The sequence below is a fragment of the Megalops cyprinoides genome, chromosome 24 (assembly GCF_013368585.1).
Source record: "Megalops cyprinoides isolate fMegCyp1 chromosome 24, fMegCyp1.pri, whole genome shotgun sequence".
In the NCBI taxonomy this organism is placed as follows: Eukaryota; Metazoa; Chordata; class Actinopteri; order Elopiformes; family Megalopidae; genus Megalops; species Megalops cyprinoides.
In genome coordinates, this window is record NC_050606.1 from 40,280 (window position 1) to 109,719 (window position 69,440).

The 69,440-nt window shown below is 48.1% G+C and overlaps 6 protein-coding genes across 8 annotated transcripts in view; all 6 read left to right on the forward strand.

The window, feature by feature from the left end:
• Positions 1 to 558: 558 nt before the first annotated feature.
• eif3f (eukaryotic translation initiation factor 3, subunit F) lies at positions 559 to 6,662 on the forward strand. Its single transcript, XM_036518730.1, has 8 exons — positions 559 to 692; positions 1,541 to 1,611; positions 2,045 to 2,124; positions 4,748 to 4,885; positions 5,014 to 5,105; positions 5,219 to 5,355; positions 6,273 to 6,386; positions 6,559 to 6,662. The coding sequence occupies exons 1-8, from the start codon at positions 581 to 583 to the stop codon at positions 6,634 to 6,636; spliced, it is 822 nt and encodes a 273-aa protein (XP_036374623.1). The 5' UTR covers positions 559 to 580; the 3' UTR covers positions 6,637 to 6,662.
• An 8,554-nt stretch (positions 6,663 to 15,216) lies between these two features.
• LOC118771109 (ETS domain-containing transcription factor ERF-like) lies at positions 15,217 to 22,381 on the forward strand. Its single transcript, XM_036518987.1, has 5 exons — positions 15,217 to 15,247; positions 15,993 to 16,224; positions 21,501 to 21,627; positions 21,821 to 21,905; positions 22,068 to 22,381. Exons 1-5 carry the CDS (start codon positions 15,217 to 15,219, stop codon positions 22,379 to 22,381), a joined length of 789 nt encoding a protein of 262 aa, XP_036374880.1.
• Positions 22,382 to 23,092: 711 nt separating this feature from the next.
• Positions 23,093 to 38,215, forward strand: lig1 (ligase I, DNA, ATP-dependent). Its single transcript, XM_036519183.1, has 26 exons — positions 23,093 to 23,204; positions 24,245 to 24,316; positions 24,788 to 24,962; positions 25,239 to 25,341; positions 25,831 to 26,193; positions 26,435 to 26,543; positions 27,119 to 27,211; positions 27,301 to 27,357; positions 27,451 to 27,509; positions 27,854 to 27,967; positions 28,155 to 28,321; positions 28,892 to 28,968; positions 29,064 to 29,155; positions 31,487 to 31,586; positions 31,922 to 32,007; positions 33,132 to 33,247; positions 33,624 to 33,719; positions 34,637 to 34,747; positions 35,115 to 35,186; positions 35,266 to 35,410; positions 35,543 to 35,625; positions 35,807 to 35,959; positions 36,621 to 36,674; positions 37,291 to 37,434; positions 37,710 to 37,802; positions 37,899 to 38,215. Exons 1-26 carry the CDS (start codon positions 23,188 to 23,190, stop codon positions 37,974 to 37,976), a joined length of 2,829 nt encoding a protein of 942 aa, XP_036375076.1. The 5' UTR covers positions 23,093 to 23,187; the 3' UTR covers positions 37,977 to 38,215.
• Positions 38,216 to 40,899: 2,684 nt separating this feature from the next.
• On the forward strand, positions 40,900 to 51,533 carry mpz (myelin protein zero). Of its 3 annotated transcripts, none has more exons than XM_036518712.1 (6): positions 40,900 to 41,001; positions 43,178 to 43,341; positions 44,139 to 44,352; positions 44,431 to 44,560; positions 45,495 to 45,543; positions 48,534 to 51,533. In XM_036518712.1, exons 1-6 carry the CDS (start codon positions 40,956 to 40,958, stop codon positions 48,624 to 48,626), a joined length of 696 nt encoding a protein of 231 aa, XP_036374605.1. In that variant the 5' UTR covers positions 40,900 to 40,955; the 3' UTR covers positions 48,627 to 51,533. The 3 variants fall into 3 exon arrangements, with proteins under 3 accessions (XP_036374605.1, XP_036374607.1, XP_036374606.1); XM_036518714.1 differs by having other exon boundaries at positions 49,508 to 51,533; XM_036518713.1 differs by having other exon boundaries at positions 48,462 to 48,535.
• Positions 51,534 to 53,095: 1,562 nt separating this feature from the next.
• On the forward strand, positions 53,096 to 67,715 carry atp1a2a (ATPase Na+/K+ transporting subunit alpha 2a). Its single transcript, XM_036518711.1, has 24 exons — positions 53,096 to 53,168; positions 54,147 to 54,242; positions 54,355 to 54,414; positions 54,491 to 54,694; positions 54,785 to 54,898; positions 55,518 to 55,652; positions 55,837 to 55,954; positions 56,102 to 56,370; positions 57,820 to 58,018; positions 58,126 to 58,235; positions 58,514 to 58,648; positions 59,722 to 59,801; positions 60,006 to 60,115; positions 63,023 to 63,198; positions 63,289 to 63,425; positions 63,570 to 63,720; positions 64,124 to 64,292; positions 64,970 to 65,124; positions 65,396 to 65,519; positions 65,622 to 65,767; positions 65,871 to 66,001; positions 66,619 to 66,720; positions 66,809 to 66,900; positions 67,354 to 67,715. The coding sequence occupies exons 1-24, from the start codon at positions 53,157 to 53,159 to the stop codon at positions 67,380 to 67,382; spliced, it is 3,054 nt and encodes a 1,017-aa protein (XP_036374604.1). The 5' UTR covers positions 53,096 to 53,156; the 3' UTR covers positions 67,383 to 67,715.
• Positions 67,716 to 69,371: 1,656 nt separating this feature from the next.
• sdhc (succinate dehydrogenase complex, subunit C, integral membrane protein) overlaps positions 69,372 to 69,440 on the forward strand; it is a 3,476-nt gene continuing 3,407 nt past the window's right edge. The window contains exon 1 of the mRNA XM_036519174.1: positions 69,372 to 69,438. Coding sequence (XP_036375067.1) covers positions 69,422 to 69,438 — 17 coding nt within the window. The 5' untranslated portion in view covers positions 69,372 to 69,421. The remainder of the gene's footprint in view (positions 69,439 to 69,440) is intronic.

Here is a 69,440-nt window from a genome sequence, read left to right on the forward strand (position 1 = left end):
CTTTTGCTGGCTTGCTTAGAGGGGACAGCTGAGAGGGCTTGTGTTTGCCCCCTACAGTATTGGAACATACCTCAGGGCGGTAGGTGGCACACAGGGGAGAGACAGGAGTTAGCTGCCAGGGCTGTGGGTGGATAAGTCTCTCCTAGGTGGAAGTTCAGTCACTGGGTTAACATCTTATATTAACTGTAAGGATGTAGCTGAGACCATGTGTATGATTACAGCTGAATCAGAGAATAGCTTCCTGAAAGATATACTACCCATGTAACCTGAGTTCCTCACATTGCAATGTGTCTCTGGCATCTGCATTCACAGTAGGGGACCAGAATCTGTGCAGCATGTAGTGTTCATAGCACTCAGCCTGGCTCAGTTTTTAACATAGGCAGTTATTAATGTTTCAGGGCAGTGCTCGTTTCGATACAACACTGGACTCCACAAAAGTGCGGAGTTCATTTTAACATCGAAATGTCCTAGATCCTCCTGTCCTGTAGGGGGCAGAATGCGCATCGCCTGCAGGCTACATCGCAGGTGTTCGAAGTTTGTAGTTCGGTGGTTGGAGCCAAGCCTTGCTTCCTTTTCCATCATGTCGGTCTACGGGCCAGTCGTGAAAATTCATCCCGTTGTTCTCGCCTCTATCGCCGACTCTTATGAGCGGAGAAATGAGGGGGCAAGTCGTGTGATCGGGACCTTACTGGGTGAGACTTTCCTGCTTTTGTGCTGACATTAAGCTTTGGATGGAAAGCTTTGTCGGCCGGGTGATGTGTGTGCGACGCGGAAACATGCGGCCGCGGTGCGTGTGTGTCGGAAACCAGGCAGCTCCGCGGCAGATTACTGTTACAGATGATTTTAGGATTGTGGGTAACGGAACAAGTAAAATATAGTTAGTTACGCTATCTTTAAGTATTGTTAGTTAGCTGTATAACGCTCGCTAACATTACCTCCATAGCTGATCAAAAGGAAAAGCTGTCGCTACTTGCTTATTTAATCGCCTGCCCTGAGTGTTAAATGCGTAACATGAGGCATCTGATTGCCGATTATCTCAGCAGAAGACGTCAAAAACGTTTATGCTTGTATGAATGATCAGTTCTTAGCTACATTTACGGAATCTGCACGGGATCATTTTTTGCAGTTTTTTGTGTTTGTAGATTTTGCGGCTATTTTCGATTTATACGGTTATATTCGCCACATTAGGCTGCAAGCAGAAACGTCTTATCGCCATATACTGTTCTATATAGTGGTTTGATCTTTTCTGGAAAAAATCCTAATACATGTTGACATTTTAAATGTGGTTCATATTTGAAAATTAACCATATTTGAGGTTTTGGTGTCGCGTGGAGCGTTTTAACTGAATTAAAATGGTCATGTCAAGTTGAAAGGGCCTGTTTGCAGCGCCGCCGTATAAAAATCTTTCGGTCTGAGTGATAGACGCTTGAAAATTTGCATGTGTCCTATATTTCATGTTATGAACTCATGGAACATTACAGAAATATATTTTAAACCAGTACCAAGATGTGGCGTGACAAATGTGATTCTTTCGACACAGGAACCATTGACAAGCACACAGTGGAAGTGACCAACTGCTTCTCTGTCCCCCATAATGAGTCTGAAGATGAGGTGGGATCACAGACTGTTCAGTACATTACATTACTTTACATTACATTATTGGCATTTAGCAGGCACTCTTATCCAGAGCGACTTACATCCGTTACGGGTTTTCACAATATTATCCATTTATACAGTTGGATATTGACTGAGGCAATTCAAGATTCAAGAACTTTATTGTCATTGAAATTGCACAACGAAATTGCAAGTGTGTCAACTGTGGGTTAAGCACCTTGTCCAAGGGTACAGAAAGTGGGGAATCAAACCGGCAACTTTTCGGTTAGAGTCCTGCTCCTTAACCACTATGCAACACTGTCACCCCTTGTGACTACCACTACCACCCCAGTAAATGATGATCATTAAAAACACTGGCTGCGGAGTAACTGCATGTGTCGTGACTGTAGCACTGCTCTGTAGGTTTGGTCTGAAAGGTCTGTGTTGGCAGGTTGCTGTGGATATGGAATTCGCAAAGAACATGTACGAGCTGCATAAGAAGGTCTCTCCCAGTGAGGTGATCATCGGCTGGTGAGTACAGCCGTCTTCCCTCTGTGCTGAAAACGGCAGCGCTTCCACTGTGGGCTCTGTTCAACAGCTGTCTGTACTGCCATTTACTGCAGGAAAGGTGCCATTTGTTTCTGTTTCAGTCTTCAGCCAGTATTGAACTTACTGAAAGTACATGGTACACTATTGTTCAATGAAAGTTGTAACCAAAGAGAAATCTCTGATTGCTGTGCAATTATGTCTTTGTGGATGTTTCTGTTAGTTCAGAGATAAAAATTACTTTAAAATGAAATAAAAGATCTGTACTGTATTCCATTCATCTTTATGTCTAGCAGCCACTAAAATCAGACTTGTGACTCACTTTTAAATGGTCTGGTATAGGTGTGCAGTGTAAGCCTAACTAGTTGTAACCCTGGAAAAAAGATTTAATCTTGGTAGGTGGCAGTACATTTCTCATCTGCACTCTTCTGTATGAGCTGTATCTTGCTACTGTCCTCTACATGTGACTGTAAAAAGTTTGACTGACACTTATAGATAGAAGAGAAAAAAAACTGCAAGGGTAGCGTGCTAGGCCTATGTCAAGCCTGGCTCTCCATTTTCACTGTGAATCCAAACTCTTCCATGCAGTAACACTGGATGAAAAAACACTTAGTAACACTATGTGAATACTTAATTTTCATCTATGTATCTGCTCTTGCAGCCTAAAATCACTTTTGTTGTCAACTTTATTAATCCCTTATTAAAAAAAACCTCAGCCAATCCTTTCTTTAGTCACTTCTTGCAAAATCAGTTCCTCCCCCTCCATCATTTCAAATCCTCTAATACCCCTTACAGTGCTTCTCCTCAGTGGTTAAATGTATGAAGGTCTTATTGTCTCACCTATATCAACATCTGTAGCTGTTTGCAAGTTATTTGTCTCCTTTTTCATGCAAAGCATTATGGGTAATATTACAGGCAATGATAACCATGTGACAGCAGGACAACAACATCCAGCTGGATGGAGTCCCATGACAGGAACATCACCCATTTGTAACCGCAGTGTACTCTTTCTTTATTTGGTGGTGACCCGTACAGTTCAGATGCCTGGTGCTTGGTAGTTGCATCAGCCTCTGTTGTTAACACCATTAGTGCAGGGTTGCTTTACAATGTTGACAAAGTACCGCATGAGAGGCTCTTAGTGAAAATGAAATCTGCAAGAATTACAGGAGCTATCACTGAGTGGCTTCGAAGTTGGTTGTCTAGTAGAAAGCAAACTGTAACTGTGGGAGGTATTGTATCAGAGCAGTGTCCTGTACGGAGTTAAGCAGGGATCGGTGTTGGGGCCTTTGGTATTCCTTATATACATAAATGGTCTTGATGCAGAGGTTAGTAGTAAAAGAGTAAAATTTGCAGATGATACAGAACTAGGGAGTCTAGCCAATAGTTATAGAATCAGCTAAGGTAATACAGGAAGACCTAAGCAGCATCCAAAAGTGGGCAGATACCTGGCAGATGTCATTCAATTTAGATAAATGTAGTCTTGCATTTGGGAAATAAATACCTTAGACAAGACTACTTCATAGGGGGGAAAAAAACTAGAATGTGCCCAATTTGAAAAATACTTGGGAGTAATAGTTGACCCAAGCTTAACAGGATCAAGGCAGTGTGCTGTAGCAGTAAAAAAGGCCTACAGGATGTGGGATATATAGCCAAAAGTATTGATCATAAATCTAAGGAGGTTATATTGAAATTATACAATGCTTTAGTCAGACCTCACTTGGAATACTGTGTGCAGTTCTGGGCACCGCACTATAAAAAAGATATTGAGGTTCTTGAAAAAGTTCAAAGAAGGGCAACTAAATTAATTCCTGGCATGAAATATAAAAGCTATGAGGAAAGACTCAAGTTACTTAACCTATTTAGACTTAGCAAGAGGAGGCTTAGGGGTGATCTAATAGAGGTTTTTAAATTTATAAAAGGACTCAATAAGGTTAACTATAATATGTTTTTAGGATGAGTTCTGTCTGTAGAACAAGGGGACATAAATGGAAACTAGTGAAGAGTAAGTTTCACGCTGATATAAGGAAATATTGTTTTACACAAAGAGTTATCAATACATGGAATAGGTTGCCAGGTCATGTAGTTCACGCAGAGACCCTTGCTGTGTTCAAGTCCAGACCTGATGCAGTTTTGGATTCTCTTTCATTGTAATGGCGAGCTTAGTTGGGCCGAATGGCCTGTTCTCGTCATATGTTCTTATGTTCTTTGACCATCAGTAGAAAACTGTAAAACTGAAAATTGTGGAACTGTCCCTTCATTGGTTATAGACACTGACCCAGATGTCATCCAAGTGTTTGCTACCACATGGAATAACATGTTGAGACCAGCAGGCAAGATGTTTTCCTAAATGCTGACAGAGCTGGTTTTAAGAGTTAGTGTAAGGGTATTTTTCACAGATGAATGATGTAAGCATCAGTTTTGGGGTTAGTGTTTACAGGTAAAAATTAAAGGTGATGAAGGCCAGAGGGTTGCCCTGTAAGAAGGAGCTACATTTATTATTCTGTAAGGGCCATTCTGGGAGATGGGAGACCAAGCAGAAACTCTTAACTCTTTAGGTTCAGGTCTGGTTAAGGAAACATTTCTTAGATACCTCTTCTCTTTCTGACAGGTATGCCACAGGATATGACATCACAGAGCACTCTGTGCTGATCCATGAGTACTATAGCCGGGAGGCACAGAACCCTGTTCACCTGACGGTCGACACCGCACTGCAGAGCGGCAAGATGAACATCCGCGCGTATGTCAGGTCAGTTCTGCACATGCTCAGTTCTGCGCATGCTCAGGTACACTGTGTAGGGAAAACGTTCTACCCAGAATTCTCTGGCTTGCGAGCGGGCTCTCCTTGCACATGCTGACTGCCTCTGTCTGTGTCAGTGCTCAGATGGGGGTGCCAGGGAAGACGGTGGGCGTCATGTTCACCCCTCTGACTGTGAAATACATCTACTACGACACAGAGAGGATTGGCAGTGAGTTCCCTCCCTTTCTCTCACACGAACATTATTACAACTGAAGCTGGTAACTGCATGAATCCCTCTTTCTATCTCTCCCTTCCTGCCTCTCTCTCCACCCCTCCCCTCAGTTGACCTCCTCCAGAGAACGCGTGCATCGCCCAGCCGCACTAATGGTTTGACCTCTGACCTGGAGCAGGTGGGTGCGGCAGCGGCTCGGGTGCAGGACATGCTGGGGACGGTGCTGGCCTACATCGAGGACGTGCTGGTGAGCGCGGCACTGCCTCTGCCTGGAGGGGGCGCTCCCTTACACTTTCAGTTGCTTAATTACCCCAAGAGCACGCTTACAGATAACGGCACAAAACAAATATGTCAGTACATAACAACATGCACCAGTGCAATACAGCTGTCTCTGTTTTACACTGACAGCTTCAGACACCATGTTTAGAGCTAATTCTAATGGAGCAGCATCCACTAAGCCTGGGGCCGTGGGTGGTGCCGTCCCTCTGACTCTTACAGTTAAACATTGCTTTAGCTCAGATAGCTCTTAGCCCACAGCTAACATAAGTGACAGTGTTGTATGTTTAAGGATTCTAACTGTATGAAATAGAAAATACTCCGTGGCAGACTTTTGGGATCAAATGGCAAACCATCTTACTTTGTGGTGTTTGTATGTGCCAAAAAGGGATGTTATTTTGTTTGTGTTGTTTTATAATTTGTTTGTTTGACTCAGGAAAGGTCTGGCAAGGTGACAGTACTCTCTGACTCTTTCTTTCTCTCTCTGTCCATCTATGATTTTCTCTCTGGCTGTCCTTCAGTCCCCAGCCCTAGCACCTGCTGCCGTTTGAATTTGATGTGTGTTGTACATGTAGTATTGTGATTTAGTATACTTGGCTTCAGTTGCCCACTCAGGTTACACAAGTTAACTTGTAATGGGGTTTGAATAGTGTTATGCTCACTCTCACTGGGAGTATTGTTAGCCTGGTCTGACACTCTTGCTGATTCACCTTGAATGGATACACTTCTGTTCTTTTGTGCTGGAAGTCCCTCTGGATAAAAGCATCTGCTAAATGCATGTAATGTAATGTCCTTCTCTGACTCTCTCTGTCTCTGTCTGACTCTCTCAATCCCTTTCTGACTCTCTATCCCTCTTTCTCTCACTCTTTATACCTCTCTCTCTCCCAGTCTGGTAAGGTCATGGCAGACAATAGTGTTGGCCGTTTCCTGATGGACCTGGTGAACAAAGTGCCCAAGATCTCAGCAGAGGACTTTGAGACCATGCTCAACTCCAACATCAATGTGAGTCTCAGTGTCCCTCTCAGCCTCTGAGTAATTAGAGTGTGTAATATGATTCAGCTGGGTGTTTGAGTGCTTTCCCATGTGTGTTACCACAGTAGTCCTCTAATGTGTGAGGTGTGCCACGCCCTTCTCCTCTAAGGTGTGCTAATGCTTTCATCTCCCTGTCTTCCAGGACCTTTTGATGGTGACATATTTGGCCAACCTCACCCAGGCACAGATCGCTCTGAACGAGAAGCTGGTTGTGCTTTGAGCTGAACATGTATCTGTATTTCCTCCTTTGCTTCTATGAAATAAAAATGTTTAATATTCTATCAGTGAGAGTGTGAGGAGGTTATTGCTCAGTTGGTTTGTACTTTGTGATTTGTAGTATGGGTATAACACACAGCCTTTGAGAATGATTTTTGTTTTAATTTATAGAGCATCTTTAATATTTTTCATTTTTCGGTTTATGGAACCTATTGGAACCTATTTTGGGGCATCTGGTGTAGTTCACAAGCATAAATTGCTGAGGTTAAATGGTAAATGAACTGCATTTATATAGCACTTTTCTACTCATTTGAGTACTCAAAGCACTTTACAGTTATATGCCTCACATCTACCTACCAGTGGCAGAGGCTGCTATACAGGCTTACCAACTGGCCACTGGGAGCTGTTGGAGGTTTAGTGTCTTGCTCAAGGACACTTCGACACTCTGCCAGGATGAGCCAGATTCGAACCAGGGACCTTCCAATCCCCAGTCGACTGCTCTACCTCCTGAGCCACTGTCGCCCCCATATTGTGTTGTATTCTTCTCCTCAGCCTATAGGTGTCAGCAGGGTATCTGCTATAAAGCAGTGAGTCTGAGGAGGGGTCTGAGCTGAAGTGCACAGCATGTGTACGATGCATCTTATTGCGCAGATGTTGAATTTTAGCAGTCGGCATGTGAGTTTGTTCTTAGGCCACTGGCCTAAGAGGCTCCGAGGCTCTTCTGGCAAAGGTGAGGTAGCTGGCTGGCTACACACACACTGCACACTATACGCTGTGCTACACGCTGCACACTACACACTGTACTGCACACTACATAATACACATTGCACTTCACACTGTGCTACACACTGCATGCTACACACTGCGTTATACATTACACACTGCAGTACACAGTACACTACAGTCTAAATTGTAGTTAACAAACACATTCTTCAAAGAAGTCATGAAGTAGGTGGACTTGGCCATCCTAGCTTTATTCATTATTACTGGGCGTCCAATATCCAAAAGGTGCTATTTTGGCTTCACCAACCAGACGCAAACTGGTGTCTGATTGAGGTACACTCGTGCCACTCCTTTTAATCAGTTTCGCTGCCACTATAAGTTTACATCAACCTCAGTCCTGGGTCCCATTCATAAAAATCATTTATTCCCTCCGTCTACACTCGATTCAACCTTTAGACAATGGGGGTTGAATGGTCTTATTTACATTAAGGATTTGTACACTGAAAACATATTTGATAGTTTTGATAACCTGTATAGAAAATATGAACTCCCATGTAATCAACTCTTTTTAAATACTTTCAGATCTGTCAGTTTGCCTAGGACAATTTTCTCTCTTTCCCTGATCTCCCACCTACCACAGGATTGGAAAGACTCACTCTTAGCTGTAGTCATAAAGGGCTAATCTCTTCATTATATTCACAGCTGATGTCATTAGGAGATCAGGACCTGAAAAATTAAAATCAGATCAGAGGATGAACTAGATACAGAGCTAACTGAGGGGTATTGGATGAAAGCACTGAAAGGGTCCATTCCACATCATCATGTGCTACACTGGGGTTTCATATGATTCAAAGTTTTGCACAGGGTTGATTTAAGCAAAGCCAAGCTTGCTGACATATATCCTGGGACAGACGCAGGATATTATTGGGCAAACCATCAGCATGGTCCTGGGGGTGACAGTAAGACCTTGCCCTCTAATAGCTGCGTTTGGAACAGCAGAGGAAACCTTAGCTTTAAATACAAACCAGTCTGACATCATTGTGTTCACATCTCTTTGTAGGAGAATTTTGCTGGCCTAGGGATCTGCCACTCCTCCGTCTGCTGCTGCCTGGCTGGAGGATGTGATGTTTTTTTTTCTAAAACTAGAAAAGATCAAATTCACACTGAGGAGATCTGTGAAAAAGTTCTACTCAAAATGGAAACCTTTCTTATCATATTTTGAAAGTCTGAGAGAATTCCCTGTAGGGCTTTTACTTCTCTCTTCCTCTTTTGTATTTCTCTCTTTGACCTGAATTTTGGTGACCTCACAGGATGGCTAATACATTGTCAATAAGTAATAATAAGTAATAAGTAGTAATGTATTTTGAACTACTCTGTTGTAGATATGTTTGGGCCTATGCCTGAGACAAGTATGGGGGTATGGCTGTGAGAATGTGCACTTGTAATTGTATAATTGTGTAATGTTGTATTTTGTACACACCAGCTGCTGATTTATGTTTGGGGAGGGTTGCCGAAGGAAATTTCGTTCCAAAACAAAAAAAGAAGGAAAGTTTAATGTATTACTTAATTTGCATTGTAACAATCCTTCAATAAAAAAATGACATATGATCAGGACTCTTCATAGTGTACTATATACATATACTATGATTCATCAATAACTGCAATGTGTTTCATCCATGTGCTTATTTATTTAGATGTTTTTGTAAAAGTTTGTGCTCTTTGATTTACTGAATCTCAGAGTTTTCATTTCCTACCAATCAGTCTCTGCATCAGAAGGTCTTTCAGCTGCAGAAACACACACATACTCTCTCACACACACATTCACACATACACACACACACACACATTATACTGTGACAGAGGCAGATCGTAGTATCTCACTGACACACTGCTATAGCAAAGCACTGATGACTTCAGCCTTACTTGTTAGCTGGAATAAATTTTTTTGTGTGGCTAGAAAGTTTTTATTTACTTAAATTCCAAGCAAAGATTCAGGAGATTTTTTTCTGTGTTTTATCTATTATCTATTTCTGTGTATAATATCCAAATACGGAGGGTTAACAATCTTGGCCTTACAGTAAGGTGTGACCCCAAGCCAAAGGCACCCCTACACCCTCATCAGCAGCGACAGACCTGCTGCACTGTGCATTATTCAGAGAGTAGCAATGCAGGGAGGCAGCAGTGGCCAGTGCACATTAGATGAATGCATTGTGGATAAAGAAGGTGTTTAAAAAATACTCCAAACTCAGTATCCCATGCCAAACCACCCCCCAACAAAACCCTTGAATTTCATGCGGATATTTTATTCATCCTTGACACAGCATGATGGAGAGATAGGAAACCTTTCAAAAGCCACAATTCCCCTGGGAGAGGGAGAGAAGGAGGGGGATGTGGGAGAGGGAGAGAAAGAGGGAGGGGGAAAGTGGGAACCTACAGGAGATGGAGAACAGATTGAAGGAGAGAGGAAGAAAGGAGCAGCTCTGTAACCTTCTTGGTTTAAGTGGCTTTGGATGAGACGGCTTTAGATGTCTAAAGTCTCTTTAGGGAGAGTGGAGTAGTAATCTGGCCCAGCAGAAACAGAGAGGGGCGCTCGGCACCCCTAAACCCTTCATCCTTCTTACTGATAACAGGATTTGACCCTAAGACACAAGCATCAGTGTTCCTGTGCTCTATTCCCAACAGCATCATCTCACACAAACACACACATTTTCTGCACAGGCACATACTGTACTGTCTTCCACACACACACCTGTGGAGCAGCAGGTGCAATCGATTCGACTGGGTTATAGTTTGAGAGAGAGATGGAGTTAAATACCTGATTAACTTCTTGGACTCTCAGCTGTAAAACAAACAGCTCTTTTAGAGGAACTAATCCTGCCCTCCCCCACTTCCCTCAAGGCTATGTCGCCCTTTCTCTCCCTCTCACACACACGATACACTCAGACTCACCATACTCACTGCTCCTGCCTCTTTGTGCTGAGATGAGGTGGCCAGGTGTGATGCGCTGTTTGAATATTTGGCAACCAGCTATTATTCTTCCATTAAATGGTTTGTTGGCTAAATAGACAATATCCAGCAAAAAATGTGTTATTCTGGTATAGTAAGATGTACTGAATGATACCTAATCATTTTGTAATAGGATTAAACTTCTTTTAATAAAGTATGAAAAAACAATCCAATTGCTTTGTTTGTCCTCCACAAGAGGATTGAGTCCTTCATGAAAATGGCAGCACAGCCTAACAAGGTAGGACAGGTTAATATGGGGTGGGACTGGTTAATATAGGGTGGGACTAGTTAATATAGGGTGACTAGCTATCAGGGCAGGACTAGTTAATGTAGGAGGAGTAGGTAACATGGCAGGGTTAGGAGGACTATCTGTTAAAGCAGGACTTTTCATAGCACTTTCATGTAGTCTACAGTCTAAGGGTTCTATAGGGATAGCAGTCTACAGTCTAAGGGTTCTATAAGGATAGCAGTCTACAGTCTATGGGTTCTATAGGGATAGCAGTCTACAGTCTAAGGGTTCTATAAGGATAGCAGTCTACAGTCTATGGGTTCTATAAGGATAGCAGTCTACAGTCTATGGGTTCTATAAGGATAGCAGTCTACAGTCTATGGGTTCTATAAGGATAGCAGTCTACAGTCTATGGGTTCTACAGGGATAGCAGTCTACAGTCTAGGGGTTCTACAGTGCTAGCAGTCTACAGTCTAAGGGTTCAATAGGGATAGCAGTCTACAGTCTAAGGGTTCTACCACAGATGATTAAGACAAATAGTAACTTCCTGGTTCACCTGAACAAAGGATTGTGGGCAGGAGTGCATTGAATTCCACAATGTAGGTGAATGGCACATGTGTCTTTTCTCACTCATCAGCATACTGATGACTAGCACATGAATCCCACCATGAATATTCATGAAGCCTTTTTTCAGCACAGCACTTATTTCAAGAGTGATCTGCTACTGTAATGTGCATCCACATGTTCGTTTGGACTGTGAGTTTTAGTAACCGAGTGTATTTTAACAGTAAGAGAGATGCTGAAGTATGAACCATTCACTCCTTACTACCCATAATGCCTGTGACCCATAACTGTTCTAGCCTGACAGAAGTTTCAGCGGAAACGGTAGGCAGTTTTGCCTGTCGTTATGCTATACTCTTTGGTTCTACAGTGTTAGTGTTCCACAGTCTAAGGGTTCCACTATTTAACCCTTCGGTGCCTCTCAGTTCCACAGTCTGAGGGTTTGGTAGGTGTAGGAGTGCACTCTTCTTTCAGACTCTGCAGGAAGACTCAGCACCCACACAGTGCTAAAAGCACAGCAGTCAATTCAATTAGTGCAGTGAATTATTGATGGCTGTCTGGGAGAGTATGTGTATTTACACCAAAATTAAAAGCCTCCGGTGTCAGCTATCTGGTGTGAGGGACAGAGACAGAGATAGAGTGAGGGACAGAGAGGAAAAGAGAGAAAGAGGACTGAGAGGAGAAGAGATGGGGATAAGGAATTTCTGTTTTACTTTCTGTTTCTTTGACCTGATGACATTGTGAGTCCCAGCCTGATGACAGTCATTTACATTTGTCAGTGTGAGTATAGCAATGGGATTATAGCGATACGGAGTAGCATTCAGAGCTCTGGACTCTGGACCTGAGAACTGTACTGCAATGAGCACAGCACCAGTATTGCAGCAGTGGGGAATAGTGGTTAGAGTGCTGGGCTTTGAAATGCAATCATCACTTACACCTGCACACTGATTTAATCTCCACACACACCTGAAGTCATATTCATCTGTGGTTATTAATGCCCCAGCGCATGTGACAGCAAGTGTGCAGACACAAGCGTCTTTAATTCAGTCAAAATTGTTTTCATAAGTTTCCCATATACAGATACATTTTATTTGCCAGTGCTGTCATTTCAGCCTCAAGCCTTTCACATGGAAGGGGAGGAGGAGGAAAGAGAGAGAGTGAGAGTGAAAAAGTAAGTAACCGGGACAGGGTTAGCAGGAGGGCTGAGGTTCACTCTGTCAGTCTGCACCACAATAATTACACAGTTCTGCCAGGAGAAAGGAAGAGCAACTCCAGTTCAGCGGGAGAAACGTAAGTTTTCACCGGTTAAGCATATGATCGTTTTGGGTATGCTGGTGGTGACTAGTGATGAGCGCAAATGATCAATCTTTTTCATCAGCGTTACTGTCTGCAATTATCATTCAAATAGACCGGATTTATTACGGATTTACGCGATTTTCTTCACTGTAAATACATCTGAGATGTACAGCCAAAATCGAGTCAATTACGACCTTTCTGCCATGTAAGTTGCTGCTAACACGGTTTACACACAGATGTACTTCTGTACTGTAGTTGCTCAGCACGCGTCTGCTATTCTGTGGTTTGAAAAAGTCGCGCACAGAAACACACGCAGGAAAATATCAAAAAGAAATTGTTCTGAAATTGGTGATGAGATGAACACGATAAATCGGGAACGCAGACAATAGCTTTGCTGAATGTGGAATGACATCGATTTAAAAATCATTCTATTCATTTTGTCCTCTACCCTATCCTAATCATGGATGCCCAATGTATCTGTTAATTAAACTGACTCGATGAAAACTTTTTATTATTATTAGTTGTAGTTGTTGCAGCATTTATTTTATCAATTGAATTAACTTTTTTATTATTACATTTGTTATTGTTAATAGGCTATTAATATGATAAATCAGTAGAGATATTTTTCATTTTATCATGGGTAAAAACGTTTCACTAGTGAATTCTAGTTTATCACTCTTTCCGATACCTTAACCCCATAACGCGGTTAACAAATCAGGCTCAACTCCGTCACGTCCTGAGATCGAAGCCCCGGGGCGGCCGGGGAATCGGTACTTTCTCCCGCTGCAGAATTAGCAAAACGTTCATCATTGTTAATGTCAAATTGTGTTTGTTAAACGAAATTATAAAATAGGAGCGGCAGTCGTATGTGGGTCTTTTATACAGACTTGACCGGTAGGAGTACCGGTTTATTACAATAACTCAGCGTCTTTCAGTTACGCTTTTTCAGTTAATTCATTGAATAATAATTACGGGAAACCAGGCACTAGGAGAAAAATGTTTGTTATATTCCTGATACATAATGGGAAAACGGTCATTTGGGATATTTTGTCAATGGCATTGCACAATAAATACATTTTATCTTTTTAACCCAATCATCTAATAATCTCCAAAGAAAGAACCGGGCAATCATTGTCAACTCACATCATCCTACAGCAGTGTGAAAATATAGCCAAATCCTACTGTACAATATCCGTCCCCAAACTTACAAAGGCTTTCTTTCTCTAATAATGAATAATGAATCAAGATTTCCTCAAAAGCGTATTTTAAAAGCTATCCTTCACGGATTATACCCCTACATATCGCATCAGCAAGAAAACTGCAAACCTCTAGGTAACCACCGTTTTGTGCTCTGTAATTTCAGATGATGTTTTCCGTTGGCATTATGGTTTTGATGTTTATTGCACTATAACATTTATTCCTTATTTATAGTAAACAATAGTAAACAAGTAATATTAATATATTAATATAGTAATATATTTATTGTTTGATCGTTTGATATTTAAGAAAACTACAGTTTTTTATTAAACTGTAGTTTTCTTAAGTATCGCTTGTTAAAAAATATACAATATTTGTACGCTACACTGTCCACTAGCTATGTTTCCAATTACTGAGACAAAATACAATTACAGACATAGTTTTGTTAGGGTCAGTTATCAATTTTAAAATGTGTTATCCTCAATAGACTTTGATGAATTGGTATATAACTACACCCTATGAAAATAAATGTTTTACAAATTATTCAGAGACGTGAATATTTCGCGTTGTGCACGCATTGTGTTATTTTAATGTACTAAATTCCTCTGGCTGTTTTGAGTTGCATTATGTCGTCTCTCGCCTTTAAAACAGGCCATTTAGACTTTCAAAAATCAGCAGGACAAATTCAAGAGCATATACGGATATGTATATACAGTGTGTACGGATAGGTACAGAACGCGGGGTTTGACCAGGAGTCAGTGAGGAAAATCCAGAAGGTGCTACGGTGACTGATCGTGTAAACTAACGATTTAATTTCCTAGTGAGTTCACCATGTCATAAACTGAATGTGATTTAGACTGATCTATTTTTCCATACCAGCTAATATATCTAATCTACGTTTTGTATCTAAAAAGATCTAAAACTCACAAGACCTTGCAACCAATGAAAGTGTCCAGCGTTATTCAGGTGAAGATATTTATGTGTAACTGAGATGGAATAGCAAAACCAGACAACTTTCCACGCTAGCGGAGTAAGTGTTATTTCATCTAACTTGAAACCTCCCGTCTTCATTGTTTTCCACTGTTTCACTTTGAAAGAAATAAAGTTCATTGAAAACATCAAATCCTTTTTTAAAAATGCGTTCTTTCCTAAAAAAAAGTGTTTTGGAGGTACAGCAAGAGTGTGAAGGGGAGGGTTTTACTTTTATTTTTCCTTTTACCTGTACCCCAGAGAAATAACGGCCATGTGACCCTGGCATTCCAATCCGGTCACTACAGGGCACTTCAGTGGCAACCCCCACTAAAGGTGAAAAAGAAAATTCAAGTAAAATGACAAATTCCAAAACTGCTGCTTCTGCAGCTGCTTCTCTCTTACTCTCCTTCAGCATTTTTTCAGTTTTGATTCTGCAAATTCCCTCTTTTACCATGAGATTCTGGCTCCGTTTCTCCTCGAGTTTAACAGAGTCTGTCCCACTCACTTTGCCACTGTGGCACTCGAGGAGAAACAGAGCCAGAATCTCATGGTAAAAGAAGGAATTTCAACATCATCTTGACGGTGACCATCGTCCTCATCATGATGGTGATGGTGGTGATGGTGATGCTGAGTAAGGCCACTGTGATTATGTTAATGGTGATGATAATGATAATAATGATGAAGGTTTTCCACAGATGCAGTGCAGCTGTAATTCTCCTATGGCATCAGTTTCTTCCCCTTACTGGACCAGAGGTCAGTTCAGTAGTTTGTCGTTTTGCCTGCAAAAGACTATATTGTTGTTATTATCCAAAGGTGTAATTCTAACCCTAACCTTTAACCCTCTGACCTCACGCCTAAGCCTAAAGTTATGCTTTGATCTGTGAACTGTATTTGTACCTGTGACTCTGATGGGCTTCTGCGAAGGTTGTGTGCCAGTGTGCCCTCTCTCTCTCTCTGTGCTGCATCAGCAGTGTGGGACGGTTGGAAGGAGCTGGGCTGGAACACAAAGGCCTGTCTGATTTCCCCAGCAGTGCATATCAACCCAAATTAACCCAAACTTCCCCAGTAAAATATTAAGCTGTTTAACACTGGATTATTGTTCAGATTGGACAGAGCTGGTCAGCGGCAGTGCACACTCTCCCTGCTGCTGCTCCTAACTGAAAGGGCTCATGCAGCTTTTCCTCGATTGGCCTGTTCCCCTCACTCATAAAGCAGTGCTGTTCCCTGATTGGCCTGTGCCTGTCTCTCTGCAGCAGTGCTGTTCCCTGATTGGCCTGTGCCTGTCTGTCTGCAACAGTGCTGTTCTCTGATTGGCCTGTGTCTGTCTGTCTGCAGCAGTGCTGCTCCCTGATTGGCCTGTGCCTGTCTCTCTGCAGCAGTGCTGTTCCCTGATTGGGCCTACAAGCCGGCCTGGTCACCTGGGTCCCGCCAGGTGCAGCTGTGGCACTTCCTGCTGGAGCTGCTGGGGCAGGGGGAGGGCGGGGCGATTGGGTGGGGGGGGGAGTGGGGTGAGTTTGTGATCCGTGACCCTGAGAGACTGGCCCGACTGTGGGGGGAAAGGAAGGGGAAACCGCATATGAACTACGACAAGCTGAGCAGGGCACTGAGGTGAGACAAACTCTCACACACACACACACCACCCCAACTCTCACACACACACAGCACCCCAACTCTCACACACACACACACACACACACACACACACACACACACAGCACCCCAACTCTCACACACACACACACACGCACACACACACAGCACCCCAACTCTCACACACACACAGCACCCCAACTCTCACACACACACACACCACCCCAACTCTCACACACACACAGCACCCCAACTCTCTCTCACACACACACACACACACACCACCCCAACTCTCACACACACACAGCACCCCAACTCTCTCACACACACACACACAGCACCCCAACTCTCACACACACACACACCACCCCAACTCTCACACACACACAGCACCAACTCTCTCTCACACACACACACACACACACACCACCCCAACTCTCACACACACACAGCACCCCAACTCTCACACACACACAGCACCCCAACTCTCTCACACACACACACACACAGCACCCCAACTCTCACACACACACCACCCCAACTCTCACACACACACTGCACCCCAACTCTCACACACACACACCACCCCAACTCTCACACACACACACACACACACACAGCACCCCAACTCTCACACACACACAGCACCCCAACTCTCACACACAGACACACACACACACAGCACCCCAACTCTCACACACACACAGCACCCCAACTCTCACACACACACACACACACACACAGCACCCCAACTCTCACACACACACACACACACACCACCCCAACTCTCTCACACACACACACACAGCACCCCAACTCTCACACACACACCACCCCAACTCACACACACACAGCACCCCAACTCTCTCTCACACACACACACACACACACACACACACACACACACACACACACACACACACACACACACACACACCACCCCAACTCTCTCACACACACACCACCCCAACTCTCACACACATACAAACACCACCCCAACTCTCACACACACAGCACCCCAACTCTCTCTCACACACACACACAGCACCCCAACTCTCACACACACAGCACCCCAACTCTCACACACACACACCACCCCAACTCTCACACACACACAGCACCCCAATTCTCTCACACACACACACACACACACCACCCCAACTCACACACACATACACACACCACCCCAACTCTCTCACACACACACACACCACCCCAACTCTCAGACACACACACACACAGCACCCCAACTCTCACACACACACCACCCCAACTCTCAGACACACACACACAGCACCCCAACTCTCACACACACACACCACCCCAACTCTCACACACACAGCACCCCAACTCTCTCACAAACACAGCACCCCAACTCTCTCACACACACACACACACACACACAGCACCCCAACTCTCTCACACACACACACCACCCCAACTCTCACACACACACAGCACCCCAACTCTCTCTCACACACACACACACACACAGCACCCCAACTCTCACACACACACAGCACCCCAACTCTCACACACACACAGCACCCCAACTCTCTCTCACACACACACACACACACACAGCACCCCAACTCTCACACACACACTGCACCCCAACTCTCTCTCACACACAGACACACACACACACCACCCCAACTCTCTCTCACACACACACACACACACACAGCACCCCAACTCTCACACACACACACACACACACACACACACCACCCCAACTCTCTCACACACACACACACACACAGCACCCCAACTCTCACACACACACACACACACACAGCACCCCAACTCTCACACACACACACACACACACCACCCAACTCTCTCACACACACACACACAGCACCCCAACTCTCACACACACACCACCCCAACTCACACACACACAGCACCCCAACTCTCTCACACACACACACACACACACACACACACACACACACACACACCACCCCAACTCTCTCACACACACACCACCCCAACTCTCACACACATACAAACACCACCCCAACTCTCACACACACAGCACCCCAACTCTCACACACACACCACCCCAACTCACACACACACAGCACCCCAACTCTCTCACACACACACACACACACACACACACACACACCACCCCAACTCTCTCACACACACAGCACCCCAACTCTCACACACATACAAACACCACCCCAACTCTCACACACACAGCACCCCAACTCTCACACACACACACACACAGCACCCCAACTCTCACACACACAGCACCCCAACTCTCACACACACACACCACCCCAACTCTCACACACACACAGCACCCCAATTCTCTCACACACACACACACACACACACCACCCCAACTCACACACACATACACACACCACCCCAACTCTCACACACACACACACACCACCCCAACTCTCAGACACACACACACACAGCACCCCAACTCTCACACACACACACCACCCCAACTCTCAGACACACACACACAGCACCCCAACTCTCACACACACACACCACCCCAACTCTCTCACACACAGCACCCCAACTCTCTCACACACACAGCACCCCAACTCTCTCACACACACACACACACAGCACCCCAACTCTCTCACACACACACAGCACCCCAACTCTCACACACACACAGCACCCCAACTCTCACACACACACAGCACCCCAACTCTCTCACACACACACACACACACACAGCACCCCAACTCTCACACACACACTGCACCCCAACTCTCTCTCACACACACACACACACACACACCACCCCAACTCTCTCACACACACACACACACACACACACAGCACCCCAACTCTCACACACACACTGCACCCCAACTCTCTCTCACACACACACACACACACACACACACACACACACCACCCCAACTCTCACACACACACACACACACACACACAGCACCCCAACTCTCACACACACACACACACACACACACACAGCACCCCAACTCTCACACACACACACACCACCCCAACTCTCTCACACACACACACACAGCACCCCAACTCTCACACACATACAAACACCACCCCAACTCTCACACACACAGCACCCCAACTCTCACACACACACACACACAGCACCCCAACTCTCACACATACAGCACCCCAACTCTCTCACACACACACACACACACACACACCACCCCAACTCTCTCTCTCACACACACACAGCACCCCAACTCTCACACACACACCACCCCAACTCACACACACACACCACCCCAACTCTCTCACACACACACACACACACACACCACCCCAACTCTCTCACACACATACCACCCCAACTCTCACACACATACAAACACCACCCCAACTCTCACACACACAGCACCCCAACTCTCACATACACACACACACACACAGCACCCCAACTCTCACACACACAGCACCCCAACTCTCACACACACAGCACCCCAACTCTCACATACACACACACACACACAGCACCCCAACTCTCACACACACAGCACCCCAACTCTCACACACACACACCACCCCAACTCTCACACACACAGCACCCCAACTCTCTCTCACACACACACACACACCACCCCAACTCACACACACATACACACACACCACCCCAACTCTCAGACACACACACACACCACCCCAACTCTCTCACACATACACACACCACCCCAACTCTCACACACACACACACACACCACCCCAACTCTCAGACACACACACACACAGCACCCCAACTCTCACACACACCACTCCAACTCTCTCTCACACACACACACACAGCACCCCAACTCTCTCACACACACACACACCACCCCAACTCTCACACACACACAGCACCCCAACTCTCTCACACACACAGCACCCCAACTCTCACACACATACACACACCACCCCAACTCTCTCACACACACACCACCCCAACTCTCACACACATACAAACACCACCCCAACTCTCACACACACAGCACCCCAACTCTCACACACACACACACAGCACCCCAACTCTCACACACAGCACCCCAACTCTCACACACACACAGCACCCCAACTCTCACACACACACAGCACCCCAACTCTCTCACACACACACACACACACACACACACACCACCCCAACTCACACACACATACCACCCCAACTCTCTCACACATACACACACCACCCCAACTCTCACACACACACACATACCACCCCAACTCTCAGACACACACACACACAGCACCCCAACTCTCACACACACCACCCCAACTCTCTCACACACACACACACACAGCACCCCAACTCTCTCACACACACACACACCACCCCAACTCTCACACACACACAGCACCCCAACTCTCACACACACACAGCACCCCAACTCTCACACACATACACACACCACCCCAACTCACACACACACACACACACACACACACACACACACACACACACACACCACCCCAACTCACACACACACACCACCCCAACTCTCGCACACCACTGTATATACATATATATGCACACACAGACACACTACATACACACTCTCACAGACACACGCTCACACTATATACACACCCATACACACTCTCACAGACACACACTCACACTATATACACACCCATACACACACTTTCACAGATACACACTCACACTTGCACATGCTCTCTCACATGGTTTTACGACCTGGCTTGCTTGCGTTGAAAGTAAATAATGAGAAATTGCAGTAAAGGAGAACAGCTAAGCTAAACTGCAGACAAGCATAACCTTCGTGTAGTCTTAGTCCTAGCCTACAGGCTAGCCTAATCTTAGCGGAGCCTAAACCTGGCTGGGTGTTGAGTGTCAGTAAATAAAAACAACCTGATAAACGGAGCCTGAAGCAGTGCAGTGAGACGGGTCAGACACAGCTGAACCTCTCGTTCAGCTCTGGCAGACAAAGCAGCAGCTCTGATCTTTACATCATGCTTATTTCACACGCAGAGACAACAGTCCTTTAGTGGCCGATTCTATCCTGAAGTTTGGCCAGAAGCACAAACCAATGCACCTCAGTACGGACAGGGAACAGGTGATCCCAAAATGCAGGTCTAAGCCCCAGTGAACATACACACACACACACACACACATGCACACGACCATACGCATGCACACGCACACGAACACGTGCATGCACACACACACACACACACACAAACATACGCGTACACACACACACACACACACACACACTCACTCACTCTTTGCTACACACAGGCCTGTAAGGACAGTGTAACTTCATGGCCTTGCTCTGCTCACACAGGTACTACTACAACAAGAGAATCCTGCATAAGACCAAAGGGAAGAGGTTTACATACAAGTTCAACTTCAGCAAAATGATCCTCATAAACTACCCAGGATACCCACCCTACCATCTGCCCTGCCCTCAGGTCAGTTTCCACACACCCTGCTCTCTCTCACACACACACAGACACTCACACACACTCACTCACTCACACACACACACACACACACACACGCACACAAACACACACACACTCAGTTTTAATGGGCATTTAATAGACATGTGTGTTCAGCCTTCTGATGAATCTCTGCCCCCCCCCACCCACCCCCCCGGTTCAGAGTGCAGCTCTGCAGCTGCCTCTCATCTCCTCTGAGGGCCGGGGGTCTCTGTGCGGGGCGGGGAGGGAGGCGGCTCTGGAAAGAGGTAAGAGATAAAACTGTACACCTCAATAACCTCAAAGGCCTCAAAGGAGCTTAAGGAGCCAGTCTCATTTCATAAAATAAACCATAATAGAATCCTAATAATAAACTGCATCTCTTTATTGCACAGTGAATGACACTTCTGCATCTCTCTCTTGATTGGCAGCTGCACACTCCATTCCACACCCTCTCCTGCTGCCATACTCTCTCCCTAAGCCCCTCCCCTCCCCACCCACCTTCGCGCTACAGGGGCAGCTTCCTTACCTCTCTGTCCCGCCTCCTGTGAGGACCAGCCAATCATGGCTCACAGACCTGCCGTCTGTCAGCCCCTCTCTGCACTTCACCCCAGCTCTGAATGGCTGGAGTCTGAGTAACTGCCCCACAGCTGGCGGGGGGCAGGAAGGAGAGCAGAGGAAAGGAGAGGTGGGGGTTGGAGAAGGACAGCAGCTCTCTACCCGGGAGGTGCACTTTATCATCTGAAAGAACATTACGATAGAGCTGTGTATATATTTTTTTTATATTTGTATTCTGACAAATAATGGTCTTCAGGCAACATATTGAAATAAGTAAAACAACATGATAAACTGAATCAAAGACAACCAATGGAAACGCATAATTTTCATATTTTTTCACTTTGCTGTATTATCAAGCTTGTGTGCAAAACAGTGTATTTTAAAGCATGACAAGAATGTGCACACTGTTGTGTAAGTGAGAATATTACAGTGACATAGAAGTGTGACTTACTGTCTCCATAGCAACATTACAATGGCATAGATGTGTAATTTATTGTCTCCATAGCAACACTGCAATGGCATAGATGTGTAACTTACTGTCTCCATAGCAACACTGCAATGGCATAGATGTGTACTTTACTTCATACATGTGTGACGCTACTGCAGTATGTAATAAAATGTGTGTTGGGTCTGTCTTAAGTACTCTGTGTTGCTGGTGTCATAATGGCTGAACAGTAAAAGCCATTATCATCAAATAAAAAAGCTTTATGGAAAACAGCGCAATAAATCAAATACAAATCTCGTTTCTGAAACTTCAGAGTCCAACATACGAAGTATTCCAGTCCCACCATCGCCCCCGCTGCGTTTCTGACTCCAGCCCAGCAGGGGGCGGCCCCACATTCAGCCGCCAGCCCCCAGACCGCGGCTTTGACGTCATTTTGGCGCTTCATTTTCAGTAGGAAGCGCGGGTAATGTTCCTGACAGCGGAGTGTTGCAGCTCACAGGAGATTTAACGCATTTACGGATAGCAGGGAAGCAGAATAAGGCGTTATCATGCAGCGAAGCATAGCGTAAGTAAAACATCCATGTGCTCAGGTACGGCGAGGCATTGCGCTTGCAGGGCTGAGAGGAGCGCGTATGTGCCGTGTGTGCATGTTTAGCTAGCCTGCGCTAGCCTGCTTGTTAACGTGATCAGTCTGTTTTACCGCTTTATCAGCTAAAGTTAATCATGTTATCTGACTGGCTGATATGATTATATCTGATCCCAGAGCTGCTCTGGCCCGAAACGGACCTGATCATGGAGGATCTGCGGTCCGGTTCTGCGCCGGGCTGTGCGCCGCTGACTGACTGTGATCAGTTCCGTAAACGGACCTTCTCATGCATATCCAGTGTTTTCAGTAAAGTTTAAACTGGATCAGCGCGGGCAGCTTTAAAAATGTAAAGTGCATATTTATGTGTGTGTACAAGTGAATGCGCGCCGTTCCCGTGCGACCGGCAGATCTGCGCAGCCATGCCCGCCTGACGTCATGCAGCAGCGCGCGGAGCTGCAGAGGTGCATTGTGGGGCTCCATGCATGTCTTTGTTTACTTACAGATATCTGATAAAGTTACTTCATTATGAGAAATATATCGAGATGTGTCCCAGCACAAACACAAACAAGGTCCTTATATTGACGTTTTAAATGCTTTCCAAATAACAAATGTTGCCATAAACATTACAGTATATGTAACAGGCGAATGTTGCATATGCCTGAACGTCACTGTAGTCGCTGTTTGAAAACACGCGTATCTTCTGCCAAAATTTGTACTTGCAGTTGTGTTTTGTGCTTAACCATTTTCTTGCATTTATCTTGCAAAGGTGCTGTCCTGTTTGATGTGAAACAGTCTTTAGTGTCGCCTGTGTTTCTGTGCTGCCTCCCCTGCTGTTTGCTTTCAGAGCAGCGCACAGGTGGGGGTTGTTATATTATGCAGTAGAGTTGGTTTTCTGAAGTGCCAGATAGCAGGCATCTTAAGGGCTTCAGGCTTAAGCAGGGTATCAGATGCCGTATTCAAGAGGAAGAGTTACTCCCTCACGGAGCAGCCAAAAAGAGACTTTTTCTTTTTCCCTGCAGGTCTTTCTTTCAGCCCATGAAGGCGAAGAGGAAGGAGGAGGAGAGCAGTGTCCCAGCAGAAGCCAGAACAGAGTACAGATTCCCTCCCAAAGCTGTCCTAGCTGCCACCTCTGCATGGCTTTGTGAAAAGTGTTCATGCGTATCATATCTCATACTCAGATTTCATGTGTGTCCAGAGTATCATATCTCATATTCATGCGTTTCCAGCGTATCATATCTCATATTCATCTTTAACATGTGCAGTGTGAATCCTGTCCTATTCAGCTTTCATATGTGAAGTGCCACTTTCTGCCATTGCAGAGGGGTTTTCAAAGCTGCACAAACGTTACACAGCAGAGTGAGTCTGAGTGAAACAGGGTTTTCTGTTCAATTGAATCAGTAAAATAAGGGGGTCATATTGGTGATATTTAGCCCTAGGATGTAGGATTCTTCACACTGGGCCTGTGCTTGGTATCAATCATGTAGCTGAACGTGTTTTCCATGTTCATGCGGAAGGAAGACTCAGGGCTGCGCTTTACTGACCTGCATGTTTCTCCTCTTCAGACCCATTAAGTCTCCACTCAAACCGCAAAATGGATTTCAAGATTCCGATTCGCCAGTCAAGAAATGCGGTAAGCGCAGCCGGCCAATCCTAGACAGCGATGAGGAGGATGCAGCCGGGAAAGAGCAGGTGGCTGAACAGGGTCCCGGAAATGCAGCTCCGCCCCCACAGGACACGGTGAGGCCACCTGTGGTGAAGCTACAGGTCAAAGCAGACCTCTGATTTTGAATGCTTTGTGTCTCAGTAAATAAGCATGCAGGACTTAAACACTGTGAGTGAAGTGCCCTGTGCCATGATGCCATACATGTTTGCACATACAGCATTTCTTACATTTAATATTTCACCCAAAGCTTAGCCACCACTTCTTGTTTTGCTCAAATAATGCGTATGAGTCCTGTGACACCGCAGCACTGGTTAAAACCTGTGTCTGTTCTGCACTTTGCTCTCCTCCAGGGGGCGCCCATCGCTGCTGCTTCTCCAGTTTCTCCAGCTGATCTTGTTACTGTGGTTACCCCATCATCCGCCTCCCCACCCGGGATCCCTAAGCGCAGGACTGGTCAGTCTGCCTGTCAATCAGATCAGTTTGAAATAGCCCCACCTCTAATGCCCTCCGAGCTGCCTTGCAGTTACACTGAGCGTGAGTATGGCTGTGCTGTAGATGCAGCTGTCTGAGATAGAGGTGCTGAGGGCACCACCTGCTGATGGGAAGGCTGGCAGAGGCTCATTGTCTGCTGTGGAAGATGACAGATAAGACTATGCAATAAATTCCACTTTAAGCTGCTTATTGTGCTGTTGGGTTCTCACCGTCTAATCTCTGAGAACATTGTAATGATAATTAGATACTCAGTTTTCAAGTGCTAGCTACCCTCACTCTCGCTTTCTCTGATGAAATGGCTGTCTCACATTGCTGTGGAGTCATCCACACTGAGAAGGTATCATTCTTAATGCAAACTACAGAGCTCTCTAGACCTGACCTTTCTCCTTCTCTCCTTTTCCCTTTTCTCCCACTCTCCCTCTCTCCCTTTCTCTCTCTCACTCTCTTTAGCAAGGAAACAGTTCCCAAAGAGAAAGCTAGAAAAGACAGCCTGTCCTGAGGAGGAGGAGCAGCAAGAGAGGAAGAGGCCCAAGATGGATGGCATCCCGGTGGTGACGGGTGAGGGGGATTTCTGCCTGTTTGCTCCCGTCTTCTCTGTCGTCTCTCTCAGCACTCTTTATTTTCTCTCGGGTGAAGGCGGCGACGAAGACAAGGAGGAGAGAGAGGAAGAGGCAGAGGAGGAGAGAGAGGAGGAGAGAATAAAGGAAGAGAAGAGGGAGGAGCATCAGGGAATGGATGCAGAGGAGGAGAGAGAGACAGAGGAGGGGGAAAAGGTGCAGTCGTCAAAGAAAAGCTTCATCAGCAGCTTCTTCGGTGAGTCACTTTCCTCCTGTGCCATGTCCCCCCCCCCCCCCCCCCCCCCCCCCCCCCCCCAACCAGCATGCTGCTGCCAGTGTTGGGCCAGTAGGGGGCAGGCATCCCTCTAAGCAAAGTTAGAAAGAAAGATCCCGTGACGTATTGAAAGAGGAGGGCTCACTCCCGCTCAAATTCCCTGATTATTCACTTCACTTCTGTCAAATATATAAAATAAAAACAGCTGTGGCCTCTGCTGCAGCGCCTCGGAAAGTGGCAGTGAAGCTGGAGAAAGAGGAGGAGGAGAGAAGCAAAGTGAAGGAGGGAGAGAAAGAAGACAGACCCTCTGGGGAGAGAGATAGGATGAGCAGGTAGGAGATGCTGGTGTTTGATCAGCTTTCTGTGTGCATGCAAGAACAGACACCTGCCTCCTTATGGTGAAGAGCCTCTCTCTGTTAGTGTACGAGTATCTTACAATCTCTGCGCACTGGTGTGTACCCGCTGTGTTAATCTCTGTGTGTACCTGCTGTGTTAATCTCTCTGTGTGTACCCGCTGTGTTAATCTCTCTGTGTGTACCCTCTGTGTTAATCTCTCTGTGTGTACCCTCTGTGTTAATCTCTCTGTGTGTACCCTCTGTGTTAATATCTCTGTGTGTACCCTCTGTGTTAATATCTCTGTGTGTACCCGCTGTGTTAATCTGTGTGTGTACCCGCTGTGTTAATCTCTCTGTGTGTACCCGCTGTGTTAATCTCTCTGTGTGTACCCGCTGTGTTAATCTGTGTGTGTACCCGCTGTGTTAATATCTCTGTCTGTACCCGCTGTGTTAATCTGTGTGTGTACCTGACGTGTTAATATCTCTGTCTGTACCCGCTGTGTTAATCTGTGTGTGTACCTGCCGTGTTAATCTCTCTGTGTGTACCCGCTGTGTTACTTGCTCTCCTTCAGTGTGAAAGTGTCAGGTCTCGGCCATGCTGCGTATGACCCGTCCCAACCCAACTATCACCCTGTGGAGCACGCCTGCTGGAGTCGGGGTCAGAGGTCAGCCTTGCGCCGCTGCTTTGAGGGACAGCTGCTGTGTGAGTGTTTGCCTGTGAGGTGCAGAGTCATGGCTGCTCTCTCTGTCTCAGAGTCCCCTACCTGGCTGTGGCGCGTACCTTAGAGAAGATAGAGGAGGAATCAGGCAGGTATGAGCTCTCCCTCAGCACTTTGGGGAAGGAGGGTCTCTGACATTTTCTGTCTTGAGGTCTGAGCTGTATCTTACCTCCTTCACTCTCCAGACTGAAGAACATCGAGACCCTGTCCAACCTGCTGCGCTCTGTGATTGCCCTCTCTCCAGGTCTGTGTGTAAAATATACGGTTTTTGAGTGATAATTATGTGTACAGTGTTTGTTTTTTTTTTATGGTATTGTTTGTATGTTAGTGACTGCACGCATAGTGTTCATTCATAGTGTGTATGGGTGTGTATATAGGGAGTGTGTAGTGATGTATGGGTGTGTGTAGTGTGTATAGTGTTTGTATGTAAATGTGTAGCGTTTGTGTAGTGATATGTATATATATGTGGGTAGTGATGTATGTGTGTAGCGTTTGTGTAGTGATCTGTGTGTGTGTGTGTGTGTGTGTGTGTGTGTGTGGGGACTGTAGAGTGTGTGTTCTGAGCGCTTCTCCTGGGTTCTCTTCCAGACGACCTGCTGTGCTGTGTGTACCTGTGTCTGAACCAGCTGGGCCCCGCCTACCTGGGGGTGGAGCTCGGTGTCGGAGAGACGGTACTGATGCGGGCTGTTGCTCAGGCAACAGGTAAGGCCTGCAGTCACCCAGAGAAACTGGCTAATTTGACATTGTTCTGATTGTAATGGAATAACCTTATTCTGGATAAATCATTATCAGCACTACAGCTAATTCTGCAAAAGTGACTGAAAGTGTGTTTCTGGAGCGAGAGCTCTTCTCATCACAGCCGGGAGTTTAAAGCGTTTTTTGTCTCCAGGGCGACAGCTGGACAAAATCAAGGTGGAGGCTCAGGAGAAGGGGGATTTGGGATTGGTGGCTGAAAGTTCCCGTAGCAACCAGAGAATGATGTTTGCACCAGCCAGTCTGACAGCAGCGGGTGTGTTCAGCAAGCTGAAGGAGATCGCCAAGATGAGCGGCAATGCTGTGAGTATGGCAATGTGACCGCTGTAGCCATGGCAACAGAGCTCAGTGCTGCACCTGCATGTTCTGCGCAGGGAAGCCTGACATACAGCTCTGAATGCTGAGTGCAGGCTGGCCTCTGTGGGCCGGGTTCGAGCCCAGCTTTATCAGGCGACTGTGACCCACAGGGGCAGGGCTTTGGTTGTGATTAGGTGCCTGCGAGCGGCTGGGATGTGCTCCTCCAATGAGAGGCCTTAGTGCTGTAGCATGCTGTGATTGGCTGTGACAGGGTCTCGGAGGACTGCAATCGCCTCCTCATGATGCCACAGGGCTGCTTAAAGTAAGAAAAACACTGCAGCTTCTGAATGAAACTCCGGAAGGTAATGTTAGCTGGCTGACTTTGCCCCGGATGCTGGACCGCCCGTCTCTCCCCGCCCGGCAGGAAATACACTGTTGTATTGGGTGTAGTATTATCTGCTGCTTCACAGACCCTCCTGCACAGGCATTCACAGGATAAAAGTGTTAATATGTTGAAATGTGCAACATGTCCCTTGGAAGTATTTATGTCTGTGCAAATCTCCTCTCCTCTGCAAGTCCATGAATAAGAAGATTGACATCATTAAAGGCCTTTTTGTAGCCTGCAGACATTCCGAAGCCAGATACATCGTCAGGTGAGTTACCTTTTAGCCCTGCCCATCCCCTGTGTTACACCTGCCGCTGTTGCAGCGTTCTGATTGGCTGATGAGGATTGGTCTCTGTGCTGCAGGTCTCTGGCTGGGAAGCTGCGGGTCGGACTGGCAGAGCAGAGTGTGCTGGCGGCTCTGAGTCAGGCTGTCTGTCTGACGCCTCCCGGACAAGGTCTGTCTCCCTGCCTGTCTGTCTGCCTGTCTCCCCGCCTGTCTGCCTGTCTCCCCGCCTGTCTGCCTGTCTCCCCGCCTGTCTGCCTGTCTCCCTGCCTGTCTGCCTGTCTCCCTGCCTGTCTGCCTGTCTGCCTGTCTCCCTGTCTGTCTGCCTGTCTCCCTGCCTGTCTGCCTGTCTCCCTGCCTGTCTGCCTGTCTCCCTGCCTGTCTCCCTGCCTGTCTGCCTGTCTCCCTGCCTGTCTGTCTGCCTGTCTCCCTGCCTGTCTGCCTGTCTGCCTGTCTCCCTGCCTGTCTGCCTGTCTCCCTGCCTGCCTGCCTGTCTCCCTGCCTGTCTGCCTGTCTCCCTGCCTGCCTGCCTGTCTCCCTGCCTGTCTGCCTGTCTCCCTGCCTGTCTCCCTGCCTGTCTGTCTGCCTGTCTCCCTGCCTGTCTGCCTGTCTCCCTGCCTGTCTGCTTGCCTGTCTGTCTCCCTGCCTGTCTGTCTCCCTGCCTGTCTGTCTCCCTGCCTGTCTGTCTCCCTCCCTGCCTGTCTCCCTGCCTGTCTGCCTGTCTCCCTGTCTCCCTGCCTGTCTGCCTGTCTCCCTGTCTCCCTGCCTGTCGGTCTGTCTCCCTGCCTGTCTCCCTGCCTGTCGGTCTGTCTCCCTGCCTGTCGGTCTGTCTCCCTGCCTGTCTCCCTGCCTGTCGGCCTGTCTCCCTGCCTGTCGGCCTGTCTCCCTGCCTGTCGGCCTGTCTCCCTGCCTGTCGGCCTGTCTCCCTGCCTGTCTCCCTGCCTGTCGGTCTGTCTCCCTGCCTGTCTCCCTGCCTGTCGGTCTGTCTCCCTGCCTGTCGGTCTGTCTCCCTGCCTGTCTCCCTGTCGGCCTGTCTCCCTGCCTGTCGGCCTGTCTCCCTGCCTGTCGGTCTGTCTCCCTGCCTGTCGGTCTGTCTCCCTGCCTGTCTCCCTGTCGGCCTGTCTCCCCGCCTGTCGGCCTGTCTCCCCGCCTGTCGGCCTGTCTCCCCGCCTGTCGGCCTGTCTCCCCGCCTGTCGGTCTGTCTCCCCGCCTGTCGGTCTGTCTCCCCGCCTGTCGGCCTGTCTCCCCGCCTGTCGGCCTGTCTCCCCGCCTGTCGGCCTGTCTCCCCGCCTGTCGGCCTGTCTCCCCGCCTGTCGGCCTGTCTCCCCGCCTGTCGGTCGGTCTCCCCGCCTGTCGGTCGGTCTCCCTGCCTGTCGGTCTGTCTCCCTGTCTGTCTCTGCCTGTCTCCCTGTCTGTCTCTGCCTGTCTTTTTATCTGTCTGTGTGGCTGACACATTTACGCTGTATTAACACTGTAGTAACGCTGTAGTATTGCAGTATCGGCGCTGTAGTAACACAGTGTTGGTGCTGTAATAACGCTGTAGTATTGCAGTGTTGGTGCTGTAGTAATGCTGTAGTATTGCAGTGTCGGTGCTGTAGTAACACAGTGTTGGTGCTGTAATAACGCTGTAGTATTGCAGTGTCGGTGCTGTAGTAACACAGTGTTGGTGCTGTAATAACGCTGTAGTAACACAGTGTTGGTGCTGTAGTAATGCTGTAGTATTGCAGTGTCGGTGCTGTAGTAACACAGTGTTGGTGCTGTAATAACGCTGTAGTATTGCAGTGTTGGTGCTGTAGTAATGCTGTAGTATTGCAGTGTCGGTGCTGTAGTAACACAGTGTTGGTGCTGTAATAACGCTGTAGTATTGCAGTGTTGGTGCTGTAGTAATGCTGTAGTATTGCAGTGTCGGTGCTGTAGTAACACAGTGTTGGTGCTGTAATAACGCTGTAGTAACACAGTGTTGGTGCTGTAGTAATGCTGTAGTATTGCAGTGTCGGTGCTGTAGTAACACAGTGTTGGTGCTGTAATAACGCTGTAGTATTGCAGTGTTGGTGCTGTAGTAATGCTGTAGTATTGCAGTGTCGGTGCTGTAGTAACACAGTGTTGGTGCTGTAATAACGCTGTAGTAACAGTGTTGGTGCTGTAGTAATGCTGTAGTATTGCAGTGTCGGTGCTGTAGTAACACAGTGTTGGTGCTGTAATAACGCTGTAGTATTGCAGTGTTGGTGCTGTAGTAATGCTGTAGTATTGCAGTGTCGGTGCTGTAGTAACACAGTGTTGGTGCTGTAATAACGCTGTAGTATTGCAGTGTCGGCGCTGTAGTAACACAGTGTTGGTGCTGTAATAACGCTGTAGTATTGCAGTGTTGGTGCTGTAGTAATGCTGTAGTATTGCAGTGTCGGCGCTGTAGTAACACAGTGTTGGTGCTGTAATAACGCTGTAGTATTGCAGTGTCGGTGCTGTAGTATTGCTGTAGTAACGCTGTGTTGGTTCTGTGTGGCAGAGTTCCCTCCCCCGGTGCTGGATGCAGGAAAGAGCAGGAGTGTAGAGAGCAGAAAAGCCTGGATAGAGGAGAACACCCTGATCCTCAAACAGACCTACTGGTGAGACGCAGGAAGAGAGGGATGAAGTGGGCGGGAGCGGTGCGTGTGTGGGTGGGGCCAGTGCGTGTGTGGGCGGGAGCGGTGCGTGTGTGGGTGGGGCCAGTGCGTGTGTGGGCGGGGCCGGTGCGTGTGTGGGCGGGGCCGGTGCGTGTGTGGGCGGGGCCGGTGCGTGTGTGGGCGGGGCCGGTGCGTGTGTGGGCGGGGCCGGTGCGTGTGTGGGCGGGGCCGGTGCGTGTGTGGACTGGGGCGGTGCGTGTGTGGGCGGGGCCGGTGCGTGTGTGGGCAGGGCTGCAGTGTGTGACTGTGTAACTGGAGTAGCTGTATTTTTTTCTCAGTGAGATGCCCAACTATGATGTCATCATCCCAGTCCTGCTGAAGGAGGGTATCGCAGAACTGCCCAATCACTGCAGACTTACCCCAGGTGTGTGTGTGTGTGTGTGTGTGTGTGTGAGTGTGTGTGTGACAGAGCTCTGTATTCTCTCTCAGGTGTGCGTGTGCGAGTGTGCGTGTGTGTGTGACAGAGCTCTGTATTCTCTCTCAGGTGTGCGTGTGTGTGTGACAGAGCTCTGTATTCTCTCTCAGGTGTGCGTGTGTGTGTGACAGAGCTCTGTATTCTCTCTCAGGTGTGCGTGTGTGTGTGACAGAGCTCTGTATTCTCTCTCAGGTGTGCGTGTGTGTGTGACAGAGCTCTGTATTCTCTCTCAGGTGTGCGTGTGTGTGTGACAGAGCTCTGTATTCTCTCTCAGGTGTGCGTGTGTGTGACAGAGCTCTGTATTCTCTCTCAGGTGTGCGTGTGTGTGTGACAGCTCTGTATTCTCTCTCAGGTGTGCGTGTGCGAGTGTGAGTGTGTGTGTGACAGAGCTCTGTGTTCTCTCTCAGGTGTGCGTGTGTGTGTGACAGAGCTCTGTATTCTCTCTCAGGTGTGCGTGTGCGAGTGTGAGTGTGTGTGTGACAGAGCTCTGTATTCTCTCTCAGGTGTGCGTGTGCGAGTGTGAGTGTGTGTGTGACAGAGCTCTGTGTTCTCTCTCAGGTGTGCGTGTGTGTGTGACAGAGCTCTGTATTCTCTCTCAGGTGTGCGTGTGCGAGTGTGAGTGTGTGTGTGACAGAGCTCTGTATTCTCTCTCAGGTGTGCGTGTGTGTGTGACAGAGCTCTGTATTCTCTCAGGTGTGCATGTGTGAGTGTGCGTGTGTGTGTGACAGAGCTCTGTATTCTCAGGTGTGCGTGTGTGTGTGACAGAGCTCTGTATTCTCTCTCAGGTGTGCGTGTGTGTGTGACAGAGCTCTGTATTCTCTCAGGTGTGCATGTGTGAGTGTGCGTGTGTGTGTGACAGAGCTCTGTATTCTCAGGTGTGCGTGTGTGTGTGACAGAGCTCTGTATTCTCAGGTGTGCGTGTGTGTGTGACAGAGCTCTGTATTCTCTCTCAGGTGTGCGTGTGTGTGTGACAGAGCTCTGTATTCTCTCTCAGGTGTGCGTGTGTGTGTGTGTGACAGAGCTCTGTATTCTCTCTCAGGTGTGTGTGTGTGACAGAGCGTGTTTTCTTTCAGGTGTTCCTCTGAAGCCCATGCTGGCCCAACCCACTAAAGGTGTGTCAGAGGTGATGAAGAGGTTTGATGAGGCTGCCTTCACCTGCGAGTACAAATATGATGGAGAGCGAGCCCAGGTGTGTGTCTGCTCGCTCCTTCTCACTCTCTCTCACTGCACACTGCTGCTCCTTACCGCTACACCACACTGCTGCTCCTTACCGCTACACCACACTGCTGCTCCTTACCGCTACACCACACTGCTGCTCCTTACCGCTACACCACACTGCTGCTCCTTACCCCTACACCACACTGCTGTGGGGCAGAGGGCTCTCTCTGTTTTCTCCAGTGTTCTTGGCGATGATGTCATTACTGGTGTCTGCATGTGAGGGACAGGCTGCTGGATAAAAGTGTCTGGACCCCTGAGGGCTGTAGCATCTGGTAATTGAGCCTGCAGGTGATTCAGAACAGATTATGACTGGAGATTATTAATATTAATGACCTGTGTTTGTGCAGATCCATATTCTGGAGAACGGGGAAGTGCACATCTTTAGTCGCAATCAGGAGGACAACACCAGCAAGTACCCCGATATCATCGCTCGCATCCCCCAGGTACTGCCCTCCCCTCCTGCCCCATAATGCACCAGCATCTGCGTTCAGGCTTGTGTTTGGTGCTCAGGTGAAGTGGGTTTATTAACAAAAGCGCCATTCCTGCAACCACAGCATACCATTGCACTACAAAGCTGACTGAAAAGTTTGACTCAAATTGCAAGTGCTAGTAAATAGTAAAAAGCTATAACACAATTTAGAAGAAATGATCTGTCAAAACAATGAGTATAACAAAAATGCAAATTAGTGTTTATGCATAATGTGTGTACATAACGTACTGTCTGTGGTATCTTTCTGTAGAAAGTACCTTTACTGGTATAGTAAAGGGAATTATTTTAGCTAAGCTGTATAATGGAGACAGTCCCAGTGATGGCGGTAATTGAAGTGATGTATGTATAGGTGTGCTGTAAATGTCCTGCTTTGTGCTTCTGCCCCCTGCTGGACAGTCAGTGCCACTGCAAGCCCCCCCCCGGACGGCTGACTGCTTGTCTAGCACAGTCATTTCTTTGTTGGTTTTTTTGCACAGTGTAGGAGGAAGTGTGTTGGCTTATCCCTCACCTCCTCTCCCCACTCTCTGTCCAGACAGCAAGTGGTTGACGAGCGTCTTTCTCTTGGCCAGGTTGCAGTTTGACTTTTAGGATTCAACAGCAGTCCAATTCAGTTTGTGTTTTGGTTTCATTTTCTTGGTGTCACATATAGGAATGTTTGGTTTATATTTAAGGAGGAGGATCGTCAGGGAGCTAAGGGATTTCAGCATTAAGCTGTAAGGCAAAGCATGGCTCTCGTGCGATGTTGCAGTGGCTGTATACAGTTCAGGAGCCCTAAGACAGGGTCTTCAAAGGGTTCCTATTTTTCTGAGAGTCATCTTTTGTCATGATTATTTCAGTTTTTAAGTTTTGTGTCCCCCCTCTCTCTCTCAGGTAAAGAGGGCCTCTGTTCACTCCTGCATCATAGACTCTGAGGCGGTGGCCTGGGACAGAGAGAAGAGGCAGATTCAGCCCTTCCAGGTTCTCACCACACGCAAGAGAAAGGTATGGAGCTGCACACTTTGGCTCTGAGTTTGCTCTCTCTCTCTCTGCACTTTGCTGTGAGTTTGCGCCCTCTCCCTCTCCCTCTCCCTCTCCCTCTCCCTCTCTCTCTCTCTCTCTCTCTCTCTCTCTCTCTCTCTCTCTCTCTCTCTCTCTCTCTCTCTCTCTCTCTCTCTCTCTTTGCTGTGAGTTTGCACCCTCTCTCTCTCTGCACTTTGCTGTGAGTTTGCGCCCTCTCTCTCTCTCTCTCTCTCTCTCTCTGCACTTTGCTGTGAGTTTGCTCTCTCTCTCTTTGGATAACTCTGCTTTTCTGAGTATTTGTTTATCTTTCTGTTGCTCTTTCTGTCTAATTTTGAATTGTGTGTTTTAGGATGTGGACGCTTCTGAAATCAAGGTGCAGGTGTGTGTGTATGCCTTTGACCTGCTCTACCTAAATGGAGAGGTAAGATGATGATGATGATGAAGATGAAGATGACAGTAATGACGGTGATGATGATGATGACGAGGTCCAATCTCTCCAGTCTCTGGTCAGGCAGCCTCTGTCGCGACGCCGTGCCCTGCTGAAGGACAGCTTTGAGGAGCGGGAGGGAGAGTTTGTTTTTGCTCGGGCGCTGGACTCCAGCAACACCGACATCATCGCAGAGTTCCTGGACCAGTCTGTCCGAGGTGTGTGTGTGCGGGTGACTCATTGAGCTGAGGGCACCAGTGTGTGTGGTTTTAACCCCGTCATTGAGAATTTGTGTTTTTAGATGCATGTGTACAGCGGTGTGTGTTGGTTGCATTTTGTCTCTGTTTCAGACTCATGTGAGGGGCTGATGGTGAAAACTCTGGAGAAAGATGCTACATATGAAATCGCCAAGCGCTCTCACAACTGGCTAAAGGCAAGTCCATATACACACTATACACACTGTACACACACACTCATCTCTCTCACACGCACACCTCACACACATCACACATGCTCACACACACACAAGGGACATGCAGACCTGTCCTCACACACTCTGACTCTGAACTGACACACAGTGCATCATAGACCCTAACACACAGTCTCTCTGTCAGCTGAAGAAGGACTACCTGGAGGGTGTTGGGGACACAGTGGACCTGTGTGTGATCGGGGCGTACCTGGGGAAGGGGAAGAGGGCCGGGGCGTACGGGGGCTTCCTGCTGGCCTGTTACGATGAGGAGAACGAGGAGTTCCAGTCCATCTGCAAGGTGAGAGCACCTGTGTCCTCTTTCCTCACTCCCTGCACCAGGTGAGCTCGGTAACACAGGTGAGCGCAGTAACACAGGCTCAGGGAACACAACGTAACAGGTGAGCACAGTAACACAGGCTCAGGGAACACAGCGTAACAGGTGAGCACAGTAACACAGGCTCAGGGAACACAGCGTAACAGGTGAGCACAGTAATGCACAGGGCTGCATAGGCAGATATTATCCGCATCCTAGGATTATTCTTTATTCCTTATTCTTTTACAGGCCAAATGTGTTCAGCAAACACCAAGACAGCAACACCCTGCTCAGAATGTAAAAATACAGATGGAAAAACCCATAAAGCACAGATCTGACACGCTTTAAAGAGACAGTAGCAAAATCCTCTGCTCCTTGTTTGTGCAAATGGTGTGGACATCAGTGACCCAGCCGTGTGAGAGTGCAGAATACAGCTGTATGCCTCTGCCGTGTGCCGATACATATAACAACATACAAGACCATTTTTTAATACACCATTCCTCTAAATGTGTCAGATTCTCTCATCTGTCCGATTTGTCACTGTCTGTCTGTTTCTTTCACCTGCCTGCCTGTCTGTGTGTGTGTCTGTGTGTGTGTGAGAGAGACACACACACAACCTGATTTTTTTCTGTCTCATTTTCTGCAGATTGGAACAGGCTTCAAGGATGAAGATTTGGAGCAACACTTCAACTTCTTTAAGGTACATCTGCATTCCGCCCTCTTTTTGGTACAGACGTGGGTTTGTAAGATACAGATTTGCATTATTCTGGGGCCGACCTTCCTCTTTATGGCCCCACAAGACTGTTTCACTCGGCTGCATTTTTCCGCAAACCCAGGTGATTCCAGTAAGGTGTCTGTTCTTTGTGATTGTCTCACTGATGCTATCCAATAGATATCTAGGAGTTTTCACCCACTAAATACTGATAAGCCAGGTATTCTCACTTTCCCCAGCAAAAGTCCAGCCTCTCTGCCACAATACTGTAAAATCTTGATATTCAGTTTGACTCAAAATTAGAGTTTCAGGAGGAGGAAACGGGCTCCTCTTAAAGGGGAGGGAGCGCTCCTCTCTTAAAGGGGCAGATCAAGGGTCCGGGGTCTGTTCAGCTCCACAGTACCACTGCTGTGCAGCTGCCTCAGGTCTCCTTGTACCTTTCTGTGGAACACTTTACCAGTGTAACCCTCCTTAGGACCCATAGTTTCATGTGTAATACACACAATTACTTGTAATTTTTTTTAAAAAGTGGTGTTCAGTGTATTGCTATGATAATGCGCGACAGGTCAGGCATTGAATCATTTTTCCTGTGTTCCTTATGCAGGCCCATGTCTTGCCCAAACCTCGCTCTTACTATCGTGTGGACCAGTCGGCTGAGCCGGACGTGTGGCTGGAGGCGGTGCAGGTGTGGGAAGTGAAGTGTGCAGACCTGTCTCTCTCTCCAATTTACAAGGCAGCCATGGGATTGGTCAGTTTACATGCCCGTCATACTTTTTTCTGTTTTGTTTGTAGCTTGTCTAATTTTCGGTTTTCACTTGCTTCTCAGATGTACTGTAGTTACAACAATTCATTCATAATCCATATCCTGCATGTATCTGTCTCCTCACAAATCACACACAACAGAACATTTGATTAATTTGTGGACTAAAATATCCATATATTTTTAAAATGTATAGATTTGATATCTAAAAGTGTATATGTGAGAAGATGGAAAGTGAAAACATTCTGCCCGGCCCTGCCCAGGTGGACCCAGAGAAGGGTGTGTCTCTGCGCTTTCCTCGCTTCCTCAGGATTAGGGAAGATAAGAAGCCGGAGGACGCTACGACCGGCACGCAGGTGAGGGGGCACGGGGCGAGGAGGGGGTGGCGTTGATTCTGTGTCAGAATCGGTGTGGAACTTCACCCCATTCTCGTGGTGTAATTTCTGTCACAGGTCGCCGATCTGTACAGCAAGCAGCAGCAGATCCAGAACCAGGGCAGCGACAGACCCAGTCTGGAGGATTATTACTGAGCCAGAACCCCCTGCAGCTGCTGAGCTGTCTCCACCCCTCCACACGATTGGCTGCTCAGATCAGTGTGTTCAGCTTTATGTGAGAACAGTCCTGTAGGCTTCTCCTCTGTAGTAGTTATGAGGTTGTTTCTCTTTCTCCAGCATCTCTTCCCACAATGGAAGCCACTTTAATCATAAATACTGCCGAAGTGCTCAATAACCTTTTTCAAAATTGTGTAAATATTTTTTTTAAATTTCAGCGGTGGAACAAAATAAAAATGTATTTCATAACTTGTGTAATTTTAGTTTGTGCTGTAGGTGTTTTCTTTAGTTTTGAAGCAGACAGGACTTTTGTGTGCTAAAAATACAAAGGTCAGCTGTCAGTAGATCTTGTGTCTGTGTTTGGAAGTGCGTGTGGGTTTATTTGTGTTCATTGGTGTGTTGCTTTGTTCATGTGTGTGTATGTGTGGGTTTATGTATGTGTGTATTTGGAAGTGTGTGTGGGTTTATGTGTGCTCGTTAGTGTGTTGCTATGTTTTTGAGTGTGTGTGGGTTTGGAAGTGTTTGGCCGCAGCAGACTATTGGGGGAGGAGGGGGGGAGAGAATGTCCTCTTTGTGCACAACTTGTGCCAATGGAAAATTTGATTTTCTTTTTCTCTTTCTCTTGTTTTATCTCTGCCATTCACAATTCAAGTTTGTTTATCATTCCAGAAATGTTGAATAAAATTCAAACTGCAGCGTTTCTCTTGTCTTCCACCTCTGAAATCTCTGATACAGACAGCTCTTTGCTGCTGGAGGCTGTTGAGGGGAAGTGGGGAAGGTGTGCAGAGGGGTTATCCGTGCTTCGTTCTGAGTTTAGGCCCAAGTGTTCCACCTTGCAGGTTTCTATGGTGCAGATACTGCAGGCCCTAAAACTATTTTTGACCTAACAGGAACTATTTTCGGTTTTGCTTTTGACCAACTCTTCACCTCTTTATTTTTCCCCTCTTTGTCTCCCCCTCCTATGCTCTGTTTTGGACACAATGGCCCTCTGTCAGCTCCTGACAATGTGCTTGCTGTCCTTCTCCCTGCTTCCCTTTGTCTGGGTCTCTGTGACATCTCTGTGCTGCAGATAGCAGAGGGGAACAGGCCGGCCCATTGTCCGCTCGAACCCCCCGCAAACCCAGCGCCTCTCTGCACCTTCAGCAGCCGTACCCCTGCCCCTGTAGCCCGGCCCAGGCCTTCTGCAGCTGCGTGTGATGCTACCGCACATTAAAAATGGCTAACACTGGTAATCATAAGCAGGGCTTATGCCAAATCACCAGAGAGACATAGGCAGTTGAAAGGGCAGTCTCTCTTTCAGAAAGATGACCTAATGCAGCCTCGGAGTCTTCCATTCTGACTTCGTCTGAAGCCCTCGTCTTTCCGTCTGTAATTCTGTATGTAGAAGAATCTGCATTTTAACAGCATGTCCCAGCCTGAGGTGATCATTAAACAGTGCCCCTCCTGTGGATGGTTATTAGTAACTTTTTCCACTGTACTTGCAGGCAGTAGGTTCAGCGTTGCACACAGTGCCCACACCGTTAACCTTTAGGTTTGATACTCATTAATAGCAGTTTCTCCATTAAAATACTTCAAAGTGCAGTCTAACCAGAAGCTGATCTCCGCCTCGGTTGGATGAATGCATTGGAGGAGAGATCTGATTGGTCTGTGACAAAGTGATGTGGTTTGACATCACTCGCAGTTTGGACTCGTTTCAGTGGTGGTGATACCTGAGCTGTACATTTCAGCCTATGAATGCAGATGTATGTATCTCCAGCCACGGGTGTGATGTAGGATCCATGTTCTGGGATCGCAGGGGTGTGATGTAGGATCCATGTTCTGGGATCGCAGGGGTGTGATGTAGGGACCATGTTCTGGGATCGCAGGGGTGTGATGTAGGGACCATGTTCTGGGATCGCAGGGGTGTGATGTAGGATCCATGTTCTGGGATTGCACGGACCATGTGGGGATGTAGGGACCATGTGAATCTCCTGCAGCTCAGCTTTGATCTGTAATCTCTGCCTCTGTTCTTACCTTGCTAGAGCAGAGGGACCCCCTGCCAGGATTATGATCTTTATTATTATTAATAATAGTGATGAAGATGAGGGTGTTTACAGTGTGAGGTCAGCATGCAGGATCTCTGGTGCATCTTGTCCTCATCTCAACCCTTCTATTTATATCTGCCTTCCTTCTATCCCTCTTTCATCCCTCTCTCCGTCTCAGAGCAGCAGGAATGAAGGGAGTGGGAGAGACTGGGAGAAGGAGGGAGAAAGAAAGGCATTGTGTCCATGCTGGAGAGAGAGAGAAAGAAGCATTGAGCAGGGGACACCAGTCACACCCCGCACCCCTCTCTCCATTGTTTACGAGAGAGACATCGGCAAACGACAGGAATCTGCAGCGAAGGAGGAAAGAGGGAAGAGACGGGCCCTTTGTTTCGGGGGGAGGGGCCAGTTGACCCCCGTCCAGGATGGAGCCCCTCCCCCAGAGACCGTCATATCTGCAGTGTGGTCACGGCATGCGGTCGGCCCTCGGTCTCTACAGTCTACCTTCAGTCTTACTACTTCACACTTTTGAAATGGCAGCACTTGCACATGACAGAATCACCGTCACTGTTATGCAAAAGATGAAATTATAAGCTCTGTGTGATGCTGCTTCATCATACAATATGACTTACCAAAGCATGTTGACAGCATGTGACCGCTTTGAAGCGGTCAATAACTGTACATTCTCCCGTTTCCTACAATCACTGCCTTTCTCTCTCTTTTGTCCTGACCGAGATTTGGGGAATTATCTGTCCTTTTGAAGAAAGCGTGTGAGAGGAGGGTGGGTGGAGAGAGAGGGAGAGGAGGATGGGTGGAGAGAGAGAGGGTGGGGCCAGGTATAAACAGCCAGACGGAGGAGTGCTGCCCGAAAGTCGGGTCTCCTCTCTTCTTCTGCAGGGGGCCTCCGTCTTGCTCTCCAGCAGCTGAAGAATCAAACATGTTGCTGTTTGTGGCGCTGGCGTCCGTGGCCCTTATAGGAATCGGTAAGGCTGGTCTCAACTCATTCTTTTAAACCTGAGAAAAGAGCCTAAATGCAGAACATTTCAAAAATCAGGGAGCTTCTGGAATGTGCAGCCTTTTTTGGAATGCAAAGAAAATCATAAAGGAATGCAATTAAAATATTCTCTTACAATCACAAAACCATAAATATAGTCTTAATATATACTGCTGTAATGTCAAACTGAAGATTGGGAAAATGCTGGTTTGTGTTTGGCGGTTTGGCAGCTGTCTGCTGTAAGTATGAGCTTCTGATGGAGCAGAACTCACACAGCATGGAGACCAAAGCCTCTGAGAACAGACTGAACATGTTTAGCTTTTGCTGTATGTGTGAGTGTGATATTATGAGTCATTAATGATGAATGTGTTAATAACCCAGGTGATGTTGTAGAGCGGATACACTACAACATGCTTATTACAGTATTATGCCATGCCGGTCATTGTATTATTATTAATGTCTGCAGATTACTTCCTGAGTATGTACGAAATATAAAAAAATATTTTATGGTTAATATTACTCAATATAGTGTGTTTCTGTATAAGTGTCTGAGCAGTCAGCCTGCTCCATATAGCTCATCACTGTACACTAACATATATAGCGTGTTCAGGTCTGTTCAAAATTTCCTCACATGCATCTCTTATATATGACACTGACATGAAAACAGAAGAAAACACGGGTCACATACACAGTAAAATAGCAATAAAAACATCACAAAATATTTACCACCAACGGCAGCACCAGGAAAGACACTTACTTACACACAAGCGTGTGCATTGCTACACAAAAATATATTCGGGCAAGTTTCTCTCGTACAGTATTGAGTAATTCATGGCACAGTTTCACTGCCAATGTTACGGTTTATAAAGCATTACAAAGCCATGCTGACAGCGTGTTGCAGGCACAGGGGTTTGTGTGGAACACACAGCACTACTGCTTTAACGTTTTCCTTTTGATGAATATTCAGCAGATTCCTGTTTGCTCGGTCTTTCTGTGTCTGTTAATATTATTCACACAGAACTGGGTTACTATAGTTACAAAATATGTGGCTGTTTCTTTATTGACTAAAGTGGTATTGCAATGTTGCTAAGACTGTCAGTTGACTTATAAACATTGTAATAGAAGAATGGCTTTGATACAGTCTTACCACCTTAATATGTGTACATTGGTACAGCACTGGTTACTGCTGGAGATCAGTGGTTCGGTATAGTAAAGATCAGTACTGTGGTAAAGTAGCAGCAGTGTTAATATCCAGCTATAGATGGATAAGTCACTCTGGATAAGAGTGTCTGCTAAATGACTGTGATGTATGTAACGTTCAGTAGTATGGCATGTAAAGTACAGTAGTATTCATAATCCATAAAGGGATTGATTGTGGCTGGAGAGCTAATTGTAATGAACCTGACAAGTTTTATTGTTAGTAATATAATTTTACATGATGAATTCCACAAATTACTCTATTATTTTTCAGTAAAAATAATCTATTGTTATTATTTTACTTTGTCTGAAGTTGCTAAAACATGTAACTGTAATTACTGCTTTGCAGTGTTGCTATACTGTTGATGTATCATATTGTTATTACAGTGTAGTGTAGAGTGCAGGCATTGCTTCTAATGGGCCTCACAGATCAATCATTTCTATTTTTAACTTTGCAATTTATATGTTATGAAAGACAGAATAAACCCATGTTTTAAATTTTAGCACGTACCTCGTGACTTCAGATAGCACTAGCAGGTGGCTTTTAACAGTGGTGGCCCTCAATAGCGTCACATAGTTTAGAGGCCATTTTGTATTGTATTTGTATTGTTTTTTTCATATCTGTTGTAGTTTTGTAAGAAGTCTATATGCTTTGGTACACGGTTCCTGCTTAATAAAAAACATTTAGGCTGAATTAATCTGAGTAATGATGACAGTAACGGAGTCCTGTATGCAAAATGTGTTAGCTGTAATGTAATGTCGTCATAACATCTGTTCAATAACAGTTCAGTTTAAGTTTTCAGTTTTGTTTTCCAGTTAGAGTTATGTAAATTGACAAAGTTAACTGTCACAGACATTGTTATGATCCTTGTCTGTATTTTTCGTATTGGTTGTAGAGCCAGAGCAGACTGAATGCAGTGTTCAGTACGAGCTGTTCATTCTGTATTCTGTGTGGCGTTGCTTTTTAGCTCCTCAGTCCCAGGCGATTGTGATCTACACTGGCTGGGAGCGACACGCCCTCGTGGGCTCTGATGTCAGACTGTCCTGCTCCTTCTTCTCCTGGCGCTGGACCTCAGAGGATGTGACCTTCTCCTGGAGCTACCGGCCGGACGGCTCCCGGGACAGCATATCTGTACATACCACTTCCTCTCCAACATACTCCTCTTCACCCTCCCTTCCTCTTCATAACCAGTTACATCCCCTTTCTCTCTCTCTCTCTCTCCCTTTCCCTTTCCCTCTCTCCCTCTCTTTATCTCTCTCTCTCTTTCTAACTCCTGCTTCCTCATCTTTACAAACTTATTATATCCTCTCTCTCCCTCTCTCTCTGCTTATTTCTCTCTTTCAATCCCCTGGTAGCGTTTATTTGTGTGACACAATACGAAATACTGCCAAAGGAATTAGACTATTTCAATAGATAAAATTGATCTGAACCAACTGTAAAATGGATGAAACAAAATGAGACAGTGATTCTTCCCCTCCTTCCACAGATCAGATATTCCACTTTTTCCCCACACAGATATTCTACACGGGCAGTGAAAGTGCCTCCCTCACAGATGTTCTACACAGGCAGTGAAAGTGTCCTCCCTCACAGATATTCTACACGGGCAGTGAAAGTGTCTCTGTCATAGATATTTTACACAGGCAGTGAAAGTGCCTCCCTCACAGAAATTCTACACGGGCAGTGAAAGTGCCTCCCTCACAGATATATTCTACACAGGCAGTGAAAGTGCTCCCTCACAGAAATTCTACACGGGCAGTGAAAGTGCCTCCCTCACAGATATATTCTACACAGGCAGTGAAAGTGCCTCCCTCACAGATATATTCTACACGGGCAGTGAAAGTGCCTCCCTCACAGATATTCTATACGGGCAGTGAAAGTGTCTCTGTCATAGATATTTTACACAGGCAGTGAAAGTGTCTCTCTCACAGATATTCCACTACACGGGAGGAGTCCCCTATGTGGATAATAAGGGCCCATTCCGCGACCGGCTGGAGTTCGTGGGGAATCCACAGCGCCGTGATGGATCCATCCTGATTAAGAATCTGGACTACAGTGACAATGGAACCTTCACCTGTGATGCAAAGAACCCCCCGGACATCGTGGGCCGGCCCTCCAGCGTGCGCCTGCTGGTCTTTGAGAAAGGTAAGAGTATGACTGTTCCCAGGCTGGTCGCTATTGCAATGGCATAGTGCCTCCTGCTGAGAGTGCTGTTTCCCTCAGTGCCCATCCAGGCTGGCGTGATCACCGGTGCCATCATCGGCGCCGTGCTGGGGCTGCTCGTGCTCATTGTGGTCATTTACTATCTAATGAGGTTCCTGGTGGCCCGTCGAGTCTTCAGCCTCAGTGTCAGGTATGTACCTGTCTCACTGCCCCCCTTACCTGTGTGTACCTGTCTCACTGCCCCCCCTTTCCTGTGTGTACCTGTCTCACTGCCCCCCCTTACCTGTGTGTACCTGTCTCACTGCCCCCCCTTTCCTGTGTGTACCTGTCTCACTGCCCCCCCTTTCCTGTGTGTACCTGTCTCACTGCCCCCCCTTTCCTGTGTGTACCTGTCTCACTGCCCCCCTTACCTGTGTGTACCTGTCTCACTGCCCCCCCTTACCTGTGTGTACCTGTCTCACTGCCCCCCTTATCTGTATGTACCTGTCTCACTGCCCCCCTTACCTGTGTGTACCTGTCTCACTGCCCCCCTTACCTGTGTGTACCTGTCTCACTGCCCCCCCTTATCTGTATGTACCTGTCTCACTGCCCCCCCTTACCTGTGTGTACCTGTCTCACTGCCCCCCTTATCTGTATGTACCTGTCTCACTGCCCCCCTTACCTGTGTGTACCTGTCTCACTGCCCCCCTTACCTGTGTGTACCTGTCTCACTGCCCCCCCTTATCTGTATGTACCTGTCTCACTGCCCCCCTTACCTGTGTGTACCTGTCTCACTGCCCCCCTTACCTGTGTGTACCTGTCTCACTGCCCCCCTTACCTGTGTGTACCTGTCTCACTGCCCCCCCTTTCCTGTGTGTACCTGTCTCACTGCCCCCCTTACCTGTGTGTACCTGTCTTACTTACATTGATTAACTGGAGCTTCTGTTGATTTGCTCCTTGAAGCTGAAGCTTCTTAAATAAGGGCATGTATGTTCAGCTTGTATTATATAAATCAGAAAGGCACATTAAAAACTCAGTCTGCCTCTGAAACTCCAGGGATTCATTGTGAAGCTGTTGCAGTAGCTCCTATTGGCCACAGGGTGGCAGATGTTCTCATTGTCACCATCTTCCTGATGTATTTTCAGCAAACATGGGAAGAAAGGTAAAGGTAAAGAAGGCTCACAGCAGAGACAGGTGAGTCCTTGCAATTACACTACACACACGTAATTACACACAATTACAGTACACACACTTAATAACACGCAAATACACTGCACACAGCTACACATATTTACACACATCTGAGCCAACTGCAGACAATTACAATCATCTGAGCACGACTGCACACAACTCAGATACACAGCTATACACACCTAAACTACACACACAGCCACATGTAACTGCACACATCTAAACTACACACAGCCACGTATAAATACGCAGCATCTAAACTACACACAGCATTTAAACTACACACACAACATCTAAAGGGCAGGAGCTGAGGAACCCTGGCAGCCATAAACCACCCTACTCAGACACTTACTTTCTGCTGCTCTGGACTCTCAGGCAGCTAGTGACACAGCATCCCAGTAATGACACAGTGTTGCAGAAATGAGAGTGTCACAGTAATGACACAGCGTTGCAGTATTGAGACAGTGTCACAGTAAAGACACAGTGTTGCAGGAATGAGAGTGTCACAGTAATGACACAGCGTTGCAGTATTGAGACAGTGTCACAGTAAAGACACAGCTCGGACTCCAGTGTGGCTTACCTGCGTGTCATGATTAGCGCCAAACTTTCCACAGTTCCCCCACTTCAGCTTTTGATGAAAAACAGCAATCACAACCTGAACGTGGAGCTACAAAAAATAACAGTAAATAACTCTCACATGATTTTATTATGATGAATCTCAGGCTTGGAATATCTGAAAATCTTCAGTTGTCTTGAAACGCTGCACCTAACTCATTTAAATTCAAGAGCAAGTGAATGTCAGATGATACCTGTCTGTAAAATCCCTTATAGCCAGGTATGGGTGTGCCTGTTGCATTGAAGTGTGTCCCAGTAAGCTTACACATACTCTGAATCACAAACACATCCGACTAAATGAAATAACACTGTCCTTAATTCAATCAATTAATTGATTAAAAAAATTCTATTGTACCTCCAGTGTATTTAGCTGTAAAATGCAAATTTAAAAATAATAATAACCTCTAGATCTTGATAATATATTATTAGTATTGGTATATGTATATTAGTATCAGTATATCTTACTATTGTTTTAATTTCTTTATTCCAGTTTATTCATGTAGATGAAAACTCAGGTCAAATGAAATGAGTGTGGCTCAGTGCAGCTGCAGGGATGGGTGCTGCATACAGATATAGATCTATACATACATGCATACATATATATAATGTTGCAGTATGAAGGGCACATGGCTGGTTCAGTGGGTTTGTTCTATGGGTGAGAGGTCAGAGGTCAGGCTTAGTATGTTGTGTTGTATCTACCTCAGTATTTCACCGGACTAAACCCTCTTATTTTGTCCTCTCTCTCCCTCTGTCATCCTACCATCTCTTTCTCCTTATTCCTCTCCCTCTTACTTCCTGTCTCTGTCTCTCCTCAGGACCCTCTGAAATCCTCTCTCCACAGCAGGTCTCAGCTGAATGCAGAATAATTACCCATAATTCACTGGTGGACTCACAGAGCAGTTTCCCTTGTAAACATGCATACATCCAGAAGAACTCTTTACGCTAAAGCAATGTTCACCCCAGCAAGCCTCTCTTACTCTCTGCAAATCTCACTCTCTCCCAATAAATATAAATCTCTTCCAGCACATCTCTCTGTCCCAGCAAACCTTCCTCTCTCTCCTCTGTGGGATTCTTTTATGTTCACTTCCTGTCTCCTTCCAGCTACTCCGCAACCTTCCTCTTCCTTCCTTTTCCTCATTAACTTGCAGGGCTTCTCTATTGGAATGATGTCATGGTAACTGTAACAACAATAATTATCACACCTCAGACAAACTGGCAGTGTTTGAGTACTTGGACACATTGCTTTTACAAACTGTGGCTAGCTGATGAAGTTACCTTACCTTACCAAACACATGTTATGTGCAATACAGACATGTTTCCACAAAATTCTCTTCCTGCAGTTATTTAACATTCAATTCAAATTTATTTTCTTATCTGGCAGCCTTATCTGGAACAACAAACATCATGCACATTTTCACTGTTATTTAGCATACCGTTATGACTGACAATCTGTTGAAATACACAAAACTAGACTGTTGTCTTAACTTCAGATGGGAGGATCCAACTGAACTGTCTATTTAATCACAGTTTAACTTCCTGTCCCAGGATGTGTATAGCTTCTCTACATCAGAAAGGCCCTCTCTCTCTCTCTCTCTCTCTCTCTCTCTCTCTCTCTTCTTTTCACCCCATTTCTCTCTCTCTCTCTCTCTCTCTCTCTCTCCCCCTCCCTCTCTCTGTCTCTCTCTCTCTCTCTTCCTTTCACCCCATTTCTCTCTCTCTCTCTCCCTCTCTCTCTCTCTCTCCCTCCCCCTCTCTCCCTCTCTCTCTCCCCCTCCCTCCCCCTCTCCCTCTCCCTCTCCCTCTCCCTCTCCCTCTCTCTCTCTCTCTCTCTCCCTCTCTCTCTTCCTCTCTCCCTCTCTCTCTCTCTCTCTCTATCTCCCTCTCTGTCTCTCTCTCCAGATCTCAACCCTGTTCCTCTTTCCCTCTAACTTAAATTCAAATTCAAACAAGCTTTATTGACATGATGACACAGATACAGTATTGCGACAGCAATTTTTAAATAAACACACTATTAATCTAAAAACCCAAACAATTAAACTGTAGGAAAATATGAATTTCCTTTATATTCAAAAGTGTAAATCATATATAGATACAAACTCACATGCACAACAGTGCTATATTTGACACTGTGCAGATGCCTCCGACGCATCGTCTCTCAGGCTGTGGTGCTCAGGTACACACCGTGCTGCCCTCGGTGCAGTAAACGTAGTTTCTCTTCACCTTTTAATTTCGTAAATGTAGAGATGTGATGGGCGAGGCTCAGGTGTGTTGCTGTGTCTGACTGACTGCCTGTTTTTTCCCCACAGCGCTGGAGAGCTTCGCCCTTTTCTTTCCTTCCCTCCTAATGTGACTCTCCCCGTCTCCCCCCCCTGTCCTAGGGCCCGGTGCTCTACGCTGCCCTGGACCAGTCCAAGCTGAAGGCCTCCGCTTCCGAAAAGAAGAAGCAGGAGTCTCGCAAGGATAAGAAATAGGATTCGGGGAGCAGAGAGCTAGAGAACCAGGACAAACCCCACACAGCCAAGCCCAAAACCCAGAGACAGAGACAGGCAGCAGGGGGGGAGCAGGAGGGGGGGTCACCCAAACCAGGGAGGGTGCTGATGACTATTGAACTTGAGCTGACCAAGGGAGAGAAGGAGGGAGAGGGCACCATGCCCAAATCACCCAGCTTTCTATCCCAGCTAGCAAGCAAACTGGCCCCCAAATAAAGGAGAGAAAGAGGAAAGGAGGGAGAGAGGATAGAGGGCAGGAACACACCGATGAAGCAATGTGTGCTTATTCTGGAGGTGTCTGACTCGACTCCAGGGTAGTCTGGACCAGAGCTTCCCACTCTTAGCTCAGAAACCCAGCCTAATCATTCTTCACCTGACAATAAAATAAATCAGTCTATTTTATGATAAATACCTGACAACAAAGTTAATAATTTTATTTAAGATAAATACTTGACAATAAAAGAAATAATTCTATTAGAAGGTAAAAACACTAATTAAGCTCACAATATAAATATAGTAGTGTAAAATACATTTAAAATAATTTGTTCATTTTCCAAAGTGCTGGTCAAAGGTATTCTACCCACACAAAATAGTTTCATATTGATATCAATATAAAACATAATTAGAACTGAAATTGTAAGTTCAGTCTGTGTGAGCATCAGCTCTGTAGCAACAGTATCACCTGCTCACCTGTGGATGTGTGAACTCTCACCTCACAAAACACGCATGTATTTTCTTTTTTTACCACAGGCAAAATTTCTTCTTTTCCATGCCAATGAAATATTAAAGCGTCTTGGAAGCTTCAGACCTTGACTCTCCTCGTCATCTCTCTTTCCCTCTTTCTTTCTCTCTGTCTCTCGTAGATTTTTTGAGACTCTTTTTTTCCCAAGCTCTGACTGCACCGGGCTGCTCCAGCTCCCCCCAGCCCCGCCCCACGACACCTAGCCCCGCCCACTGCTGTTATAACCACATGTCACTCCAGCTCCGCCCCCACCCCACCAGCCCCACCCACCTCAGTGTCTGCGCTTGGTGAGTCGCCACTTTCCAAACAGAAGCCCCGCCTCTCCGCAAGAAACTCCTCCTCACTGCAGACCCCTTCCGGCAGACAGAACTGGGATTAAACTCTGAGAGGCAGTTTGCCAAATTCCTGTCAGTGCTGTGCTCACGCTGTAGCTCCATGGAGCTCAGCAGCCCCAGAAACACCCTGCATGAGAGACTGTACACTAGAGCAGATGAGATGCATACACTCACGCTTGCATTTCCACACTGAAATACCAGCCTGCTCTTTCAGATGCAGATATCATGAAATGTGAGGTGGAAAATGGTCAAACCTGTGTCCTCTTCAACTCAGAAAGCTTTGAAATAGAAAAATGGGTTTTCTGTAATTCAGCTGGAACACCTCACCAGCTCACTGAGGGACATTAACAGACTCTGCCTCTTTCTGTAGAGGGAGGGAAAACTGACACTTAACTTAGTGATTTCAGCCCTAAATGTTTCAGCTAATCAGGGTGCTGGGAGCACTGGCAGTGAAGGTCAGGGTATGTTTAATGGCTGGTACCACCAGGAGCAACAGTGTAGCCAAAGAGAAGAGGTTTCCCCTCTAAGCTTGTTCATTGCTTTGTGTTCAGTGACTGATAGCCACAAAATGAAGTCAATACTGAACCAAATCAAGTGAAATATCTGAGTGAAATAAAAGAAACGTGTTATGGATTTAATCTGTACACCACACGCTGGCTGATGTCCGTCAGTGATCTCTGTAAGGACACGGAGTGTAATACCTGCTCTCTACACACTGCCAGAGTGACACTTCCCTCTCTTCGCTTCCTGTGCTCAGCCCCCGACTGGCCCGGGCTCAGTGTCCTCTTCCTCTTCCTGCTCTCCCTCCTGCCTGCACCTACACCCCATTTTTGCTGGTAGAAACACATAGCAGCCTCACCCCACAGGCAGGCTAAACCCTCTTCATTACCTTAAAGATACAAAACAGAATCTCTAATTCATCTAGCTCTCTGCTGGTCACACAGGCGTGTGTATGTGTGTGTGCCTGTGTGTGCCTGTGTGCATGTGTGTGTGTGTAGGTGTGTGTGTGTGTGTGTGTGTCTGTGTGTGTAGTCCATCCCTGTCATCATAAACAATGCATGTAATGCCAAACAGACATTTTACATGTGTATAAATTATGGAATACGTGTTTTAGAGAGGCAGAAATGTAAGGGTATTTCTTGATATTTAATGATATTTCTGTCCTTTTTATGACTCAGAGATGTAAGAATCCAGTGGACAGTTTTGAGAACAGATAGGTGTGAGTGGGTGACAGGGTGTGCTTCCTGCTGCAGGCTGATGGGGGTGCTATTCTTCCTGGTTGCACTCTGAGCAAAGGAAGGAACTCTTAGAGAAAACATTTTCATTCATAATGTAGCCCAAGTACACATAAAACATCGCTGAAAGGGTCTTCTCTGTCCAAAGGTTTCTCTCAGCAGACACTGTCACCCACTCAAAGTGGTTTTGGTGTGAACATCTAACGCAGTTATAGTTTCTGAGCTGTAGCTCTGCTCTGTGCAGTAGACTCCAGCATCTCCCAGGTGCTGTTGCAGTGTTAGCCACTGTGGGTTCGCACAGTGCCTGTGTAGGATAGAGATTTGTCCACAGTCCAGGATTCCTGATGTTTGAGAAAACACATTGAAATGTCTTGCAGACTTTGTGTTGTGATTGCTTTGTGTTCTGTATTGGATCTGATTTTGAGGTAACATTTATATATTCTTTGCAGTAAATACCCATTAACAGTCTACATTTTTACATTCATTTTTATTCTAACAATTGAAATGTACCAACCAATTTTGTTGTATGAAATGTGTTGTATAAAGAAAATAAATCACAAATAAAAGCACACACTCAACTTGGTTGTAAAATAAATATGAAATAAACCCAAATGAACTGAAAATCATGTGAGTAGAGCGCTCATTGATCTGAGATGTGTTTGTTTGAAAAACTTCCCTTGAAGAACTACAGTGGAGGTTGGGGGCGGCAGGGTGGGGCAGCGGGGTAGAATGGGGCGGCAGGGTGGGGCAGCGGGGTAGAATGGGGCGGCAGGGTGGGGCAGGGGGGTAGAATGGGGCGGCAGGGTGGGGCAGGGGGGTAGAATGGGCTGGCAGGGTGGGGCAGGGGGGTAGAATGGGGCGGCAGGGTGGGGCAGGGGGGTAGAATGGGCCGGCAGGGTGGGGCAGCGGGGTAGAATGGGGCGGCAGGGTGGGGCAGCGGGGTAGAATGGGGCGGCAGGGTGGGGCAGCGGGGTAGAATGGGCCGGCAGGGTGGGGCAGCGGGGTAGAATGGGGCGGCAGGGTGGGGCAGCGGGGTAGAATGGGCCGGCAGGGTGGGGCAGGGGGGTAGAATGGGGCGGCAGGGTGGGGCAGGGGGGTAGAATGGGGCGGCAGGGTGGGGCAGGGGGGTAGAATGGAGCAGCAGGCTGGGGCCCTGTCTGGCTTGCTGTGGATGCACGTTATTTCTGTCTGCTGCTGCATTGTAAGACCCACAGACCTGTGATGTGACTCACCTACACTGTCATGGGGAGACTATTCCCACACGCTAACCCGAAGACATGAGAGCTTTCAGTTTAAGATGTCAGTTAGATCTATTATTATTATCTGATTTTCTCTCATTATATTCTTAGGGCCTGTGAGACTTTGTAGTGTAACTAGCGAGATTTGCTTTTGATTTATTTTGCTGGATAACTGCCAACAAAAATCAGCTGCCTCTTTCACTGGCATATATTCATAATAGCATGTGCAGATCTCAAAGGGGCGGGGTTAGGAGGCAGTTTCAGTAGATAGGGAAAGGGGTGGGGTTAGGAGGCAGTTTCAGTAGATAGGGAAAGGGGTGGGGTTAGGAGGCTGTTTCAGTAGATAGGGAAAGGGGTGGGGTTAGGAGGCTGTTTCAGTAGATAGGGAAAGGGGTGGGGTTAGGAGGCAGTTTCAATAGATAGACAGGGAAAGGGGCGGGGTTAGGAGACTGTTTCAGTAGATAGGGAAAGGGGCGGGGTTAGGAGGCTGTTTCAGTAGATAGACAGGGAAAGGGGCGGGGTTAGGAGGCTGTTTCAGTAGATAGACAGGGAAAGGGGTGGGGTTAGGAGGCTGTTTCAGTAGATAGACAGGGAAAGGGGTGGGGTTAGGAGGCTGTTTCAGTAGATGGTAAGGGAATATAACATGTAGATTTACCTGATCATAAGAAGTGCCTGTGGTGTATTTTTGTCTTTGTCATGTGGTTTCTGTAGTTTTGTCTTGGTGATGAACAGCTGGCAGAGCTTTGAGCTGGCATGAGTGGATGGTCAGCTGTTCCACACAGGGCGGGATGGGGGGGGGGGGGGGCAGCGGAGGTGCTACAGAGTGTTTCAGGTTACACTGACAGGGGTCGACTAGGGGAGGCAGTCCCAAAAAAGCGTCCAGAGTCTCCCACACGTGCAGAAGTGCTCACGAGGGTAAGACTGGGAGTTCTGTCTCTGCTGCTGCTTCTGGTGGACACAGCATGGCGAAAGGGGTGAGTCCTCTCCTGCCTCCCTCTCTGGGACCTGCTGATCATTCTGGGGCTGACAGTGGCAGAATGCTTCAGAACTCAGCTAATTTATCTGACTGTAGGGCTAGGTGTACCCTGAGGATTTTATGATACTTGTAAAAGAGAAGTTATCTGCTTTCTAATGATTGTATTGTACTGAAAGTAGAGAAGTTTTGTATTTTATAATACTTTTATTGTACTGAAAGTAAGGAGGTTGTGTGTTTGTTGAATCATCCTTGTACTAAAATATAAATCTTTGTATCGTGTTGATTGTGTGGTGACATACTGTCCCATATGTCATTCTGTTCCTCTGCTCCCCCCTCCCTTTTTCACACCCCTCCCCCTCCCTCTCTTTCTCTCTGACTCCTGAGGAGAGATTGACAGGAGCAGATGACTGTTTCCATGACGCCACCCCTCCCCCTAAACACACACTCATGCTTTGACAAAACCAAACACACACTCATGCTTTGACAAAACCAAACACACACTCATGCTTTGACAAAACCAAACGCACATTCATGCTTTCACAAATCCAAACACACATTCATGCTTTCACAAAACCAAATACACATTCATGCTTTCACAAAACCAAACATACATTCATGCTTTCACAAAACCAAACACACATTCATGCTTTCAGAAAACCAAATACACATTCATGCTTTCACAAAACCAAACGCACATTCATGCTTTCACAAATCCAAACACACACTCATGCTTTCACAAAACCAAACGCTAACGCACACAGACACACTTTGTAAGAGTTTTCTAATGGCCTATATATTTGTGTTTTGTTATAATTGTTAGAAGAATGTGCCATTATCTGACAGAAACTGATAATATTTAGTAAGAAATCATAATTTCTTATACCTTCACAATGTTCAGTAACAGTTTGTGACATCTGCCTGAGTGGTCATCTGAATTATTTTTATGATGATGATGATGCCTGTTATGTGCGGGTAGCTGGGAGGTGAGGACAGCCCCAGCAGGGCAGTGAATGGAGGAAAGAGGAAGAAGAAGGAGAGGAATCTGGATGAGCTGAAGAGGGAAGTTTCGCTGGTAAGCCTGGCTCTGCACGGCTGTGCTGCGCTTTTCCTTACGCCACTGTACTGGTGTGTAATGGTGTGCAATGATGCGGGTATCTGACAGTCACATCTTTGTATTTTCTCAGGATGACCATAAGATCTCCCTGGCTGAGCTGAGTGAGCGCTATGGGGTGGACCTCTCCAGGGTGAGTCCCTTTCCTGCAGCCCATCTTTCTGCCCCCTTCCCCAGGCCCGGGCTGTCTAACGCTGTGCGTGTTGCAGGGCCTGAGCAATGCCCGGGCGCTGGAGATCCTGGCACGGGACGGCCCAAACGCACTCACGCCCCCGCCCACCACACCCGAGTGGGTGAAATTCTGCCGGCAGCTGTTCGGCGGTTTCTCCATCCTGCTGTGGATCGGAGCGATCCTCTGTTTCCTAGCGTACAGCATCCAGGCTGCTACCGAGGATGAGCCAGCAAATGATAATGTGAGCAACATCACAGCCTTCATCACCATCATCTTCATCTTCTTCACCATCGTCACCTTGGTCTTGACCACTCTTCCTTCCTCTCTCCAGCTGTACCTGGGTGTCGTTCTTGCTGCTGTTGTCATCATCACTGGCTGCTTCTCATACTACCAGGAGGCTAAGAGCTCCAGGATCATGGACTCTTTCAAAAACATGGTTCCTCAGGTACAGTTCTGTCTCTCTGTCCCTCTCTCTCTCTCTCTCTCTCTCTCTCTCTCTCTATAGAAACAGGTACAGTTCTGTCTCTCTGTCCCTGTCTCTCACTCTCTCTCTCTATAGAAACAGGTACAGTTCTGTCTCTCTGTCCCTCTCTCACTCTCTCTCTCTATAGAAACAATTATGAATAGTTACTGTAATAACACTAATAACAGGACTACTGCTACTAGTAATAATAATTTCAGTCTCTCTGTATATATTTCTGTGTACTGTACCTCACTCTATACTCTCTATACTCTCTATAGAGTCTAAATAATATAGGCAATGGGATATTGCATACTCAGCAGAGCAGACAATTAACTACATCTGATATTTCAGGATTAAGGCTATCCAAATAAAATAAAAAGTCATTACTTTCAAACCATGGTAAATGTGTTATCTTCACTAATAGCCGAGTGTTAAGATCTATCAAATTTATTATTAAATTATTATTATTTATCAAATACAGAGACAGAGTCTCTTCTTGGTGGCCAAACATGTTATATCTGTGCAGGAAGCAGGGTTTGCCATCAGCTTCGGTGTCGTCGCCATGGTTTCGCTTTGTGACCCTGGCCTCCTGCTCTTTCAGCAAGCGCTGGTGATCAGGGAGGGGGAGAAGATGCAGATCAATGCAGAGCAGGTGGTGCTGGGGGATTTAGTGGAGATCAAGGGCGGAGACCGAATTCCTGCAGACCTGAGGGTTATTTCCTCCAGCAGCTGCAAGGTACAGAGACATACAGGGAGAGATGGAGCTGAGGAGCCTCTCTCTCTGTCAGTCTGGGGGATATGATCCTCTCTGTCTCTGTGCATGTCATTTGGGTATGACCCTGTTTCTCTGTCTACCATGTGGATATGACCCTGTCTCTCTGTCTAGTGGGTGGATATGACCCTTTATTTCTGTCTGGCAGGTGGACAACTCATCCCTGACAGGGGAGTCCGAGCCTCAGACCAGGTCACCGGAGTTTACCCATGAGAACCCACTGGAAACACGCAATATTTGCTTTTTCTCCACCAACTGTGTGGAAGGTTGGCCTCTCCCTCTATTTCTCCTCTCTATTTGTCTGGTACACAGTTCTTTCAATGTCTGTCTGTTCCCCTGTGTGGCTGTCTGTCCCTCTGAGCATTCCTTTTTCCTCACTCCTACCTCTGACGGTGTGTATCCCTCTGGTACAGGTACAGCCCATGGAGTTGTGATTGCCACTGGCGACCACACAGTGATGGGGCGAATTGCCACGCTGGCATCAGGACTGGAGGTGGGACAGACACCTATTAACCTGGAGATCGAGCATTTCATCCACATCATCACAGGCGTGGCTGTCTTCCTGGGCGTCAGCTTCTTCATCCTCTCCCTCATCCTGGGATACACCTGGCTGGAAGCCGTCATCTTCCTCATTGGTATCATTGTAGCCAATGTGCCCGAGGGACTTCTGGCCACCGTCACTGTGAGCCTGGCTGTGCTACCTGTCCCCCCCGCCCCCCCCCCGTCCCCCTCTGTCCCCCCCCCGTCCCCCTCTGTCCCCCCCCGTCCCCCCCGTTCCCCCCCTTTTCCCCCCCGTCCCCCCGTCCCCCTCTGTCCCCCCCCGTCCCCCTCTGTCCCCCCCCGTCCCCCTCTGTCCCCCCCCGTTCCCCCCCTTTTCCCCCCCGTCCCCCCCGTCCCCCTCTGTCCCCCCCCCGTCCCCCCCGTTCCCCCCCGTTCCCCCCCTATCCCCCCCCGTTCCCCCCCTATTCCCCCCATCCCCCTCTGTCCCCCTCTGTCCCCCCCGTCCCCCCTTTTCCCCCCCGCCCCCCTCTGTTCCCCTCTGTCCCTCCCTGTTCCCCCCCGTCCCCCCCTGTTCCCCCCTGTCCCCCCCCGTCCCCCCCGTTCCCCCCCCCTTTTCCCCCCCGTCCCCCTCTGTCCCCCCCGTCCCCCTCTGTTCCCCTCTGTCCCCCCCTTTTCCCCCCCGTCCCCCTCTGTCCCCCCCCGTCCCCCCCGTTCCCCCCCTTTTCCCCCCCGTCCCCCTCTGTCCCCCCCCGGTCCCCCCCGGTCCCCCCCGTTCCCCCCCGTTCCCCCCCGTTCCCCCCCGTCCCCCTCTGTCCCCCCCCGTCCCCCCCGTTCCCCCCCTTTTCCCCCCCGTCCCCCTCTGTCCCCCCCCGGTCCCCCCCGTTCCCCCCCGTTCCCCCCCGTCCCCCCCGTCCCCCTCTGTCCCCCCCCGTCCCCCCCGTTCCCCCCCTTTCCCCCCCGTCCCCCTCTGTCCCCCCCCGGTCCCCCCCGTTCCCCCCCGTTCCCCCCCGTCCCCCCCGTCCCCCTCTGTCCCCCCCCGTCCCCCCCGTTCCCCCCCTTTTCCCCCCCGTCCCCCTCTGTCCCCCCCCGGTCCCCCCCGTTCCCCCCCGTTCCCCCCCCGTCCCCCCCGTCCCCCTCTGTCCCCCCCCGTCCCCCCCGTTCCCCCCCTTTTCCCCCCCGTCCCCCTCTGTCCCCCCCCGGTCCCCCCCGTTCCCCCCCGTTCCCCCCCGTCCCCCCCGTCCCCCTCTGTCCCCCCCCGTCCCCCCCGTTCCCCCCCTTTTCCCCCCTGTCCCCCTCTGTCCCCCCCCGGTCCCCCCCGTTCCCCCCCGTTCCCCCCCTTTTCCCCCCCGTCCCCCTCTGTCCCCCTCTGTCCACCACTTCCCTCAGTCTGTCTGATGCCTTCAGGCCATTTATCAAAAGCCACCCAGACTGTTCCCAGGTTTTTTGGTTATTGTAAATGAACTGGGAGACCTGCTGAGCTGTGTCTGTCTGTTCTACCCACCAGAATGTATCTGAGTGTAGCATTCATTACAGGATTCATCTCCTGGGTAGAAACCTTCATCCAGCATATTTATTGCATTTTGTACAAACGGAGGACCTAATGCCCCCCTCTCTCCTCCTGTCATCTAAGGTGTGTCTTACGCTCACTGCTAAACGCATGGCTCGCAAAAACTGCCTGGTGAAGAACCTGGAGGCTGTGGAGACCCTGGGCTCCACCTCCACCATCTGCTCCGATAAGACCGGCACACTGACCCAGAACCGCATGACCGTGGCTCACATGTGGTTCGACAACCAGATCCACGAGGCCGACACCACTGAGGACCAATCAGGTGAGGAGTTCATTGGCCCCATGTCCCAGCATGCAGCTGCAGTGTGACACTGCCGTGTGTCAGATTCAGTTCTGTGATGATGATGATGATGACTGCCTCACTCTCAGGCTCCACCTTCGATAAGAGCTCAATGACATGGACAGCTCTTTCACGCGTGGCTGGACTCTGCAATCGAGCCGTTTTCAAGCCTGGACAGGACCACACCCCTATCCTAAAGGTACTGGCCACACCCCTATCCTAAAGGTACTGGCCACACCCCTATCCTAAAGGTACTGGCCATACCCCTGACCTAAAGGTACTGGCCATACCCCAGACCTAAAGGTGTTCACCACTCCACTATCCTAAAGATACTAACCCCTGGGAGTTTCGGACACAGTAATCAGACCTTATCTTAATAACTTGTGACAAGCCTTTTATTCTCCAAATAACCACCAGATGATGCTGATGGTGCTTTTGGAGATGAGGGTTTTGATGGTTATGATGCTGTTCTTTCAGAGAGACACAGCAGGGGACGCCTCGGAGTCTGCACTGCTGAAGTGCATTGAGCTCTCCTGTGGCTGCGTCCGCACCATGAGGGAGAGGAACCCGAAAGTGGGAGAAATCCCCTTCAACTCCACCAACAAGTATCAGGTACTGATATTAAATGTAATTAGATCCTGTAGCAGTCCAGTCTGTGCCATGCTGATAAAGCCCATCTGAATGTGATTCTGAGTAAGTGATAGATTGTGGAAGGAGAAAACAGGGTTAGGGGTTAGGGTTAAGGTTAGGGGTTACGGTTAAGGTTAGGGTTACTGTTACGGTTAGGGGTTACGGTTAAGATTAGGGGCTAGGGTTAAGGTTAGGGTTACTGTTACGGTTAGGGGTTAGGGTTACTGTTACGGTTAGGGGTTACGGTTAAGATTAGGGTTGACTAGCCTGACTGGTCTTGACTAGACTGTTGTTTTCAGTGTGGTGCTGATTATTGCAGCACTTCACACACACTGATAATTGCTCAGGTCAGGTAGATCCTTTGCATGGCCTTATTTATACTCAATATTCCCTCTCACTAGATAGGTGAGACATCTCACTGACAAAGGCAAACGTGAGAAAGGGAGAAAAAGAGAGAGAGAGAGAGAGAGAGATTATTATTGGAAGGGGCCTGTTTTCTGTTCAACATAATTGTCCCTTTTTCTCTTTTCTTCTTTTTTTTATGTGTGTGTATGTACATGGCTTTGGTAATAATGTTGTTGTAACGTTCATGCCAATAAAGCTTTCTTGAATTGAATTGAATTGAATTGAATTGAGAGAGAGGGGGGGGGGGAGGTAAAGAGAGAGAGAGAGTGCGAGAGAGAGAGAGAGATAAAGAGAGAGAGAAAGAGAGAGCGAGAGAGAGATAAAGAGAGAGAGAGAGAGAGTGAGAGAGAGATAAAGAGAAAGAGCGAGAGAGAGATAAAGAGAGAGAGAGCGAGAGAGAGATAAAGAGAGAGAAATGCAGGGAGCAGCAAACTGACAGGGGAGGCTATGTTATTACAAGGAGGATCATGGATTTGTCTGCTGACCACTCATAGATGAATTGTCATTTGATTTGTTGATTCATTGATGTATTTGTTGTTGTATCTGTCTACATGTTAAAATATTGTGGTGTGGTGTCTCTCTGACACAACATCCCTCTCTCCTCCTGTGCTCCTATCCCTCAATCCAAACCCCTCCCTTCTCCCACACAGCTATCCATCCACGAGTTTGAGGAGACCCCCAATGGCCACCTGTTGGTGATGAAAGGAGCACCTGAAAGGATACTGGACAGGTAGCTTTCCTCCACTGACCAACAAACCTCATTAAACCTTCATAAGATTATCAGCACAACACTAAACATAAACATCACTAACAGACATCAACATATCAATATATCAATGGTCATTACTGACAAAGAACCATTCTAATGCAGATGAATTCTGAATGAATTATGGATTGTGAATTAAGAGTTGATTATGTGTGATTTATTTCTCAGGTGCAGTACGATCATGATCCATGGGGAAGAGATGCCCCTGGATGATGACTGGAAGGACGCCTTTCAGAACGCCTACCTGGAGCTTGGGGGGCTGGGGGAGAGAGTGTTGGGTGAGTGTGGGGGGAGGGTTGGGTGAGTGTGGGGGGGAGAGAGTGTTGGGTGACTGTGGGGGGGGGGGGTTGGGTGAGTGTGGGGAGGAGAGAGTGTTGGGTGAGTGTGGGGGGGTGTTGGGTGAGTGTGTGGGGGGGTGTTGGGTGAGTGTGGGGGGGAGAGTGTTGGGTGAGTGTGGGGGGGTGTTGGGTGAGTGTGGGGGGGTGTTGGGTAAGTGTGGGGGGAAGAGAGTGTTGGGTGAGTGTGGGGGGGTGTTGGGTGAGTGTGGGGGGGTGTTGGGTAAGTGTGGGGGGGAGTGTTGGGTGAGTGTGGGGGGGTGTTGGGTGAGTGTGTGGGGGGGTGTTGGGTGAGTGTGGGGGGAGTGTTGGGTAAGTGTGGGGGGGAGAGAGTGTTGGGTGAGTGTGGGGGGGGTTGGGTGAGTGTGGGGAGGAGAGAGTGTTGGGTGAGTGTGGGGGGGGGTGTTGGGTAAATGTGGGGGGGAGAGAGTGTTGGGTGAGTGTGGGGGGGAGAGAGTGTTGGGTGAGTGTGGGGGGGGGGGTTGGGTGAGTGTGGGGAGGAGAGAGTGTTGGGTGAGTGTGGGGGGGGTGTTGGGTGAGTGTGGGGGGGAGAGTGTTGGGTGAGTGTGGGGGGGGTGTTGGGTGAGTGTGGGGGGGTGTTGGGTAAGTGTGGGGGGAAGAGAGTGTTGGGTGAGTGTGGGGGGGTGTTGGGAGAGTGTGGGGGGGTGTTGGGTAAGTGTGGGGGGGAGTGTTGGGTGAGTGTGGGGGGGTGTTGGGTGAGTGTGTGGGGGGGTGTTGGGTGAGTGTGGGGGGGGTGTTGGGTAAGTGTGGGGGGGAGAGAGTGTTGGGTGAGTGTGGGGGGGGTTGGGTGAGTGTGGGGAGGAGAGAGTGTTGGGTGAGTGTGGGGGGGGGGGTGTTGGGTAAATGTGGGGGGGAGAGAGTGTTGGGTGAGTGTGGGGGGGAGAGAGTGTTGGGTGAGTGTGGGGGGGGGGTTGGGTGAGTGTGGGGAGGAGAGAGTGTTGGGTGAGTGTGGGGGGGGTGTTGGGTGAGTGTGGGGGGGGGTGTTGGGTGAGTGTGTGGGGGGCGAGTGTTGGGTGAGTGTGGGGGGGTGTTGGGTGAGTGTGGGGGGGTGTTGGGTAAGTGTGGGGGGGAGAGAGTGTTGGGTGAGTGTGGGGGGGTGTTGGGTGAGTGTGGGGGGGTGTTGGGTAAGTGTGGGGGGGGAGTGTTGGGTGAGTGTGGGGGGGTGTTGGGTGAGTGTGGGGGGGGTGTTGGGTAAGTGTGGGGGGGAGAGAGTGTTGGGTGAGTGTGGGGGGGGTTGGGTGAGTGTGGGGAGGAGAGAGTGTTGGGTGAGTGTGGGGGGTGTTGGGTAAATGTGGGGGGGAGAGAGTGTTGGGTGAGTGTGGGGGGGGGGGTGTTGGGTGAGTGTGTGTGGCGGGGTGTTGGGTGAGTGTGTGGGGGGGTGTTGGGTGAGTGTGGGGGGGAGAGAGTGTTGGGTGAGTGTGGGGGGGGGTGTTGGGTGAGTGTGGGGGGGGGTGTTGGGTGAGTGTGGGGGGGAGAGAGTGTTGGGTGAGTGTGGGGGGGGTGTTGGGTGAGTGTGTGTGGCGGGGTGTTGGGTGAGTGTGGGGGGGGTGTTGGGTGAGTGTGGGGGGGAGAGAGTGTTGGGTGAGTGTGGGGGGGGTGTTGGGTGAGTGTGTGGGGGGGTGTTGGGTGAGTGTGGGGGGGAGAGAGTGTTGGGTGAGTGTGGGGGGGGTGTTGGGTGAGTGTGTGTGGCGGGGTGTTGGGTGAGTGTGGGGGGGGGTGTTGGGTGAGTGTGGGGGGGAGAGAGTGTTGGGTGAGTGTGGGGGGGGTGTTGGGTGAGTGTGGGTGAGAGAGTGCTGGGGGGGCAGGATCAGCAGTGATCTTGTGGATCTCGGGTGTCTCTGATTGATGCAGATTCCGCTGTGTGCACAGGTGTGCGGACAGCTGCTCGCTGTGGTCCCTGCGTCTGCACGCTCTTCTGATCTGATTTTCTTTCTGGTCTTTTATGCTGATATTGCGTCAGGATAAAATCTGTTTTTAGGGTTTGCTGGCACCCAAAATTTTTTGTTCATTTAGGTTCATCTTGCCATCATTGAACATATATAATCTTGGTAGCTGTATCTATTTTACTGAGGTTTGTTCAAGCTGTTGTTTTTGGGCAAGTTGTTCCAGGGGGTCTCTCTTCTGGTGGAGGCTGTTTTGTGCTCTGTGCAGGTAAGAGTCTCGCTCAGGTGAGCCCAGAACGTAATGGCAGTAAAGAAAATCGCACCTGCAAGTGTGATCGGTGGAATTTGTATGTAGATGGAGGACATTTTTGCAGAATTCAGTTTAATGGGGTTTTTTTTGGACCATGTTTTGTTAAATATTGTTTGATTGTGGGTCCCGTAGTTCTCTGTCATTCAGGCGGATTGGTTCAATGGCACTTTTGAAATGTTTTAATCAGATTTGTGGAGTGTCTTCCTGATGGCATAGTAGTGTTTTTGCACTTAATACATTTAAAGCCATGTCACACCATCCTGATGCACTGATGGTCAAACCCAGGTAAGTGTAGTGATATATGTATGGATACCACTATTAATGTATGGCTTGTGAAGTAAGGTGAAGTATTGCCCACTTGCCTGAGATCTAGCTTGTTTTCCAGAAATCCATGATCCTGGTGTTTCCATATTTCTTGTCAGTGCCACATCTTTACAGCACAGTAATGTTTTGATTATCTAAGCTCTGCTGCAGCCCCTGATCTGTGGGTGGCAGCAGAAGCAGGTAACAGAAGTTTAATTTCTCTATCTTGTAGAATGAGTCCAGGAGCTGACCTGGTGAATTGGTATACACAGATGATAAATAGTGTCTCTCTCAGGTTCTGATTGGATGACAGTGGTCATGTGTCTCTCTCAGGGTTCTGCCATTCTCTCCTACCCGCTGCCCAGTTCCCCCGGGGTTTTGAGTTTGACTGTGATGAAGTGAACTTCCCTACGGAGCAGCTGTGCTTCCTGGGGCTCATGTCCATGATCGACCCCCCCCGCGCGGCCGTGCCGGACGCCGTGGGCAAATGCAGGAGTGCCGGAATCAAGGTGGGCGTGTGACACCTGAGCGTGGCCACAGGGACAGGTGACGGGAGAGAGTGGCACTGTAGCAGCTCCCTGTTGGCTCTGCTCCTGCAGGTGATAATGGTGACAGGTGACCACCCCATCACTGCCAAAGCCATCGCCAAGGGGGTCGGCATTATCTCCGAGGGCAACGAGACTGTGGAGGACATTGCTGAGAGACTCAACATCCCACTGGGTCAAGTCAACCCTCGGTGCGACCAGTGTTGTGTGCATATGTTAGTGTGTGTGTATGCATGTGTGTGCGTACGCACTTGTGTTAGTGTCTGTGTACATGTGGCTATGAGTGTCTCTGTGTGTGAGTGGGTGTGCTAATATCATTGTCTTTCTCCTGCCAGTGATGCCAAGGCGTGTGTGGTCCATGGCTCAGACCTGAAGGACATGAGTTCAGAATATCTGGACGACCTGCTGAAGAACCACACAGAGATCGTATTCGCCCGAACCTCCCCACAGCAGAAACTCATCATTGTGGAGGGCTGCCAGAGACAAGTGAGAGAGAGAGTGTGTTAGTGGTGAGAAAGAAAGTGTTAGGGGTGAGAGAAAAAGTGTTAGGGGTGAGAGAGAAAGTGTTAGGGGTGAGACACAAAGTGTTAGGGGTGAGAAAGAAAGTGTTAGGGGTGAGAGAGAAAGTGTTAGGGGTGAGAAAGAAAGTGTTAGGGGTGAGAGAGAAAGTGTTAGGGGTGAGAAAGAAAGTGTTAGGGGTGAGAGAGAAAGTGTAGGGGTGAGAAAGTGTTAGGGTGAAAGAGAGAGTGTTAGGTGTGAGGGAGTGTTAGAGGTATGTGAGAGAGTGCATGTTGGGCAGGGTGGGAAAACATTTTGGGAAGAAGTATCTCTTCTCGGAGCACCTCTCTGCTCCTGTGGAGTACGGGTTATCATCAGTGCTGTCTCTCAGGGGGCCATCGTCGCGGTGACAGGAGACGGGGTGAACGATTCTCCTGCCCTGAAGAAGGCAGATATTGGGGTGGCGATGGGCATCGCGGGGTCTGACGTCTCCAAACAGGCGGCAGACATGATCCTATTGGACGACAACTTCGCCTCCATTGTGACAGGAGTGGAGGAAGGTGAGGATGGACAGAATGAAGGCATGTGGGCTGCAGTGTGACTGTGACTGTGGCAGGCTGCTCAGTGGCGGGGTGCAGTGTGACTGTGACTGTGGCAGGCTGCTCAGAGGCGGGGTGCAGTGTGACTGTAACTGTGGCAGGCTGCTCAGAGGCGGGGTGCAGTGTGACTGTAACTGTGGCAGGCTGCTCAGAGGCGGGGTGCAGTGTGACTGTGACTGTGGCAGGCTGCTCAGAGGCGGGGTGCAGTGTGACTGTGACTCTGGCAGGCTGCTCAGAGGCGGGGTGCAGTGTGACTGTGACTGTGGCAGGCTGCTCAGAGGCGGGGTGCAGTGTGACTGTGGCAGGCTGCTCAGAGGCGGGGTGCAGTGTGACTGTGGCAGGCTGCTCAGAGGCGGGTGCAGTGTGACTGTGCAGTCTGAGACTCCCACAGTAAGGCGCTGCGGTCTGAGACTCCCACAGTTAAACGCTGTAGTCTGAGACTCCCACAGTTAAACGCTGTAGTCTGAGACTCCCACAGTTAAACGCTGCAGTCTGAGACTCCCACAGTTAAACGCTGTAGTCTGAGACTCCCACAGTGAAATGCTGCGGTCTGAGACTCACAGAGTGAAACGCTCCAGTCTGTGACTCTCACAGGTGTTGAATTACCTCCACTTTCCCATCTCCTCTTTCTCCTGCAGGACGTCTGATCTTTGACAACCTGAAAAAGTCGATTGCCTACACCTTGACCAGCAACATCCCAGAGATCACGCCCTTCCTCTTCTTCATCATTGCCAGCATCCCGCTGCCCCTGGGTACCGTCACCATCCTCTGCATCGACCTGGGCACCGATATGGTGAGGACCACCCTGCACTGTACTCTGCCCCTCCCTCCCCTACCCTGCCCCATCCATTCTGCCCTGCTCCACCCTGCTCCTGCACTTTCCCTTCTCTTCTTCCCTCCATTCACATTCCTCTCTCCCTCTCTCTCTCTCTCTCTGTCTGTCTCTGTCTCTCTATCCTTCCCTCTCTCCCTCACTTCCTCTCTCTTTCTCTCCCTCTCCCTCCCTTTCGCTCTCCCTCCTTCTCTCTCTCCTCTCTCTCTCTCTCCCCCTCTCTCTCTCTCAGGTGCCTGCTATCTCTCTTGCTTATGAGACGGCTGAGAGTGACATTATGAAGCGTCAGCCCCGAAACCCTCGCACTGATAAGCTGGTGAATGAGAGACTCATCAGCATGGCCTATGGCCAGATCGGTCGGTGCCACGGTTCACATGCATTACTGCAAAATCACATGGATATCAATCACATTGAGTGTTTTCATAGTCAGTCCCTTCTCTCTCTCTTTCCCTCCCCAGGGATGATCCAGGCACTGGGAGGCTTTTTCACGTATTTTGTCATTTTGGCGGAAAATGGATTTCTGCCCCGGAGGCTGCTGGGAATCCGGCTGGACTGGGACAACCGCAACCTGAACGACCTGGAGGACAGTTACGGACAGCAGTGGGTGAGAGCAACACACCTGCACTGGAGAGAGAGGGAACGAGAGCAGTGCTGACTGAACATTTCATACATTAACTGTGTGTGTGTGTGTGCTTTCTTTCCCTCAGACCTATGAGCAGAGGAAGATAGTGGAGTTCACGTGCCACACCTCCTTCTTCGTCAGCATTGTGGTGGTGCAGTGGGCTGACCTCATTATCTGCAAGACGAGACGCAACTCTGTGTTCCAGCAGGGCATGAAGTGAGTGTGTGTGAGTGCACTGCCCTGGTGCATGCTGGGACAGCACGGCAGGGGGTCAGCAAGCTGCAGTCACTCAGGCGCTCGCTTTGAGTGAAAGTTCAGCTCTGTGGCCCTGTCAGCAGCTATTTAGGAGTGTGACGTGTTTGGGAGGGAGGGCGTGTTCGCCTGCATTCTCCTGGACTGAGAGAGAGGTGTAGAGATAAGGGGCGTCTCTGTGATACAACCGGGCATTCCACACTGGGAAAAAGTTATAAAGATCAATACAGATAATACGCTGCTTCCTGTAGATCAGTGTTTCTCAATCGTACTCCTGGAGGCCCACTGTCCTGCATATCTTCTATCTATCCCTGCTGCTTGATTAAATCAGGTGTGCTCAGCTAATCAAAAGTGCCACTGATGAGTTCAGTCAGGTAGGTAGAGCAGGGAGTAGGAGTGAGAAACACTGCTGTAGATAACACTTCATTTTGCAGTAGTGTGAGGCTACTTGTTAGAATGTAAATATTCCGTAAAGTCCTAGTAGTAGTTTGGATACTACTTGTATTAGAAAATGGCCATGTCATACATCTTTATATAACTTTGTATAGCCGTATTATAAATGTCTTTGTTTTTCTCTGCAGGAATCGGATTCTGATCTTCGGCTTGTTTGCAGAGACCGCTCTGGCCGCATTCCTCTCTTACTGTCCCGGCATGGACATCGCCCTGCGCATGTACCCCCTAAAGTCAGTGGCTCGGTGACGGCAGCACACCCCCCTCCCCCTGCCCGCCCCCTGCCCCCCGTGCTCAGCTCTCCTCTGTCTCTCTCTGCAGGGTCTCGTGGTGGTTCTGTGCCTTCCCGTACAGCCTCCTCATATTCGTCTATGACGAGGTCAGAAAGTTCATCCTGAGACGCAGTCCTGGAGGTGAGCCACGGCCACACAGTCCCTCCTGTTACTGCGGCGATAATGACAGCTGTGCTGCCTCCTGCATCACCTGGCCATCAAACCGCGTCACCACAGACACACAGTAACTTTGAATGTAAAGCGTGTACAGTAGCTACTGCAGAACTTCCAAGCAGAAGGATAACTGTATGCCACAGTCACTGACACAGAGACACAGTCACTGACGCAGAGACACAGTCACTGACGCAGAGACACAGTCACTGACACAGAGACACTGACGCAGAGACACAGTCACTGACACAGGGTCACAGTCACTGACGCAGAGACACAGTCACTGACGCAGAGACACAGTCACTGACACAGGGTCACAGCTGTCAAGACAGGGCAGTACAGAAAATCCACCCTGAATTGTGTGTGGAACTGTTTCTGTGTTTTTGGTGAGTGCTGATGCTTCTTATTTTGTCTCTTCCAAAGGTTGGGTGGAGAAAGAAACCTACTATTAACCAATGGAGAAGACTGGGGTGTTTTGTGTGACCTTAGTGTATCACTGCATGAGAATTATCAATGAATATCATAGCAAATCAAAATGCAGGTGGTTTTTTCCTGTGCTGTGACACCCATCCAAAAGGAACCATCTCTTCCTATGAAGACAGCACTGCTACAACCTAAATCAAAAGTATTAGTCAAGTATCACTTATCTAAACATTTAATGTATGTATTAAAACATATATTAAATTAGCTGTTAATTTTTGCAAAATTACTCAAAATAAAAAATCATACTGTATTTTCCTTCTTTTTTTTGTTTTAAATCAGACATTAAACCAGTTTCACAGGGATTTGGCTCTGTCCTGGCTGGGCATCTATTTTTCTAAACTGATGTCCCTCTTAAACGTGCTTCCCAGCATCTGTAAAGGCAATATAACAGCGGCAGGGTCCACTTCACTGCATCGACTGCTGGTTATCGAAATATGGGGAATTCATCACGCAGTACATAACTAAACTATATGACAGCAAGGGTCTTATAGAACTAAATTTATGAAATGTGCACCTGGCACATGTTGTGACTGATGTAAACAATGCAATGCTTGCAATTATTTTTTTATGCCTCTCGAGGTCACGAGTTAATTATTTAGTTATTTCGAGACAATAAAAGGCCGATTTCTCGAGATAACGAGATAATTCATCAAGAGAAAATGACTTTTGTTTTCTTGAGATCACGGGATAATTATGGAGAACTCGAAAATGAGTGTCTGGTTCATTTGATCACACCTGATCACTGAAGTGCACTCGCCTGTGAAGTTGCAGCCGGGCTAGTCTTCTCCTTAAATGACTAGGAATGATCTTAACGTTAGCTAACAGAAAGACACAATGCAATTTCTGCCTGTGTTAGACCTTGACTGAAGTACAGTATGCGTTGCTCAGTAATGGGTACTTCTGACATTTTCAGCTTAAATCAGTTGCTACAGTTGTCAAGATACCATCTACGCATGCTGGCATGGCACTCCTGATCTCCGATAAACACTATAAGCAGAGGTGGACACCCCGGCTTGAGTGAAAGTACTGCCACGGATCTGTTCCACCTATGCGCTACACCAGCTGAATTTAATTAGCACAACTCTTCAGCCAGGTAGAGCAGCTAATTAGTGAAATCACCTTGTTTAGTGAATGGCTAGAACAAATACATGATAGGACTTTTACTTTCTGAAGCCGGGGTGTCCACCTCTGATTATAAGTAATAAGAGGAAACCTTTTGTTTTCTCGTGATAACGAAATAATTAACCCGTTATGTCGAGATAACGAGATAACGGCATTAAAAAAATCCAAGCACGGTTGTAGGCTTCCGTAGGATAACGCGGGTTTCATAATGTATTAATATTATCGCAAACATTTCAAATGTGTACCGTTACTTGTCAGCGCAGTTGATCATCTGACTGTACCTGGCGTGTTGTGTGTATGTTCCGGACACGGTGAAGTAAGAATCTGTGGGAACCAACAGCCCATCCCCAGCACGCAAACCCTGTGTGCGCAGTGCTGGCACTGAGGTGATGCTTGCGGGAGCTCTCCGCACACAAAACGACGTGAAGTTACACAGTCATAATGTTTGATATCATGCCAGTAATCAAGAGTAGCTAATTAACGTCCAACACGAAGTCATAACGAAGATATACACAGAAAAAGACATTCATGATGACTAACATTTAAGTATATTGAAAAAAGATAATAGTGAATAAACATTAAAAAAGACATAAATGGTAATAACAGACTATTAGCGCTGTGTTCTTACTGCTGTTCAGTTTGTGTATCTGAGATCAGGGCAGGCAGCGGGCACTACCGTCGGGCAGAGCTCCCCTTTTCTCTGTTAGCAGGACGGGAAGCTTTTCAAAGGTGCATGTAGCCCATATGATTTATTTTCGGATGATGATTTACTTTAACGCGTTGTCAGTACCCTCCGGTGCGGTAGGGGGCGGTGTGGAGCTTCGCGCCCTCACTCACACATCGTAAATCCAGCAGCGAAGGAGCGACACTACAGAAGGGCGACAAAATGGCGCTACTCTTAAGGT

Coding starts and splice junctions, on each gene's coding strand:
- eif3f (XM_036518730.1), top strand. CDS start 581: ATGTCGGTCTACGGGCCAGTCGTGAAAATTCATCCCGTTGTTCTCGCC. Junction 5,356..6,272: donor CCTACATCGAGGACGTGCTG/GTGAGCGCGGCA, acceptor TCTCTCTCCCAG/TCTGGTAAGGTCATGGCAGA. Junction 6,387..6,558: donor TGCTCAACTCCAACATCAAT/GTGAGTCTCAGT, acceptor CCTGTCTTCCAG/GACCTTTTGATGGTGACATA.
- LOC118771109 (XM_036518987.1), top strand. CDS start 15,217: ATGATGGTGATGGTGGTGATGGTGATGCTGA. Junction 16,225..21,500: donor AAGCTGAGCAGGGCACTGAG/GTGAGACAAACT, acceptor CTGCTCACACAG/GTACTACTACAACAAGAGAA. Junction 21,628..21,820: donor ACCATCTGCCCTGCCCTCAG/GTCAGTTTCCAC, acceptor CCCCCGGTTCAG/AGTGCAGCTCTGCAGCTGCC.
- lig1 (XM_036519183.1), top strand. Junction 26,194..26,434: donor CTTCATCAGCAGCTTCTTCG/GTGAGTCACTTT, acceptor CCTCTGCTGCAG/CGCCTCGGAAAGTGGCAGTG. Junction 33,248..33,623: donor ATGATGGAGAGCGAGCCCAG/GTGTGTGTCTGC, acceptor GTGTTTGTGCAG/ATCCATATTCTGGAGAACGG.
- mpz (XM_036518712.1), top strand. CDS start 40,956: ATGTTGCTGTTTGTGGCGCTGGCGTCCGTGGCCCTTATAGGAATCG. Junction 41,002..43,177: donor CGTGGCCCTTATAGGAATCG/GTAAGGCTGGTC, acceptor GTTGCTTTTTAG/CTCCTCAGTCCCAGGCGATT. Junction 45,544..48,533: donor AAGGCTCACAGCAGAGACAG/GTGAGTCCTTGC, acceptor CCCCTGTCCTAG/GGCCCGGTGCTCTACGCTGC.
- atp1a2a (XM_036518711.1), top strand. Junction 59,802..60,005: donor CCTGAAAGGATACTGGACAG/GTAGCTTTCCTC, acceptor TTTATTTCTCAG/GTGCAGTACGATCATGATCC. Junction 64,293..64,969: donor TGTGACAGGAGTGGAGGAAG/GTGAGGATGGAC, acceptor TTTCTCCTGCAG/GACGTCTGATCTTTGACAAC.